The 51,045-nt window shown below is 40.2% G+C and overlaps 1 protein-coding gene across 1 annotated transcript; it reads right to left on the bottom strand.

Annotated features, from left to right (window-relative positions):
- Positions 1–3,407: 3,407 nt before the first annotated feature.
- Positions 3,408–32,517, bottom strand: LOC117473156 (tissue factor-like). The gene is made up of 7 exons (XM_034118659.1): positions 32,367–32,517; positions 28,980–29,091; positions 13,045–13,134; positions 12,338–12,444; positions 9,304–9,482; positions 4,833–4,998; positions 3,408–3,607 (listed from the first exon to the last, which is right to left on the bottom strand). Exons 1-7 carry the CDS (start codon positions 32,431–32,433, stop codon positions 3,474–3,476), a joined length of 855 nt encoding a protein of 284 aa, XP_033974550.1. The 5' UTR covers positions 32,434–32,517; the 3' UTR covers positions 3,408–3,473.
- Between the last annotated feature and the right edge of the window lie 18,528 nt (positions 32,518–51,045).

Genomic DNA, 51,045 nt, shown 5'->3' with positions numbered 1-51,045 from the left:
GTATGATATCAACCTTTCACTCACTAAAGTTAAAACACTCTTTGATTAATAAATAATATCTGTTTCTTAAATTGTTTAAAATGTATCTCTGTACAAAGGCACATGTAGCACAATTAACACATTATTCCATGCACTGTAAAAATGACCAAATTAGCAACTTATTTTATTATTTACTCAGAAGGATGTAAATGATTTGGTCTTGCCGACATATTTATTTATTTATTTTTGTATTTATCTTTTTTTGTATTTATTTATGTACAGGCTGCTTAATATGTTACATGGTGTAGTCACAGACCTGATCAGAATTGAACTGCAAACAGTGAACTTGTTGAGAGATAAAGTGCTTCTGGAGTTTTCCTTCATTGATCCTCCTCGCAGTGCGCGTGTGTTTTCTATGATGTATGCACTTTAAAGCCATGGTTGAGTGAAATGATATTCAAAAGAACTGGTGTGTACTGCCATGGTGAGCCATGGTTTCTTCATATGATAATACATTTATGTGTGATGTTGTATGTGTTGCCGTCTAAATGTGAGGTTCTGTGTTTGAAAAATGAAGAAATAAAACTCATCTATGATTAAAACATGGAGTCTGGTTGGTCTTTAAGAGACTGCTGATGTTCTCTCATATCATTATAAAAAATGATATGAAAAACCCCACTTGCTCAGTGCATGTGCACATTAACTTGGGGATCTAGACAGAGTACCAACTCAGAACATGAAAGTAGACAACCCACTCACTTTTTGGGGGGGCTTCTATCAGAGAAAAGGGGATTCAACAAGCCATTCACACTTGTCTCTGCTATGTCACATGCAGGCTGATTGAATCCACCTACATCCGTTTGCTCTATACTAACACCAAAGAGGTAAATATCTCACTTTTTAAGTTTCATAATGCTTTACCAGCCCAGCAGTTCAGTCTGGCTTGGCTTTGGATCAGGGGGTTGCTGGTTCTAGTTCTGGATCGGACCATTTACAGAGCGTGGACTGGTACTTTGAGAGGTGCCACTTCATCTATTTTGAACTACCAAGGTGTGTACTTTAGCAAGGCACCAGACCCTGTACAGAGTACCCTCTGCTCCTAATACTGGGATGGGTTCAATTCAGAGTATAAATGACATTACATTACATGTTACATGTTAGACGCTTTTATCCAAAGCGACTTACATACTCAGTACTGTGAGCAATCCCCACAGGAGCAATTTGGGGTGAAGTGTCTCAGGGACACAACGACATGCTGACTGCAGTGGGGTTTGAACCTGTGCTCCCCTGATCCGAACACCAACGCACAACCCACTGCACCACAGGCCTCCCATAAATGTCCACATTTGTGACGATTGCATGTGGATTCCATTCAATTCCTTCATTTGGTTTGTTCAGCAGCTAACTGTGTGTCTGCTGTTTGCTGCTGAGCAGCAGGCAGGTGGGTTGTTGTAGTTCTTCTCTCTGAAAACAGCTCATGCTGCTGAGGAGAGTTTAGTTGTTGGGTCATAAAAGGTAAAGCATTCTGTGGAGCTGAGGGACAGTTGCTGGTCATTCTGATGACTGTTTGCCACTAAAAGCAACATATCTTACTTTAGCTCGGTCAGATACATGCTAACTTTCTATCCAATCCCCACAATACAAAAAACAATGTTCAAATCAAGCAAAATGTTTTTTAGTAATAATAGGATCTGGAGAAGATTTTATTTTTTTGTAAATGTTTTATTGCTTGAATCCTTTTGATCAACAAACGGTACTCTTGTGACACATACAAATAATCATTGATTTTGAATGATTCCATAAACAAGCTTTTTTTGAAAGATTAGCTGAATCTGGATTTAGAGATGAGTTTGCCCATGTTGCTGCAGTGTCATGGGGAAGCCACTAGGGGTCACTAAACACTTCATGTCCTGATAGTGGTTACTTTAATTTGGTCCTGACAGAACATGAAGGAAAGATAATAATACAAAAATAATAATACAATTGTGTTTAGAAGAAACCGTGTGAGGGAAACAGGATTTACATGACAGGTTAAAAAAGGAATTAGAGGGTATATTTGTGAGAGAATGTTACACATTGAGTCTGCACTAATACAGTGTAACAGGAAGACAAATCACAACGCCAGTTCTTCCTGTTTGGAATGTAGCTGTGGTAAGAATATGATATTTAAAAACTAAATTGTCCATGATTGTTGATCTCCTGGTGATTTGTGGACCACATTTAAACACATGGGATTAATGCACTGGTGGCTCACAGTTTTATGTACTATTTGACCTAAACTTCAACTTTTATTTCCTTGTTATGATGCTTTATACTATGTCGTACATGCTTTTCTACTACACTAAAGTTTTGAGCCAATTATTGTACTTTTTGTTCAGTTTAGTTACTGTAGTAGTTATTCTGCAGGCTTATATCAGTAATACAAATATAAATCAACTAATCAAATAATGTACATATGGATGTGTAACCAATAATATATAAATATATATAATATAATATATGTTATTCTGAGAATAGATCATTCTTCATGATAAGTACTTTTAGTTTTGGTACTTTCATCATATTTTGATGCTAATGCTTTTGTACTTTTAGTCGAATTTTGAATGCAGGATTTCTCCTATTAAAAAAATAGACTACACTTTTACTACTTTTACTAAAGTAAAATATTTGAGAACTTATTTCAACAGTTGATAAATGTGAACAGGTTTAAAATTCAGATATTAAACACATAGAGGTGTTAGAACAAGCAGCACAACTAACATTAACACTAATGTGAAAATACAATAAGAAAATAATGACAAATGAAGCTCAGCGTAAGTTCAACCAGGAAGACCGTCTTTACTCTTCATTTACTATTCCCATGTAACTACTCTCTCTCCTCTCAATAAGTGATCGGGGGCGTCACTCTTCAGCTTAACCAATCACTTCGCTCTATTCCCAAGAGCCTATCATAGCGCTCTGCCAAACCTTTTAAATCTGCTCTCCCCCCTCTGACAGCTATCATTTCAGGTGACTCTACGCAACCCTCCTCCGCCCCTTTTCACCTCCTGTCCCTCTGAATCCAGGGTCAAGCTAAACCCCTCCTCTTCAGACCGACCCAACCATCCATTCACCACCACCAGGGTCTAGACCCCGGGGGGGGTTTCATCGGATCGGTTCTCCCCTCCCGAATGATACTTCCTGCACAACGGGGCCTAATCGCCAAAATCACCATTACATTCATTTGTGTATCTTTGCAATAAATATGTATTCTTACATCAAAACCGTCTCCTGATTGAAATACAGTGTTAACAAAGAGAGAAGGAGAGAGTCCAGCTCCCTAAAGACACACATCCACACAGAGACACACACAGAAACACACACACACACACACACACACACACACACACACACACACACACACACACACACACACACACACACACACACACACACACACACACACACACCCACCCACACACACACACACACACACACACACACACACACACACACTAAACAGGTGTGGATGACTGAGTTGAGTTTCTCTGTCGGCAGCATCTGCAGCAGAGGACGGTCACCGTGACGATGATGAAGAAGACTGTGAGCAGGATGAAGATTATACCGACCCAAACGCCCAGGTTCAGCTCTGCAGGGGGGGGGGGGGGGGGGGGGGGCACAGTGAGACAGGTGGAGCTGTCAATCATCAGTCTGAACACAGTTTCTAGCCATCTGTTTACAGTGCTGGACGATGTAAGTACTGTAGTACTGCATCTAAGCACTCCTTTGAGGTTCTTTAGTTTTGACCTTTTTGTAATATTTTTTACTAATAACATTATTTTACCTTGTATTCTGCAACATGTTTTGTTTGTGACTTTAAACATTCAGATACATACTAATAGGACACATTATAATATAATGTATCAATTAATATATAATTTAATTTATTACAATAATTTATCATCATTATTTAACATAATTTAATTTCTTTCTTTTTTTAAGGTAAGAAGCATTTTATTGTTTCCATGATGAAATTCAGAACTATAACCAGCCGAATATATTGTTTAACAAATTGTGATTAATACATTTATAGATCACTAAATATAATCCCAAAGTATAACATCAATTATTATTAAATAGGTTCAGTATCTGGACTTTTACTTTTAATTATATTCTGATGCTTAAACCTTGCATCGAAGTTGTATTTTAATACTGTATTTTATTCTTGAAATATTACTACTTGTATACTACTGTACTTGCACACTTGAATTTTCCATCCCACATTAACACAAAAAGGTTTCAGGGACGTTTCATTTTAAAGAAAAACTTTTGCGCTTTCACTTTTGTACTCTGTTATTCCCACATTTAACATGAATTGAAGACACTGAGGCTCCTTAGCTTCACACAGTTCTTCAAAACCCAAGAGGATCAGCTTAGCAGATGTTTTATGTTTGCCTTCACACTGTTTGTGTGAGTCACTGTGATGGTGAACAAAACAATGTTAGTTCCTAAAAAGGAATGAAGGAACTCTTGAAAATGACCACAAAGTACGTCAACCAGAGAGGTGAGCACCAAACTAAAGTTGTTGTTCTACATAAAAGCCACACGCAGGACTCGTGACCCGGCCAGGCAACTGATGTGACACTGCTGGTACTGTGTGGTGTGTAGTGTGTAGTGTGTAGTGTGTGGTGTGTAGTGTGTAGTGTGTAGTGTCATGTGTAGTGTGTGGTGTGTGGTGTGTAGTGTGTAGTGTGTAGTGTGTAGTGTGTGGTGTGTGGTGTGTAGTGTGTAGTGTGTAGTGTGTAGTGTGTGGTGTGTAGTGTGTAGTGTGTAGTGTGTGGTGTGTGGTGTGTAGTGTGTATAGAGAGCCGCACCATGCAGGATGCTCCCCTCTTGAGGTGTGCACAGCTGCTGGCTCCACGCCCCCAGCTGGCTGCCTTTGGGTCTGGAGGGGATGAACGCTGCGGCCATGAAGCAGTAACTCTCTCCTGCATCCAGCTTCGACACCTCGGCCATACTCGAGTCAGATATGATGTCTCTCTGATAATAAAGAGGAAATATTACAATCACTCACTTAAAGCTTGGGGAGGTAACATTAGAGAAGGTAGCAAAAGTAAGCTAGATTTAATAAGAAACACAACTAAAAAACCCCACTAAACTCGCTATATTTCAATAATAGTAGCAACACTAGCTACAGGTCGCTTACTGAGTAAAGCTCACTATCAGAACTTTCTTTTAAATCATCTTGTGTAGCTGCTCAATTTCAGTATAAAACTTAAAACTTGTTTTATTTGATATCTTTATTCATCTTTAGTAGGACGATGGCATATCTACCACGTGTCTCAAAGATTAGCTTTGTCTTACAGTGACAACAGTTGAGTTATCGGTGACGTTCATTTTGTTTAAAGTAATTTATTGAACATTAATAGTTTCTTGGTAAAGCAGGTATCAATATTAATAAAGACATGGGGAGTTCATAGTTATATGCTGCTAAAATCTTGAAAGTTAGCTGACAAAATTCAAATTTCCATTAAAGCATGCAGCTGGTTAGCTTAGCTTAGCACAAAGAATGGAAACAGAGGGAAACAGCTAGCCCGGCTCCATCCGAATGAATAAAAAATAGCTACCAGCTCACTAAAGCTCACTGATAGACATCTTGTATAAAGTAAAACAGGTGCCAGCAGGTGGACAGAGACACCCCTACCGCCAGGCTTCATGCTAAGCTAAGCTAAGTCGCTCCTGGCTCCAGCTACATATTTTAGTCCTTGACGTTTTAAAGATTATAGTTTTACTAAATAGAGGTAAAAGCTTTACAATGTTTTGAACATTTTGGTTTAAAGAATGAATAATTTTGTATGAAATATAAGTTTAAATTATATAATTCTATGGGATCAAATATTTTTTTTTGTAAAACATTATGGTGATCAATAGATCAGTTGACAATTTCACAAGGAGTTAGCCAAAATGACGTGAATAAAGCAGTGTTGGAGAAGAGCATATAATAAATAATATAATAAATACTAATATATTGTGTCCATGTACTTATTTTGTAAAGCTTTCTTTAAAAGCAAAGTTTAACCAAAAAGTGTTTGTCCCGTGTATAAAGATACATTGTATCTGTGTCAGGTTGGATGACACAGCTCTAACATGAATATTTTAATCAACCATAATAATACAGTAATTTACATTTGAAACATCGGTACCACTTTACAATAAGACTACCCTTATAAAGGGTTTACGAATAGTTTATTTATTAATTAGGTTGTGAACACTTTATAAATCATTAATAAGCTTTTATAAGACATGAGATAAACAGGGCAACTGTGACCGGTTGCTTGCCAAATAGTGAGCCCACATTTATCTGTACTGCTAAGCCTTATATTGGCTACCTAGCTTACTTCATCTTCTTCATCAGCCAGCATCCTTGGTATCTGTTGTTCACTGAGTTAATTCCCCCCCTTCCATCTTGATGTTTCTTGGCATCTCTTATGACCATCTATTAATGAGTTACTAACATTTATAACTGCCAAAAGGGAGCCTTATTGTAAAGTGTGACACATATCACCATTTATTGATGAGTCACTAACATTTATATCTACTGAAAGGGTGCGTTGTTTTTAAGTTTAATACACATGTCCATTTATGAATGAGTTATAACATTCACGCTTACTGTACCTAATACACATTTTTCACATGAAATGCAAAGTAAGATGCAAAAGAGCCAAGCAAAACATTTTATTCACACATGAAGAAAATCAGGACTCAAAGTAATGACTGTTTAGTATGACTGATACACATATTTAAACATAAAAGCTTTTCTCAGACATAAATGAAAGACTTGGTAAGACATAATGGTACTCAGACTGGAATGGCTTTGTGTATATCCTTGAACAAGCGTCCAAGCAGTCCATCAAGGTGACCAGAGCCAAGCCAAGATGACCATTCAAGAACCTTGAGGTGTTCCTCCAACAAACTCTCTGTACGGTTTCCTCTCAGTCTACGGACATGTCCTTTGACGGTCGACCAAGCTCTTTCATTATGTTGGGTATGACTGCCAGTCTGGGGGTTCACCAACCACCTGCTGCGGTTTATGGTGTATTGGTTGTACCCCATGTTACTCAGCACTCTCCTGTATGCCCTCCACTCATCACTAATAATGCTACTTCCTGACTTAACACGCCGTCTAATCAGAGGGGCAAGGTGGCATCTTGATCCTTTCTCCACTAGTTTCAACACTAGTCTCCGCCTTTTGTCTTTAAATCCCATCATTCCGAAGACCCATTTTTTCCTTCTCCAGGTATGTCCAAAGCGTCCGCGTGCATACTAACAACAAATAAATCATAACATCATCTTAGTTAAAGGTGGGGTAGGTAAGTTTGAGAAACCGGCTCGAGATACACTTGTTATATTCCATGGAATGCTCTTAACATCCCGATAGCAATGAATATCTTAAGTGCTTTGACAAAAAATCCATTAAAAAATGTCATCTGTGGAAGCCGTAATACTGTAAAAAGCCCGACCAATCATTTTAGCCGGCCCGGCTAAAATAACTGGATGGCCTACCTGCCTGTCAGCCTTCCATCTGTGCACAAACTTATCTCGTGCCCTCATTGGTCATGTGCGCGTTCGTGTGTGTTGGAGGAGGGGCTCTGTAAGGAAGTGGCAGATTTTTTCTGGCTGTGTATTTTCAAATTCTAGCGCACTCGAGCCGGTTTCTCCAAAATTACCTACCCCACCTTTAACAACAAAATGCACACAAATTACAGTAAAAATTGTTGCACATCATGTTTCAAAATGCCATACTTGTTTATTAGGTGCATTGTATAACATCATTTAAGGATAATTATACAGTAATGGTACATATTGATTTTTTGTATTCTCTTGTACAAGAAAGCCCAGTCAATAACTGCCGAACATAGGAACTGGGTACAGTACCTTCTCCCAGACACAAATACTCAAATAAAATAGTTTACTTTATCAGCATTGGTGTTACCAATGCTTACTATTTATTTGATACCAATTTGGTAATACAATTAATAAAAAGAACAAGGTTTGGCTTTGTTCTTCAGATATGACTGTGACGTTAACGTGTAAGCTCAATAATGAACTCCAGCTCAACCAACCATATTGTAATATCTAAGTAATCATCTTGAAATATGACATTATTATTTGTAATATACACACATCTTATTGTGAGGTTAATTTCACATACACTACGCCGCTCTTCAACACTACTTTGACGTTAGCTTGTCTACATAATCGATCATAGCGAATTTAAATTAACCTTAGCAATGCATAAAGTTACCTATATAATAAAATATCTCTCTACCTTACAAGGATGACCTTATTTTACCTTCCTCAAACAGAAGCTGTTTGTTCTACAGTATTATCCCACTTAATGCTTAACACTTCTCTATTACGTTTTAACTTGGAGGCTACGATTAGCATTGTAGCTACCACTTGCTTACATGCTAACCCTTAACATTAATTAACGTTAGCTGACTAAAAACATAAGCAACACATACATAAAGTACTCGAATTTCACTTACCGTAAAACCGCCTTCATGCACCGTCTGTTTTAACCGCAAAGTGAGTCACAATAGTCCGATATAAGCATGAAGAATAGTCCACAAGGCACCAGCACAACAAGCACGGCCGAGTTCAAGTTATGTTCCCCGGATGATCTGAGCAGGCAGAGCCCCTGTAGCATCATGGAGCTGCTAGCAGAGAGACAGAAAGCTAACAACAGCAGTCACTGGACAGACCTGTCACTCAATGTGACCACGTCCTAATTTATGCATAACTTTAAGGCTTAATATAACGTAAAGAAATTATAAATGGTTGTAACTCATTAATAAAATGGTGATTTGTTTTACACTTTACAAGGCTCCCTTTTGGCAGTTATAAATGTTAGTAACTCATTCATAAATGGTCATAAGAGATGCCAAGAAACATCAAGATGGATGGGGGGAGAATCAACTCAGTGAACAACAGATACCAAGGACGCTGGCTGATGAAGAAGACGAAGTAAGCTAGGTAGCCAATATAAGGCTTCGTCATCTTGCCAAATAGTGAGCCTGTGTTAGAACTGGTTTATAAATGACTCTTAATGATTAATAAAGTGTTTACAACCTAATTAATAACCTAATTATAAACCCTTTATTAATCCTTTATAAGGGTAGTCTTATTGTAAAGTGGTACCGAAACATCTAGCTGATAAATTATATTTATAAATCAAAAACATTCAACGTACATTATACAACTGTTCATTCTCAGTGCTCAGGTGAGACTGTATGCCTGCGCTCTGCAGTGTCTCAGTGTGGTCTTTGCAGAGCAGTTCTGTACCTTGCCTGTACTTCCAGACTTGTAGTAGCTGATCTTATACTTGAGGTCATTTTTGAGGATGTCTCTGAGGCTGAGCTGCTTCCCACGCCGGTGAATCCCAGTCAGAGGATCTGTGATGTTGACCATGACTCTGCTCTCATCCACAGCCTCCACCGTGATGTCCACCGCACTGATTTTACCTGAGGAGAGGACCAATCAAAGGGGACCATGAGAAATGAGAGAGTTCATAAGAGTCCTATTCATAAAGCTGTGGGTCAGTACTACAGGCCCTTTTTTCTTACTGTTGTGCTGGCTAACCACTTAATGCTTTATCCTCTATTTTTTTTAAAGAGGAGCTTCTGTGTCTCTATAGAGTAGTGCAGAAATGAGTTAGCATGTTACCACTTCAGATTCCCTGGTCTCAAAATTCAATGGTATTTGAAGGTGTTTTGGTTGGAACCTGAAAGTGTGGTTAACACAAGCTGGTCACGTTTTGTTCCTCGATGTAAAATATATCAGTAAATACCCCACAGGGTTCATACACTTTTTCACCAATGATTTTCCATGACTTCTCCATGACCTTTACCTAATTTTCCATGACCAAAAAAAGTTCTCTTTCTCAGCAGTAGGTACCACTGAAAATTGTTTATTTTAACATGGAACAGGAAAATAAGGTCTGCATATGAAACATGTTGTGCCTATCTAAAACAAATCAAATAGGCTTACTAGCTTCTACACGCTAAAGCAACTAAAATCTCTCACCAGCAAAATACCTCGACAGTTAAATGCCATTTTACGTTTCATTACTATTCAATACAGTATTTATTATCATTATAGTATTACTATTTTGGCGATTAGATAAAATATAAATTATATTTGAAGCAACTTTAGTTACATTTCCATGACTTTTCCAAAACTTTGGGAAAAATATTGTTTTCCATAACTTTTCCAGGGCCTGGAATTAGCATTTTGAATTTCCATGACTTTTCCAGGTTTTTAATGACCGTAAGAACCCTGACCCCACTGGTGAATGTCTGAAGCTTCGATGTGTCAGAACACAGCGGTTGCTAACAAGTGACTGCATTTAAGCCTCAGGAGGTCAAAAACTGGTGTTAGCATGTGGAGATTATCCTGCTGAACAAAATGTGTAAGTATCATAAAAGTGTTTTCCAGAGATCTCATTCTCTGCAGAAATCCAATGGAAAAAACCCTTTTTGTAGAGGGGGCACGAGCAATGCTTTCTTGTGTACTTCATACACTCAAGTACATAGTCCCTGAAGGATAAATCTTCTGAGCAATTTTATTTTTCTATATACATGTTTCCCCAGTGGCCCATCTTCAGTCATCCTTGTCTGCAAACAATTATGTTCCCATGCAACCGCACTGCTTTTGTCAAATATGTTTCATGGGAAATGTTTTTTCCAATAAATTACTATTTCTTTGGACATATATCTGAAATACGTTTCTAATCAGGTTGCGGAAGTACATGTTGGGAGGAGGAAGGGGTTGAGGGGTTAGTCTCCTGTGTGAAGTCCAATCTATGTTGATTTTGTATTTATTTAAATGAATTAATAAACATATCTAAACTACAATCTATTTTCTAAAACTGTCCAAGTAGTTTTATTTGTTTTGACAATTGCACGTTTAAAACGGCACCCAGTATCCGGGTGAAATTATGTTTCCCTCGGAACACTTTAGATAATGCAGTTATGTTGTATGGAATGTAAATACAAAATAAAGAGATCTTTGTCATTGGGTTCCAGCTAAGCACAAGACAGATAAGCTGCCTGTTGCAGGAAAACACAGCAGGAATCAACAGGTCTGCTGCCTCTGATACTGCCAGCATGAAACATCAGCTCACACAGAGCAAGCTGAAGCTTGAAGGAGAAGCAATGGTTAACAATATGAAACCATTCATTCAACAGGTATGTGCCTGTTCACACAGTTATCTGTTGCTTTAAAAGATATTACCATAGCCGTGGGTGAGGCTCAGAATAGGGAAGGCTAATATCCAACCATCGTACTTGTTTAAAACACCACAGAAGAAGTAGCCTACATTCATTTACAACAGCAAGTCTGTGCACCTACTTACCAACAATAAAGCAGCACAGGAGCTACAGGGGGGTAATGAATGTACTATACTACATGTAGGTTACTAGGCTACACCATAACGAGATGCAGTAATGCTGGGCTAAATCACCGTTACATAATTGAAATGCAGGTTACTAATTGTTAACTGTTGTACAACAATGCAACCGTCAAAAATGCATTCACAAAGTTTATGATTACAAGTCAAACAACCACAACCACAACCTAAGTCACAGGTAAGTCTGTGTGAATTTACTAAATACTGTAGCTATGAGCTAAAATGCTAATGCAGAGACACTCACTGTCACTGTGCAAACATACAAACTACTCATACATGCTGCTAGCTGCAGCTCCAGGTACACAGCATGTGACAGAAGTTCCAATGGAATCTGTGGAATCTCAGCTTTCATATGATATCCAGTTTGTGCAGATTGCAAGAAGTATAAAATATCGCTACCGTGAGTTATGTGCTTAGTGCTAATTCAGACACTCGGTGTTACCCTTGTGCTTCGTTTAGTGCCGCCGGCGGGGGCAATTGGGCTTAACCTGTTGAGCCCCACGGACCCGCGCAAAAACGCAGCGTCTGAGGGCTTCTTAACATTTAACAAACTATGAATGTGTCATACCCACCTAACGGGAAGAAACTCAGCTAACTGACGATACGAACCATTTTTACTGAAACAAAACACAAGTCTCACAAGAAGCGTCTAAATGAGCCCTGAGCGAAAAAATGCTAACACACTTAGCACAGAACTCACGGTTTTGGTTTTTAGGTTTATGATGCATGGGTTTTAACAATAGTAGGGATCTATTCTTTTGAGAAGCCTTTTCTATCCTTCATTACCCCTCGTCCTGGACTATAAAATAATTAGACTTATTGACAGTTTAAAAGTTCCCTTTAAGTATTTTATGAAATAACATTTACTGTGTGATTTGGAGTTTTTGAGCTTGAGTATGTGACACCTACTCTCTCTGTAGGGGTTGAAGGGATCAGAGTACGTGTGAGGGTAGTTCTCATAGTCCTCATCATAGTCCACCAGATCAGGTTCAGTCTGGATATCAGCCTTGTAGGCCCTGCACAGGAAGAGAGGAACATGTCAAACACATTCAACATTCATGGTGTTTGGATTTTACACAGGAAGTAACACAACATTCTGAAGCAATATGGTAATATGCTCAGATATCTACAAATTAAAAAGGAGAAAGAAATGTATATTAATAAAGTGAGTTTACTCAAACTAAGATTTAAAAAGACAGAAGAGCATGTTTTATTTGGAAGACTTGTTGGTTTTATAGTTTTAGATATAGATGTATACAGTAGATGTGATTTTTTTTACATGTATGATACATACAGTATACTACTGGAAGACTCGGTTAAGTGTCTTCACTTTGGTTTAAAACAAATGTTCACAGACCAACACTGCCGAGCTGTGTGATGATCCTGATATGAGTGTGTTAGTCATTGCCCTGACATCAGATTTAAAGATTTAACAAACTCACAGTTTATTAGCTTCATTAAAATATATGATTATATATCTTGAAAAACAGAAAATGTGAGTTTCTGTAGGACTATTTTAAAACACAAGTGCCTTAAAAATAACAAATGAATGAATGTCAGCTTCCCAGATATCTACTGAACATTATAGTTATAATTCAGGTGATAGAGGTGTGTACCTGTCGTAGGGTGTGAGGTGTTCGGTCAGATCACACTCTGACTCGGTCATCCGGATGCAGTCTGGACTCGTACTCCAATCACTGTCATCACTGGTGGTCACATGACAAAACAACGAACAGAACAAATATGTTTGTAATAAAAAATAACTCATGGTCTGCTGACTGACACTTTCCATTCCTGACAGGATCTGTTTGTGTGAAATAACAACAAAAAGACATTTGAAGAAAAATAAAACGTTTTGGAGAAGATTGTTGCATCATTATGAGAAAAATAAACTATAATTAGATTAAAATGGTCCGGCAGAGCCATAAAAATGCTTTTATAGCTGCCATATTTTAAGTCCAATTATTTTTTGTCAGACAACCCAGCTTCAGTTCCGATAGTGCTCTGTGTTGTAAACTTAGGCACTGACCTTGAATAATTTAAGCGAGGATAGGTTGAAGATAGGGTTGCATAATTAGTTGAATTTTAATCAAACTTGCAATATGGTCCAGTGCAGAGGCCTTTGGGGCAAATCCGGCTTGCAAAGAATATCATAAATTTATCATTCAGTCATATGCCGCTTAATAGTAGTACGGTGCCCATAAACTACATGATGAATTAATGAATAATACGGTGGCCCTGAAGAGCAAGTCAAAACAGCATTTCACAAAACACTACAGCATTTCACAAAACACTTAAACATTTCATAAAACACAACAGCATTTCAAAAAACACTACAGCATTTCACAAAACGCTTCAGCATTTCACAAAACGCTACAGCATTTCAGAAAACACTACAGCATTTCACAAAACGCTACAGCATTTCACAAAACAATACAGCATTTCACAAAATGCTACAGCATTTAAACTATTACGGAAAGGGTATTCCTTTAGGGAGAACACTTCTTGTTTGTGATTGGACAGAGCCAGCCAGAGAAGCACTGCTGTGATTGGTTGTTTTTGCTGCCAGTCAAGAAATGACGCTTCGTGATTGGTCAGCACGCGACAGCGCCACGTATTTCCTGTTTGGTACTATTCAGCTGTTTCTGCACGAATTTTAAACTGAGATGGAACGAATGGAAGAAGAGATGGAAATCTTAAGGGAATATTTTAACAACGGATATACATATGATGTTATCCTCGACATGCTGTCAACCCATCACCACATCAACATGTCCCAAAACATCAGCCGTTAGTTGTTAGCACACAGCTCACAGCTCCTCATATCTGTTCAGAAACTGGACAAAAGTTAAACAAGTACACAGACTGTCTGTGTCATGGAGAATACAGTCACTGCTTTATTTATGTCTGTATGACGTTGTGAGTGTGGACGGAGCAGCTACAGGTTAGTTTAGCCTGATAGATCCGATCTCCATTCAGAAAACACACATTTTAAAAGGTTTTTCGCCTGCCATCTTGTCTGCACACTTGTCATCATGCAAAATGCACTTTTTGATGTCTTTTATACATAAATATGTGTACCCAAATCCTCCATACCCAAATCCTCCGTACCCAAATCTTTTTAAAAAACGGGGGTACAACGAGCGGATACAGATTTGCTGCCGATATGACGTCAAATCGGCGGCGGACCCACAGAAAGTTGCTATCAGAAACAATGCCTGACGTGTTTTGGACGTAATCTCGTCTTTGTTTACATTAGCAAGCCTCGCTAACACTCATGCGGCTTTCACACCAGCGCTTTTCCCTTTCTAGCTCCTAGCTAGAGCTTTTCTGGTTCAGCTCCGGTTTCCATTTTCAGCTCCCGCTCTGTTCACACCGCCCAGCTGCCGCTGCTGCGTCATGACGTCACCGTTTACATCGCTGATTTTCTCCCCAACGGAGCTCGCAACAACAACAACGGGGGGGGACTGCGTCGGGTCGATGATCGTGTTGCTTTTAATCATACGAAGCCATATTAAATTAAATAACGACTTCTCCAACCTTATACTTTTCTCCAGAGTGCCGTGGTTCATTGTTTATTAATGTGTTTCAGCGGCATTTACCGACCGCTGCAGTGCTGGCTGCTCTTCCACGGGAGTTTATTCTCCCGTTAGCTCCGGGTTAGCTCACACGGCTCTAAAGTATTCACTGTCTGACTGTCACACAAGCAGCTGATACATATCCCCAGTTCCCCTTAAGTGAATGTGTGTCAGTCTGAATTGACGCTGTTTGGCATCACAACTCTGTTATGAAAGTTTCTCTGGTATAACATGGGTGATGTTAGCATAGCAACCGAAGCTAAACTGACCACTTGCTAAGCCGTTTTCTACAGGCACATTTTACCGGCGTATTTTTCATTATGATTCTACTTGTGATAGTCGGACATGACAACCTGTGCAGCCCATGTATTGATTCCATCCGATAGCTGCTATAATAACAAACAAAACGTCTGCCTGCTCTCCACAATGATCAATAACAGCGAACGGATGGTCAAAGTAAGGTACAAATAAACAGAATCACACGAAGCCTGGTTAGTGTTGCCTGACTTTATAAAGTGTGTTTTTTTTTATAAGTGTGTGGTTACCTTCTAGTCACTTTGCTCAGCGCTACTGCTTGTAGGCAGGCATGACGAGACTCTTCAGTCGACCCATGTTCAGGGGAGGTGGGTTTAGTTTCCTGCACGCCTCGACGTAAGAGAGACGTAAGCGACGCCGCGTCATAGCTCCGAAGCTCTTGCCTCTAGACCGACAATTTTTTGGAGCTGGAAGTGAACCGCATTCCGGAGCTATGAGGCGGCGCCGCTGCGGTGTGAACAGGAAAAACCGGCGCTTTTCAGGCTCTAGCTCCGAGCTGGAGCTGGAAAAGCGCCGGTGTGAAAGGGGCATCAGAGCTAACCTGTACTGGAGAGCACATGTGTTTAAAAAGCAGGAAATAAAAAAAGGAACTCACCTTGTGATAAACCCGCAAGAGAAAAAGCATTTGAGCTCCATACTGTTTCAGAAATAATCCTTGATGTGGTTTTATCACAGCAGAATTTAACTTTATCTCCGGTAGAATTCTGATCAGGCATTAGCCTCCGACCCAAAATCCGCGTTTCTCTAACAGGGCTGCAAAAGAGGGGTATGAGCAGTATGAGGCATGGCTACAATGGGTGATCTGTTTGGTATTTTAAGCAAAAAACTTCACAGACATGTTTTGTATAGGTATGGCCCTACAATATATTTTTCCAATATAATTCATTCATTCATGGTTTTTACTAACCGGTATCAGTATGTTGTTACTTCGGCCCTGAATATTCGAATCGCTCTAATCGCTCGAGTTTCACCGCGGCTGTCAGCTGTATACTCCTGTCATTCAAACAGGACGCGCTGGAGAGGGGGCAGGGCTTATATCCATGCAAATACTACGATAGATACCAACTACAACAAAATGAACATATTTGACTGTGATTTAATTGTAATACATGTTTCAAAATGATGCCGAAGTAACAACATACTGATACCGGTGGGTAAAAACCATGAATTAATGCTTTGACAAATGTGCAGACAAGATGTCAGGCGAAAAACCTTTTAAAATGTGTGTTTTCTGAATGGAGATCGGATCGATCTGGCTAAAGTTGTAGCTACTCCGTCCAAACTCACAACAAAGTCATACAGACAGAAATAAAGCAGTGACTGTATTCGCCATGACACAGACAGTCTGTGTACATCAGCGACGTGCAGTCAGGGGAGGCAGGGGAGGCAGAGCCTCACCTGTCATACTCCAATGTAACGGAAAAACAATTAAAGAAAAACTAAATAATAATAATAATAAAATGTCTCCACTGATCTTGTGTAAATGTGATTTCTGTATGATTCCAATCGCTTTTTATAGTCAAAATCAGCAAATTTGCCGAGCTTCGCTACGGGAACGATGAGAAGTGAGGCAGGGACGAGCTCTGCCTCACGTAAGCCCACAGTAACTTGCTGGAGCGCGGGCACTAATTTAGCGCGGCCACTTATTTTGTGAGCACGCTCAAGCCAGTTACTGTGGGGTAAGGTGAGGCACAGATGAGCTCTGCCTCACCTCAGAATGCATCACCCCACAGAAACTGGCTGGAAAGCGGGCCCTAAGCGCATGCCTGTTACCATCTCACTGTATGTCACCAATGTAATGTTTGTAGATCCCTTTATTACATTTATCCTCGCCATCCATAGTCTCTAAATAACTTATTTCACGTATATATGATATTTAGGCTCGCTGGTCTCATCGTACAATGGCAATGAAAAAAGCAACAGGAGAGGCAGCCATAACCTCTGCCGCACTGAAGGGGGCGCACGTGAGCCCACAGGTTCTTGTTGCTACTGTTATTCTACGCAGAGACAGTAGACGCAAACAACAGACTTTTGAAACTAGAGGAAGATAAGGAGGACTTTTACAAAAAAGTAATAGAGATTGTTGTCCAGAAGGATAGCATGGACTTCTATTCATCTTCAAGTCAAGGTAAGACCACAACTGTCATGAAAATGGGATCTTACTAAGAAAGAACAATCCAATATTTAGATTTTGGGTATCCTTTTGTTGAACGGTCTGTTTAAAATTAATCATAGCATCAGACTAAAAAAGCTTTTGAAAATAACAGAATATTTCGATTAAGGTCAAAATATAATATTTGTAAATCTGACTCTGAAAGAGTCAGTGCCTCACCAGCCATGAACCTCACCGCACGTCACTGGTGTACATGTTTAACTTTTGTCCAGTTTCTGAACAGATATGAGGAGCTGTGAGCTCTGTGTGCTAACAACTAACGGCTGATGTTTTGGGACATGTTGATGTGGTGATGGGTTGACAGCATGTCAAGGATAACATCATATGTATATCCGTTGTTAAAATATTCCCTTAAAGTGGACCTAACATGCTATATTTGAATAATATAGTGTAGGACCATACCTATATAAGGCATATTTATACTTTTTTTTTTTCAAAATACCAAACAGATCATGCATTTTAGCCATGCCTCATTTTGCTCAATTTGACATTTTTTAGCTCTGGATTTGCAAAAGCAGATTCTGTGAGAACAGCACCATCTACTGGCCTGGCATATGTACTACAGCGTCTCCAGCGCTTTCGAACGGCAATGGCCGTGGCTGTCTCCTCCTGATTGGTGGAGTTGGCCCAATAGCCGTAGCGCCACCGTCCTGACGTCAGGACAGTGTTCAAATCTGGATCAGTTTTTATCAGATCCGTTGCAGCCCCTTTTTTAGAGATTTGGGTATGGAGTTAAATAGAGAGGGTTGTGTTTTCTGACACTTGGTGAGTTCCCTGGAACACCGGGGACACATATTCATGTATAAAAGATGTACAAAAGTGCATTTTGCATGATAGGTCCCCTTTAAGATTTCCATCTCTTCTTCCATTCTTTCCAACTCAGTTTAAAATGTGTGCAGAAACAGCTGAATAGTACCAAACAGGAAATACGTGGCGCTGTCGGGTGCTAACCAATCACGAAGCGTCATTTCTTGACTGGCAGCAAAAACAACCAATCACAGCAGTGCTTCTCTGGCTGGCTCTGTCCAATCACAAACAAGAAGTGTTCTCCTAAGGGAATACCCTTTCCGTAATATTTGAAATGCTGTAATGTTTTGTGTTTTTATAATTCACTAAAAATAAAAAATAATATATGAATTATGATGAGGGTTGCTTATTCTCATACATTCAAAGACAAATATTAGTATGTGGACCCCAGTATTTTGTGTCTACGTACATAGATAATATATATGTACATATATATGTACCGGACTGTTAACTCAGGGAAAAGTAAGGGAGGAGGTGTGTGCTTTATGGTGAACAATAACTGGTGCACAGATGTGGGGATTATTTCTTCGGACTGTTCCCCTCATTTAGAGCACGTCATGATCGGATGCCGGCCTTTCCATTTGCCGATAGAATTTACAGCGATTGTGTTTACAGCAGTGTATATTCCGCCAAACGCCGACAACAACACAGCACTGGACGAACTGTATGGTGTTATCAACAGGACCAGTGCTTGAATTGGGCCGGTACTCACCGGTACGCAGTACCGGCACTTCTGATTTTTACCCATGTGGTACCGGCACTTCTTACTGAGTACCGGCAAGGTGCCGGTTCCAGAACAAAATGATTCAGGGTGCATCTGAGATTAGAGAGGGCGCAGTGGTAAAGTGCTATTTTTATAAGTGGGGAGTGGACCTAACACCCTCTCGGGGGGTCCGGGAAGATTTCTTTTTAAATATTGAAGTTAAAAGCATCAATCTGGTGCACTTTGAGAGCAACATTAAGAGATCTATGGATCTATGTGCTCTTTGCTTGATTCATGCCTTCCCAGTCCCTTATCACGTAGCCTATAAGAGCATGGCGCCAGTTGTTGTAGCCAGTTGTGGTGAAGGCATTTGACTAACCGAAATGTCTACATGCATAGCAGAAGATGGCATCTTTTTTACATGAATGGAATATTCATATATAGCCAATAGCCAATCTCTGTTTTGAAACCATGAGCTGCAAAATGAGCGCCTTACCGCACTGTACAGGCGAGTTGGGTACTTTTTAAATATACCTGGGCAGGCTCTCTTTTGCCGAGGTCCTCTGGCACTTGCGGGCCGCCGAGGGGTGGCGGTGTTTGGGGCAACGAAGACGGCTGCGGCTGCTCCGCCTCCGTGGGCGAGGCGGGCAAAGCCGGCGAGTCGGGCGTTAGTGTCCACAACAGTGGCCGCAGGTAACGTAATGTCCCCATGATCTGAACTGTTATTACCTGCAGTAGATGCAGTGTTACTGCTGGCGATAAGGGCTGGTTGTTTTAACCATTTTCTGATGTCCATCATTGACTGCTGTGTAAGCACCTTGCAAATGACGAACGCACAGGGGCACAGGTCACGCGCACCTGACATAATAACGTTACTTACCGTTTAAATTGACCAAATAAATGCAGCAGACAATGTTATTTAACCACAATTACAATTTATTTTATTTCAACTATATTCTTATTATTATTATTATTATTATTATTATTATTACTGCTATTATTATTATTGTTATTATATATGTAATATTTTTCACTTTTAATTATTTATTTATTTTTCACTTTTATTTTTTTTATTTTTTTTTCACTTTTAATTTTTCAAATGAGGGTGCATAACGACTCAACTGAGGGTGCAATGCACCCTTATGCACCCCCGTAGAACCGGGCCTGCGGTGCATGAATGCGGTTTTGCGGTAAGTGAAATTCAAGTGCTTATTTATGTGTTTATGATTTTAATCAGCTACGTAATGAAGGTTAAGGCTTGTGGGTTAGCCTGCAAGTTAAAACCATAGACTGTATATAAAGGTTAAAACGAAATAGACAAGTGTTAAGCGTTAAGTGGGATAATACTGTAGAACAAACGGCTTCTGTTTGAGGTTGATAAAATAAGGTCATCCTTGTAACTTAGAGAGATATTTTATTATGTAGGTAGGAACTTTATGCATCACTAAGGTTAATTTAAATCCGCTATGCTCAAGTATGTAGACAAGCTAACGTCAAAGTAGTGTATGTGAAATCAACCTCACAATAAGATGTGTGTATATTACAATTATTGTCATATTTCAAGATGATTACTTGGATATTACAATATGGTTGGTTGAGCAGGAGTTCATTATTGAGCTTACACGTTAACGTCACAGTCATCTGAAGAACGAACCCAAACCTTGTTGTTTTTATTAATTGTATTACCAAATTGGTATCAAATAAACAGTAAGCATTGGTAACACAACTTCCAAAGTTACAGTAAAATAAAAAGGACCCTGACTCGGACAATACACAATCCAACATGTTCAACAGAAGAGTTATATTGTTTGTACACATGGTACTTTACATATATATCTGTTTGTTTAAAGTTTCCAGGTGATGCAGACAGGCTGGACCAGAGAGTGAGAGACCGCACTGGACTCCTCACAGCAGTGAACTTCAGCACAGGTACAAATACTCTTTTTTCATACTGTACAAAGAATCAAGAAAGATATTGGAAAGGTATTGACTTTAATACACTGATATACATTCCATTAAACAATACTAAACACTAGATCACCTACACATCAGTGAAGTTGAGGGGTTTTTCCATGCAAAGGGTTACATTTAGATGTTAACAAGCAATATGACTTTGTCAGCTTTCTAATTTAATGTATTGAAAGCAAAGCTATTTAACATATAGTGAGAACTGCTACTATTTATCTCTCAATATTGTCTGTAAAAAACGTGGTAAAAGTTATTATTTCAGTGAGACAACAGAGCAAGCTTCTACAGTTGCACTAAGTTTTGATAACAGTTAAATATTATTTTGATAATAAAATATATTTCAATGTTGATTCATTCATAATCTGATTGTCTTTGTAGCTCACTGTTGAAATAAAATAAAACATTACCATTACAAAATAATTATATCTACAGCCCCTAAAAATACAAATAACACACTTGTTCTGCAATAATATGTTTTATGTTTCCTGTAATTTTTTCCATCAGCTGATTATTTATATTTGCCTCACTTTATGAGCTTCACAACATGTACCTTGTACCGCAGAGTTTGCAACATCACAAATAAATGGGGCCAATCTTCAGTCAGATGTGAATGTGTAATCTAACATTTTCAGTAAGAATAATGGACAAAAGGAGTGCAAATACAAATACAATTTATTGAAATGTGAACCAAAAGTTCATTTTAAATAAAAAGCACATATGGACAGAAGGTGTAAACCTATTAAATGTATAAGTAAACACATTTAGTCAAATAAAGTGACAGACTAGGCCTGTGCAGTTGGTATCAGCTATGCATGGGCTCCTCCATCAGGCCTGGTCCTCCTCGCTGAGGAAAGACCCTCAGTCCTCTCCGGCCAAACCAACAGACAGGACGTCCATCACACGGAGGTTTCTCCCTGAAGTCTCTGCAGCTCTCTGGACACCACGCTGTCTCAATCCGTCCACACTGAATATGAGGGGAAAAATGAAAATAATAAATGCTTTAGACAATAAGAAATATAAAAGTGAACCGTTGAGTTGCTCAGTTTTTTTAGATTGTCAATACTATTACTGTATAACTAATATCCCAGTTTAAGAGGCACCTTCAAATAAAGATTGGTCTTTAAATACATTTTGTCTTTTGAATTGTTTATCTAAAGTCAAGGATCTAGAACTGGTACTTGTAGTTTTAATGGTACAGTCTGGTTATTATGCTGTTTGGAGGAGGCATCACAGGTAAGAGCACTAACTAGCTACCATCACATGTACCTTAGCTTGACTTAAATGTATTAAACGTATAATTAAGTGATGGCAAAATATAAATAACTAATGTCATGCAAACATATTCATATTTGCTTGATTCCAGTGTTGAATTTAGCACAATTGCATACAAACGTCAAGGGATTTTAAGATTCTGAAGTCTTCGTTCTAAATAGAAAATAGCATGGATAATTTACAAAGGCTTTAAAAACACAGCAGGAGCCCAAGACAATTATAAAACTTGTCATTATTTCAGTACAGTTCAATTGGTTTTATTTTCATAAACGGTTATCAACCGTTAGTGCCAAAGCAGTAGGCTATAATATATTAATTACTGCTGTATAGACTACAACCACTACTTGTTTAGCTAGCATAAATTCAACAAAGCTAGCGTTAGCTGGCTAACTGACGTTATTTTGCCGCTAAACTGCACGATATAAAACGGTGGTCTTCATAGCGGATTTAATCCTCAATCACAATAACAATATTCAAAGTAATACTGGGGAAGTAATGGGCAAAACTTACCGTTGATTGACGCGCCATGTGTCAGGGTTGAGTGAAGCAGGCAGGACCCAAATGCAGATTTCCAAGAATAATCCTTTAATCCAAGGTACAAAGTAGACAATAGAACACTACCCTGTGACACACAGTCAAATACGAACAAGGAACCAACCATGACAGACAGAAAAACCAGAACTAAAATACACACAAGACCAATCACACAAACAAGACACAGGTGAGGAGGGAGGAGAAAACACAGGGGCACCAGGTGAACACAATCGGGCAATCAGGCAGGAGGGAACACAGAGACAGGAAGCAACAGGCAAGACGGGTGTGAACACTTTTCAAAACAAAACAGGAAACCAAAGACAGAAAAAGACAAGACAAAACACAACACAGACAGATCGTGACACCATGTCAGCGGACTGGTAGCGACACGGACCGTTAGCCCCACAGTCATCTGGTTGTAATAGCTCCGCCCCTTCGCTCCAACCCCCCTCCCTCCCCCCACATCTACAGGTAAAATTACTTTTGCGACACATTCATCACAAGAAGTATAGCAAAAGTCAAGGCCACAGATTCGTCGATTTATACTGCCACAGAGCAGATTTGTGAAGTTGTATTGACTGATTTGAGAGGTTGTAATAACCAAGTTGCAGTTGTAATGGAAAATATATTTTTCTGCAAGTGAACATTTCATCACTAAGTTAATTTTTTTTCTACAAGCTACAAAACCTTTTTTTTTCTTCTGTGACTTCAAATGTGGTTCACAGATACGTGGATATTTTATACAAGTGTAAATGTATGCACACAAGCTCAGATTTCTTTTCTGCAAGTAAATCTGTTTACAGTTCTGTTTCATATGGATGTTGAGAGGTATCCATATATCTCTTCATTTTGCTCTCAAAGTGCACCAGATTGATGCATTTAACTTCAATATTTAAAAAAAAATCTTCCCGGGGGAGCATGCCCCCGGACACCCCTAGAGGGTGTCAGGTCCGCTCCCCACTTATAAAAATAGCACTTTACCACTGCACCCCCTCTAATCTCAGATGCACCCTGAGTCATTTTGTTTAAGTACAGTGAGCCTTTCTAAAATATACAGTAAAGAGACAAACCCACCAGCATTAGGATATGACTTTGAGCCAAATACTTGTTTTTGGGCTGTATAAATAAATTGACTTGAAACAGTTGCTGATTTTGAGTACTGGCACCTTTTTTATTCCAATTCAAGCACTGAACAGGACAGAGACTTCACGGCCAGAGGCGGCTTTTATTGTGGCCGGGGATTTTAACACTGCCAACATGAAGAAGGTCCTGCCGAAGTATCAACACATCAGCTGCCTGACGCGCGGCGGAAATACACTAGTCCATGTTTATTCCCCTTTCTGACATGGATATAAAGCTCTCCCTCGCCCTCGCTCCGGCAAATCAGACCACATCTCACTGCTGCTGCTGCCTGCTTACAAGCAGAAACTTAAACGGGACAGACCGGTGACACGGACTATACAGCGCTGGAGTGAGGAGTCAGACTCAGCTCTGCAGCACTGCTTTGAAACTACTGAGTGGTGTGTGTTTGAGGACGAAAACATCAACACACACACGGATGCGGTCATTTGCTACATTGGAAAATGCATCGATGACGTAGTACCGAAGATTACGGGCATTCTCGAATCAAAATCCCTGGATAAACAGCGAGGTCCATGCCAAGCTAAAAGCCTGCACTATCGCACACAGAACAATGGCGTTTTTATATGTACAAAAGTGGTGGGGCACGAACAACTTAGATGTGTATATATAAGCTTCTGGTGCTTTTTTAAACACGTAAACAAATAGCTGTAAGCTATCCATGGTTCCGATAGAGAGAGGAAAACACAGACACTCATCACCGAGGTCACAATATCAATCGATCCAGCAGAGCAATAGCCTATAGGCAAAACACAGAAGATCAACAAAAGATATGACATAAAATGAACTTACCAAAGCTGAAGTAGATGGTCAATTCATTCATTTTCTTTCCGTTTTACTGATTTGAATCGCTATACGCTGCTCTATCTCGTCGCCTCTTCACTACAGGGTGAAAACTACACTTTTCGCGGCACACGTACTTACAGCCAATCAGCTCTCTGAATTATGAGATGACGTTTGGTAGGTATGCCAGCATTATGCCCCACTGGTGATTGTTTTTTTGCCGCACACATTGAATAGAAAAATACTCTGAGCATGCGCGGTGTAGTTTTTACAGTACACCTTCATTTCTACAGCAGAGAGAGGGGCTTGCCCCACATCGCTCAACACGGCTCAATAGGCACACTGTGGACACTAATTAGAAGAACGCAGACTAAAACAGCAATGTACAGACGAATCAGATGACTGAACATGATCTTAAAATATATTTTAACATGTTTATTTTTTGCATATTTTTTTAATTATTATTTGCATTACTTTCTGCTGACACTAGGTGGGGCTGTACTTGCCCCTAATGACGAGTCGCCACTGCACACAGAGGTGGAGATTTGGATGAGTACAGGAAGTCTAGGTATGCCCTCCGGAGAGCTATTAGCAGTGCAAAGAGACAATACAGAGACAAAGTGGAGTCTGACTTCAAAGGCTGTAACACCCGGAACATGTGGGCGGGGCTAAGGCCATATGTACACGGGAATGTTTGCGTTTATGCACAGTATGCGCTTTCAAAAAAGTCTTCCGTTCACATGCATTCGTTTCATTTAACGTGTCTGTTCAAACGAGACCGCTGGAAACGCTGTAGTACATATGCCGGGACTGTAAGTGGCGCTGTACTTCCACACGAGACCGCTCGAAAGCGCTGGACACGCTGTAGTACATATGCCGGGACTGTAAGTGGCGCTGTAACTTCCGCCACAAAATACACCAAAAGCAGTGAAGAAGACCCCGGAGCAGCCCCACAGCAATGTTGCCATGGCTACCCTTCTGTTTATGCCCCGCGGTGGATTTAGCAACATGTAGTAGTTCATGTAATTCTCCATGTCCACTTGTTGCTGATGGTTGTGGTAGAGGAGCTGTAGATTTTGCACTAACATCTGTAGCATGGTCGAGCTGTAGATGTTGTACTAACATCTGTAGCATGGTCAGTAGCAGTAGCTACTGACAGTAGCTACTGGCCATGCTACAGCAGTGAGCAGCAGAGGCGGGGAGAGGTGGGGCTATCGTTATTTTTTCAGGAAATATTCGTATAGAGGCGATTACACGGAGCCGTTTGACCCCCCAGAGAGTTCCGTTTGCAAATCTATCCACCTTGGGACCCGTTATCGTTTGTGGGGTCCGTTTGTTACGGCCTTGTGTAAATAATATGGCTATATGCAAGAGAAACTATGCAGATACAAGCTGTTTCGTTCTCGTGTAAAGGGCCCCTAAGAACAATGACAGATTACAAAGGAGCAGCGGGGGGTGCTGCGGGACTGTCTGCGTGCGCATCTCTCCCAGATGAGCTGACCGCTTTTTATGCACGGTTCGAGACCAGGCAGGCTTTGGACGCACATGAAGCCCAGGAGCCCTGCCCTTTTGTTTTAAACAGGGCAGATGTGTGCAAATCCTTTAAAAGGGTTAACCCACACAAGGCTCCTGGACCTGATGGCATCCCTGGCCGTGTTCTCAGGGTGTGTGCAGTTCAGCTGGCAGAGGTGTTCACAGACATCTTCAACAGGTCCCTGCTACAGTCTGTAGTCCCCACATGCTTCAAACACTCCACTATCGTTCCTGTCCCCAAAAAGTCAAAAACCACCAGCCTTAACGACTACCGCCCAGTAGCACTCACCTCCATCATCATGAAGTGCTTTGAGCGGTTAGTCAAAACACTCATCACCTCCTCCCTCGCTGACTCTCTGGACCCCCTGCAGTTTGCCTACAGAGCAAACAGGTCAACAGACGACGCCATAGCCCTCACCATCCACACTGCCCTCTCACACCTGGACCAGAGGAACACATATGTGAGAATGCTGTTCATTGACTACAGTTCAGCTTTCAACACCATTGTGCCCTCCAAGCTGGTCATCAAGCTCAGAGACCTCGGGCTCAACAGTGCCCTCTGTGATTGGATCCTGAACTTCCTGACGGGCAGACCCCAGGCAGTGCGGGTGGGAAACATCACATCCTCCACCCTGATCCTCAACACCGGAGCCCCTCAAGGCTGCGTGCTCAGCCCTCTCCTCTACTCCCTGTTCACACACGACTGCGTGGCCACACACAGCTCCAACACCATCGTGAAGTTTGCTGACGACAGGAACGTCATCGGCTAGATCACCGACGGCGACGAGACGGCGTACAGAGAGGAGGTCGAAAACCTGACATCTTGGTGCCAGGATAACAACCTCCATCTCAACGTCAGCAAAACCAAAGAGCTGATTGTGGACTACATGAAGCATCAGAGAGAGGGACACACCCCCATCGCCATCAATGGGACTACGGTGGAGAGAGTCAGCAGCTTCAGGTTCCTCAGTGTCCACATCACTGAGGACCTGACATGGACTCATCACTGAGGACCTGACATGGACTCATCACTGAGGACGTGACATGGACTCTTCACACAAACACCATCAACAAAACAGCTCGACAGCGGCTCTTCTTCCTCTGCAGGCTGAGGAGGTTCAAAATTGACTCCAGGATACTCTGCAACTTCTACAGGTGCACCATAGAGAGGATCCTGACCTTCTACAGGTGCACCATAGAGAGGATCCTGACCTTCTACAGGTGCACCATAGAGAGCATCCTGACCTTCTACAGGTGCACCATAGAGAGTATCCTGACCTTCTACAGGTGCACCATAGAGAGCATCCTGACCTTCTACAGGTGCACCATAGAGAGGGTCCTGACCTTCTGTGCATCATGGAGAGCATCCTGACCTTCTACAGGTGCACCATAGAGAGTATCCTGACCTTCTACAGGAGCACCATAGAGAGTATCCTGACCTTCTACAGGAGCACCATAGAGAGGATCCTGACCTTCTACAGGTGCATCATGGAGAGGATCTTGACCTTCTGTGCATCATGGAGAGCATCCTGACCTTCTACAGGTGCACCATAGAGAGCATCCTGACCTTCTACAGGTGCATCATGGAGAGCATCCTGACCTTCTACAGGTGCACCATAGAGAGCATCCTGACCTTCTACAGGTGCATCATGGAGAGCATCCTGACCTTCTACAGGTGCATCATGGAGAGCATCCTGACTGGCTGCATCACGCCTGGTACGGCAGTTGCACCGCCCTCAACCAGGGTTTGAGTTATAAACTGAGCTCTATGGGCGTCTTTAAAACTAACGCGTGCGCACGCACTCACGCGCACACACACAGCAGCAGCCCTCTACTTGCTACAAACTTAAATATGAAAAGGTTCAACTACATACACACACATCATCTCGGCTCGCGCAGCACGCTCACAGGCATAGATTGCGCAATAATGTATTGCGCACCTTGGAGGTGCAGTGCAGGCATATTGTCATTCAAGAGATGCGTAGTTCTTCTGGAAAACATGTTTTTCTTTTAGCCTATTTACCTCGTTAACGTAAATAATACTCATTACATTGAGACATGCATTATTTGTGATTAAAATAATGGTTGTTGGTAATGTATTAGCGACCCCCACAGATGTATGATTTCACTGCGTCCGTGGGAGCGCAGACCCCTCCTTATGGGTGGTGAAAACTACACGGCACATCATCAGGACGGAGCTGCCATCCATGGAGGATCTTTACTCCCAGCGGCTCAGGAAGAAAGCCCTCAGGATTACAAAAGACCCCCATCACCCCAGCCACAAACTGTTCTGTCTCTGGTACCGCAGCATCCGGACTAAAACCACCAGACTCAGGGACAGTTTCATCCCACAGGCCATAAGACTGTTAAACACCTGCACTTTTGAAAGAACATCCATAACATTAATCTGTTTGCAACTTATATATATATCAATATTCCAATTACTTGTATATAGACTATTCTGCACTGTTTCTATTATATTATATTTTATTTTATTTACTTTAATTATTTTATCTGTTTTGTTGTGTTGCACTGTTGGAGGAGCCTGTGACCTAAGATTTTCATTGTCATAACTGTAGCTACGTACAAATGACAATAAAAGCCTTGAATCCTAGAATCCTATATCGATACACAACCGTGTGTTTTTACAAACTTAATTTTTTTAAATATATTGTACAATTGTTGTTCTAATTGTCGAATATCTGCTTGCAATTATTTTTGTATTGTGTGTGTGTGTGTGCTTACCTGGAGACGGCGACGGTGTATTTGTAGTCAGATTCTTCAGTAGTCCAATTGAGGATGGTTTTAAAGTCCAGAGAAACCCATTTTAAATTCTCTGCTTTGGGCATGTTGTTTTCTACGAACAAATGCAACACAACGTTATTTCCTGCTGATCTCTGAATATGCTGGAGAATACTTTGAAATCCTCCTCCCCAGTCTCTCCTTCCTCGTGAATAGACTATAATTAAAGTCAGACTCTGCCACTGAGAGCTGGATATGAGCCCAGAGTGAGAATGTAACCAAATGAAAACAGTCATATACATGCAGTTCATCCTCTCTGAGTTCCTACAGCAAACACTCATGTAACATTCCATTCATGTTCTCATGCCTTCATTTCTTGCAGCGTCTTAAGAATGTTGTGTAACACTCTGTTTGGTTTATTAGTTGCATAATCATTACCACATGTCCCAAACAAAATGTGCTGCGTCATGATTAGGTGAATCACAGAACATTTAAGGATATAAATTAAGTGGAAAATGTGCAAACTTCTTGTTACATCATGACACATATTTACATCATCACCATACTGAACATTTCCAACATTTGTATTTCAACAAAAATAAATATCTATTGTATTTAAACTACAGTACGCTGTAACATTGGATCATTTAGAATAGTGGAGTAAACATGAACATGTTGTATGACTATCAGAGCATCAGATTGTCACAAAGCTGATCAGCATTTTAATAAAATAAAATATTTCTATGTGATATCTAAGGGGCGACCAGTAAAAAACCCACAAACTGCTGACTTTCTGACCCTTCACCTGACATGATCTGGGGGAGGGAGATAGGGAACTTTTAATAAGAATAAAATAAAATAAAATGGTGGGAAAGTAGCTTCATAATTAAGAAAATAAACTATATTTGTAAAAAAAGAGACCAACACAACCTTAAAAATACTTCTCTAGCTGCCATAAATTAACAACATTAACAGTTGTATCTCCATATATTTTGGTCTAGAGTTTGACGGGAACATTAGATTAGCCTGTTAAGCCCTTGGCCTTTCAGCTATCAGGCTCGAAAATGACATGCCCAGAACAAATATCTTCACTTCTAAAAGGGGTAAATTAATAATCTTTTTTCTCAAAGCAATGATACACCTGTGAGTTGGATGTAGAAGAGTCAGAATCAATACATATGTTTTTATTTTAAAGTAAATTCAGATTGAACATAGTAAAACATTTTAAATTATAGTTTCCGTCCAAATAAAAACATTACTTATAGTGAAAACCACCCTTGAATGATGGGATAGTAGACAAAAAGCTTTAGGAATCCAAACTATAACATATAATAAGTACCCTGTATCAAGATTGATGCAAAACAAGTGACAGTTTACCTTTTTAGAGAGGTTTAGGGCTACCGGGCTTAACAGGTTAGTTAATATACACCTTAAAGGTCACCTATTCCACTTTTTCATGTCTTTTATACATAAACATATCGGTACCACTTTACAATAAGACTACCCTTATAAAGGATTCATAAAGGGTTTATAATTAGGTTATGAATTAGGTTGTAAACACTTTATTAATCATTAAGAACCATTTATAAACCAGTTCTAACATAGTTTTCATACATCAACACAGGCTCACTATTTGGCAAGATGACTAAGCCTTATATTGGCTACTTGGCGAGAATCAACTCGGTGAACAATAGATACCAAGGATGCTGGCTGATGAAGAACACGAAGTAAGCTAAGTAGCCAATATAAGACTTAGCAGTACAGATAAATGTGGGCTCACTATTTGGCAAGATGAGTAAGCCTTATATTGGTTACTTGGCGAGAATCAACTCGGTGAACAACAGATACCAAGGATGCTGGCTGATGAAGGAGACGAAGTAAGCTAAGTAGCCAATATAAGACTTAGCAGTACAGATAAATGTGGGCTCACTATTTGGCAAGCCACCGGTCACAGTTGCCCTGTTTATCTCATGTCTTATAAAAGCTTATTAATGATTTATAAAGTGTTCACAACCTAATTAATAAATGAATTACAAACTATTCGTAAACCCTTTATAAGGGTAGTCTTATTGTAAAGTGGTACCAACATGTGTCCCCTCTGTGTAAAGAGATTCTGAAAGTTTCAGGAAAAAAGATTCTCTCACTTTTTGAAAAAACCTGTCTGAAAATGAGCTGATCAGATTTTGGCCACTTTATGATGTCATAACGTTTTTTGGCTTGTGTAACCATTAGCCAATAACCAACCAAGTTAAAGTTACATTTAAACACAACAGGTCAAATATCAGCTTATCTGGACAAACATACTATTTAAATGATGGGGGGGCAGCCAATCTTTTTATTCTAAAAAGGGCAGCTATGAAAAAAACTAAAAACAGGAGAATTACAGTAAACATGGCACCAGAAGTCTAATCTCCACACAATGCCAACACAACAGAACGGCTGAATAGAAAAGCATGTGATAGGAAACATCAACTTTATACTACATTTATTTATTGTTGTACTCTTTACTCCACTACATTCATTGTACAGACACATTCAAATAATCCCCATATTTACACAGTGCAAAATTACATTAATGTACCCATTAATGCATAAATAAATACAATAAAATCCTCTGGTATATTATTCTGAAATGAGCGATTCTCCTATCGGCTACTTTTACTTTTGGTCCTTAAGCGTATTTTAGGATATTAAGTAAAATATCTGAGTACTTCTCTCACCACTGGATATAACCACATGGGAATGTTGGAGACAAGTTACATAAACTTTGAACTACATCTATCTATCTATCTATCTATCTATCTATCTATCTACCTACCTACCTACCTACCTACCTACCTACCTACCTACCTACCTACCTACCTACCTACCTACCTACCTACCTACCTACCTACCTACCTACCTACCTACCTACCTAGCTGTCTGTCTGTCTGTCTGTCTATCTATCTATCTATCTATCTATCTATCTATCTATCTATCTACCTATCTATCTATCTATCTATCTATCTATCTATCTATCTATCTATCTATCTATCTATCTATCTATCTATCTACCTACCTACCTATCTATCTATATATCTATCTATCTATCTATCTACCTATCTATCTATCTATCTATTCATCTATCTATCTATCTATCTATCTATCTATCTATCTATCTATCTATCTATCTATCTATCTATATCTATCTATTTACCTACCTATCTATCTATCTATCTATCTATCTATCTATCTATCTATCTATCTATCTATCTATCTATCTATCTATCTATCTATCTATCTATCTATTCATCTATCTATCTATTCATCTATCCCTCTATCTATCTATCTATGTTGTTGTTATTGTCTTTTTGTTGTTGTCTTGTTGTTGTTGTTGTCTTGTTGTCTTACCTGCAGCAGTGAGGGTCCAGGTGTACAGACAGACCCCCAGACAGATCACAGTTCTCAGAGATGCCATGTTAACTCAACCTAAAATCCTTCCTCCTCAGAGCTTGACCCAGTTAGATCTGAACCCAGAGAGGAGGCTGTGAACGAGACTTCACTATGGAGCTCCACAGAACTGAGAGTGAGGGGGGGGGGGGTGCACTGGGGGACGGTTCAGGGTTCCGCTTCACTCCGCCTGCTGATCCCTCCCACATGCCTGCCTGCTGATGGAGGGTTCTGCAACAATGTGCTCAGTATGAACCCTCCCTCTCACCACAGTTCAGATTGAACATGGATGTCCTTGAGCCGACACACAACCCTTTAACAAAGTCCGTCTGCAGCTGACCCTCGTGTAAACTCACAGAAACATGAGGGCTTTTTGCAGTGGTTACACCCACTGAAACAGTGGATCCTGTCTCTGTGGGGGGGGGGGGGGGGGGGGGGATTTAACTGTTTCTGTGGAGACTGCTTTATGCCGCATGTTACTGGCAGTATTGTCCCAGGTGGTCCAGCAGTTCATGACTTAGATCAGCAGAACGTATTCTCTTTCTAAACACACAGCAATACTGTGACTCAGAAAATGATAAAGAATCAACATTTCCTTAAATCTAATCCTAGTTTTAACTGGTACATGTGGTCATACACAGCATTTTGCTGTTCTTGTTATTTCTTACAACATGTGGGTCTGAGCAATACAACGCTCTAATGACATTACTGTAATTAGGGCTGCATTCCATTCAGGGCACACTGCCCCACTGCCATGATTAACTGATGCATACCCTTTATCTATTTAAACATGTCATCTCTTTGTGATTTACACATTTTTCACAAGTTGGACGTGATTACAGCCGATAAACAGAAAACAAAAATCCAGTCAAACAAAAGGTCACTAAATATACAAACCATCAGAGATCATAGACTACATAGATTCAATGTTAAAGGTGGGGTAGGTCATTTTGGAGAAACCAGCTCGAGTGCGCTAGGATTTGAAAATACACAACCGGAGAAAATCTGCCACTTCCTTACAGAGCCCCTCCTCCAACACACACGAACGCGCACATGACCAATGAGGGCACGAGATAAGTTTGTGCACAGATGGAAGGCTGACAGGCAGGTAGGCCATCCAGTTATTTTAGCCGGGCCGGCTAAAATGATTGGTCGTGCTTTTTACAGTACTACAGCTTCCACAGATGACATTTTGTTATGGATTTTTTGTCAAAGCACTTAAGATATTCATTGCTATCGGGATGTTAAGAGCATTCCATGGAATATAACAACAAGTGTATCTCGAGCCGGTTTCTCAAACTTACCTACCCCACCTTTAAGTAAAGTTTATAAGTGGCTGTATTTCAAACTATTTATAAAGTGAGAGATAAATAGATACAGATCTAAAGATAAATGTAATGATAAATCATAGTGTTTTCATCGAGGTCCAGCGTTTGTCTTTCAAAGCCTAATCTCAAAGCCACACTTCTACAATTTTGTCCAAAATAAAAGTATATGACTTTTGCACTATAGATGAACTGTACTTTGTGGGTCTCTCATAGTGAAGATCCCAAAGGATTATCACGAATCCTGCACTTCTGCTCAGCCTCTTTTAGCTCGTTGTTTTTTAGCTGTCTTCCATTATAAGTGACTGTTTACTTAAAGATTTCCAATATCAACTTCATTAGCTGTATAAAGTTTGTTCTGCTGCCAAACGCCCCTAAAACATTGTTTTATTAAGCTTTTAAAGACTTGAGGTCACATTAAAGTTCAGCATCTAATCTACAAAGATAGATACCCGGGATAGGAGAGCAGCCAGGGAATGTGGGACTGAAGAAAAGTAGCAAAGAGCAGAGCTAAAGCTGAAGGTATTTTTGGTTTTCTTGTGAAAAGTGGCGAGGACCACCTGGTAGCAATTAGAAACCATGTGACCTCCACACACACAAACACACACACAAACACACACACACACACACACACACACACACACACACACACACACACACACACACACACACACAGACAGAATGAGACACTGTTAGTATTACTCAACCCTGTCTAATATTTACACTAATATACAATTTACACAAATCATTTTTATAAACAAGACTTTGCCCAGATTATGTTTTTATCAACATAAAAGGAAACAGTTATTTTGGCAGGATGTTCATATCAAATGCATCTGTAAAACATCTAAGTCAGCATTTAATTAGCAATGATTTAAGAATCATTGTTCGATGGTTTTTGCGACTGCACTTGAGGATAAATTCAAAGTTCTTGACATTTTCCGGATCGACTGACCTTCATTTCTTAAAGTGATGATGGACGGTCGTTTCTCTTTACTGAGTTGAGTGGTTCTTGCCATAATATGGATTACAACAGCAGTCAAATAGGGCTTTCCACTGTGCACTAACCCTACCTCTGCACAACACAACTGATGCTCTCAAACACATTAAGAAGGAAAGTCATTCCACAAATTGAGTCTTGACAAGGCACACGTGTTAATTGAAAACCATTCCAGGTGACGACCTCATGAAGCTGACAGAGTGTGTCCAAACTTTTGACTGGTAGTGTAAGTAATTTGAATATATATATATGGATAATTATAAACGTCTGTGTGCAAGTGAAAGTCCAAGTAGGTACAGTTACAGCCAAAATCTCCAACAATACAATTGAGTTGTGATGTTTCTCACATTTTTCCACACATAAAGCATAGCTGCCATGTGCTGCAATGTGTAGAACTGGATATGACCCTACCCTCGCCCTGCATTACGAAGCTGCTCCCTCTGTATCTATTCGAGTGAGAACGCAGTGGGGAACATCTTCAACCTATCTTATTTAGGTCAAAAGACTTAATATGAATATTTATTCTCACAGCCATATCTTCAGTACTGCAAACTGAGGGCACAGCTGCTTCAGATTAGTGAGGAATCTGTTTTATTGCAAACCGTAAAGTCCTTCCGGCGGGCAAACATTTGGAACACATGTATTTGAACACTGAGAGTGTGGTGTTTCAACAACAAGGTGAGACCAATGCTTGAACAGTATGTCAGAAATGTTTTGCAAATCACAGTCAAAGTGCTCTTTGGCACAAGATACAGTGTGGGAACAGAAAGAACGCATTAACACAGAGCAGGTGGGCGTGTCCCAGGCTGAGGAAGTCACAACTAGTTATGAAAAGCTCAAATGTGGTCAGATAGCCTTTGGGATACGAGAATTAATTTCAGCCAATGTTTTCAGCCACTTTGATTCTTAACATAGGCTAACTACAGTAACTAACAGAGCTCAGTTAAACAGTATTTGTCAATACTAGCATGGCTATGACTGAGCGATTGGTTGACCCAACCTTTTGCATTATTTGGTCCTTAAGTCAAACACATACTTTATTCAACTTTGTGGTAATATGGAGTGAATCGGCGAGCTGAATTCTTAATTATTGGCTTTTTGTATCAAACCTTAACCAAAGCTGCACTTTCTCCTGAACTTTTAGTGTTGTTGTAAATAAGCTGCCGCCCCAGACAGCTGTTTTTGATGAAGAGCCCTGGCACTGTCAGGCCAACAGCTATTTTTCTAGAACTTTTTGCAAAACAAATGAAAACATCCCCGACAGCCACTGACTTATCCTCTGTGATATGGATCAATGCACCACAGGCATTTTATGTTTTATATAAGCTAAACAGTAAGTGACCAGGTAATAAGGTGCATAGATGTGCAAAATATTATGCAGTTCAATAGACCAATAAAATGTATTCTGACCTTCAACTGGGCATACCATTATTTTCATTATTTTACTTTTTGTTTGTCAATAGGTTGCATTTACAAATAACCAAATGTGTGTCTGATCTGACCTTGAGGCAGCACACAACAACATTTCCAGAAATCTGATCTGTTCCACTCCACAGAGTTTACTCCTGTGGGATTTATCAGCACCGCAGTCTGGTATGTTACATTAAGGATGGCAGATTCCAAGAAATAAGTGAGCGAGTCTGTTGAAACTCAAACTTTTTACAAATACCCAAAGTGTAATATTTCAGCAGAATGTCCTCCCTATCGCGGGGTGTGGAAAACTCCAGCAGTGATACTCATGTAAGGAATGCCAGTGTGCTGTATGGGAAGGTTAGTCATGCTGTCTGATATGCTCACTAGAACAAAAAAAATGAATCCAATATCTGACCCACCCAATCACACACTCTTTCTGACGCATTTGACTCAGCTCCTGACTCACATTGAATCACTTCATACATGTCCCAGCTTTAGTTTGAATGAAGCTGACTCTTTTCATTAACCACACTGATTACACAATAAATACTATTTATAAGAAGTGGATGTAGTCACTGTGAAGTAACCCATTACCCAGTGGACTAGAAATGTAAAACAACAAGTAAAATGGACAAAACAATTGACAGCTAATCATAATGTATTTTAGCCAATCACAAGGCCCTGATACCATGCTTTGTCATCTATTTTACTCTACATGGGACCATAAATTACTAAATCAAGCTCGAGGAGCGATAATCGAGGAACCCAGGGCCGTCCCTCCCTACAGGCCGATCAAGGCAAGTTTATTTATATAGCACCTTTAAACACAAGGCAATACAAAGTGCTTTACAAAAATGGAAGTCATTAAGAAAATGGCATTTAAAATCAGTCATTAAAAAGCAAAGATAATTAAAAGTTCAATTAAAAGCAGCGGCAAAAATAAAAGTCTTCAGCCTGGATTTAAAAGTAGTCAGAGTTGCAGCGGACCTGCAGGTTTCTGGGAGTTTGTTCCAGATATTTGGAGCATAATAACTGAACGCTGCTTCTCCATGTTTAGTTCTGACTCTGGGGACAGAAAGCTGACCAGTCCCTGAAGACCTGAGATATCTGGATGGTTCATCATTTAGCGGGAGGTCAGAAATGTATTTTGGGCCTAAACCATTCAAAGCTTTATGAACCAGCAGCAGTATTTTGAAATCTATTCTTCGACACACAGGAAGCCAGTGTAAAGACTTCAGAACAGGTGTGATGTGATCCACTTTCTTAGTGTCAGTGAGGAACCAGTGTAAAGACTTCAGAACAGGAGTGATGTGATCCACTTTCTTAGTGTTAGTGAGGACTCGAGCAGCGGCGTTCTGAATTAGCTGCAGCTTTCTAATAGATTTTTTAGTGAGACCTGTAAAGACACCATTACAGTAGTCGAGTCTACTGAAGATAAAAGCATGGACAAGTTTTTCCAAATCCTGCTGTGACATTAGTCTTTTAATCCTAGATATATTCTTTAGGTGATAGTAGGCTGATTTAGTAACTGTTTTAATGTGACTGTTGAAACTCAGGTCAGAGTCCATGACTACACCTAGATTTCTGGCTCTATCTGTTGTTTTGAACATTGCAGACTGAAGCTCAGCGCTAACTTTTATACGTTCTGCCTTGGCTCCAAAAACCATTACCTCAGTTTTATCTTTGTTTCATTGGAGAAGGTTCTGACACATCCAGTCATTGACTTGTTCAATGCACTTACTCAGTGTTTGAATTGGAGCATAGTCTCCTGGTGAAATGGTTACGTAAATGTGTGTGTCATCCGCATAGCTATGGTAACTTATTTTGTAGTTTTTCATTATCTGAGCCAGTGGTAGCATGTAGATGTTAAAGAGAAGAGGCCCCAAGATGGAGCCTTGAGGAACCCCACATGTCATATTTGTCAACTCAGATGTGTATTTACCTATTTATATTTATCTGTCCTTTAAGTAGGATTCAAACCAATTTAGAACTGTTTCCGAAAGTCCCACCCAGTTTTCCAGTCGGTCTAACATTTCCCTAGTATTTTCAGTTAAATATCGCTTTGTGGTTACCTCTTTTTGAACATTTTTGTGAACAGAAATACAGATGTAGCAGCTAATTTAGGACAGTTTGAAACGCGAGGGTCGTGGTCGGCCCGTGAACGGTCCGTGAACGGCCCGTGATTTGCCCGTGATCAAGAGACTGCCTCCAGTCTGACTTGAGACCGCCCCCGTGATAAATAAATTTAATTATTGTGAAGCCAGCTGCAATAGATCATTGATCCACCAGGGGGTGCAGTGGGGTTCCACACTGGAGCTCATGTGAAATCAACTTCGATACAGTACGCTGGATGTACAGTATGTCTGGTACTACTGTATAGCGGATCTTTGTTAAGATCCATATGTCACGGATAGGATCATAGTCTGTGCTAAATAAGAGACATGTAATCATTTACAAAACATCACCATGTTGTTATTTAACAAAATAATGTTGTTTAGTCGAAAAAAACGAACGAGAGGAAATGCAGCTGGCTCTCGATTTTTAATCCTAATTTAATCATCATCTTCACCACGATCTTTTATGTTTATGTTCGCCGAATTGACATGAAATCACTGACAAATATGAATATTCTGTATTCAACTTCATTAAAACGTTATTAACGTGCCTAAACTCAGTAATTCACTAAAAATATTTATATTTTAATGGAGCCTTGTCAGGCAGATCAGGATCCCGACGCGTATCCCTGGGTGTTATTTTTCCCCATAATGACCAAGTCGCTGCAAATTATCCCGCTTATTACATGGCCACATTCTCAACAAAGTAACGACATGACTCCCAATATTAATTGAAATGCTTTTATGGATTTAGAAAATGTTTTTATTGATTTAAAAAATAGTTGTATGTATTGATTTAAATTGACATGCATCTGCTAAGAAAAATAGTCCGTTGTTACCGTTTTTTAAACAGTCTGAAACGGCAGCTCTCAGCTGTGTGTTTACACACCTAATGGCCCATCAGCCACAGCTCTCTCTCCCCCCCTGATCTTTCTTCTCCAGCAGTTAAGTTAACTGTAGGTTACTCTGAGTGACAAGCTGACAGTTAGTGAAGTAACACTTTTTTTTTGTGAGTCACGACCTGGCTGTTTCATTCTAACATAACGCTCCAAATGCTACTGTTTCCACTCGGACTTCAATACAGCTACACCATTGTTTGGTTTCCATGGTAGCGCGTCTCTTTAGTAGCGCACACTCCTTTCCTGTAAATTACAGGTCCAGCCAGGCAAAACAGTGCACTTCTCTTTCCCGCACTACTGTGACAGACCATGGGGCTGGGTCAGCCACTAACATATTCATATTGCTCATTCTCAAAAAGAGAAATATGAACGTTAGTTTTTAACTGAAATGATCAAATAAAGTCAAAATGTCACAGTGTTTACAAACATTGACCATACCGTTCACCAGCCCCCACCCCCCATGCCTACTGTAGGCCTATGTTGAGTATACTCTTTGTTTAAAACTAATTGGCCATCGGAATGTGTGTGTCCCAACCCCCCCCTGTGATATCTCTTCTCCAGCAGTCTGTAGGTTTGTGTTCGCATATTTATGCTGTCGCAGTTCCTAAATGACACGTTTACACCTTAAAACGATGTTTAAAACAAAAAGTAAATGTTCAGGGTTTTTATTAATGGTAATTTTCAGACTGTGAGTTGTTTAGTGGTAGCTCATATAGTCTTGATTCTTGTGGTTAAACTTTTCGCTCCGTATTTGATGGTAGTGGTGTCGAAATTCATTCGTCACTTCCTTTTCAGTTTTTGTTTTTTTTAATCTTTTTGTTTCGTTATTATTGTTACGTCCTGTCTGTATACACGTGCTTTAAAATGTATTGTTTAATTCTACATATTTGTCATATAATATGACACCCCATGCACCCCTTGCTATCTTACATAATAAAAGTGTCACATTCATGAAACTTGCTCCATTCATTGGTACTAGTCCTACAACTATACCCTAAAAAATGCTTGAGGGTGGGATTAATACAAACATCTTTTTGGGTGGGGTGCATTTTATGACAGGCCTGGTTATCACAATATGCCCCCCCTTGCTATCTTACAAAATAAAAGTGTCACAGATTGATGCATTTAACTTCAATATAAAGAAAAACATCTTCTGTTGTAACAACAATAACATTATAAATAGTAACATAGCTGAACATGGTATTGCACATTTAGCTTTCAGTGTTACTGACCTGAGATGTTTTTATTACATGAATTAAGGTGACTGAGGCTTTTTAACATAGACTTTTCAGTGTCCCACATTTTGCACAGAACTGTCCCACATTAGGAAATGCAGATTGTCTGAGACAACTTGGCACTAAGAGTACTGACATGTCTACCATTTCTTTTCTGAGTGTAATATCTGCATTTTCTCTTTTGAAAAACTAAGTCCTAGTTTGGCCACTCATTTTTAATCACACACGTCTCTCCATCCCATTCAAATTCAAATTCTTGACTGGAAGGGCAGTCCCAGCTAGCGGGGAACGTTCTCACAACTTTGACTAACATTACCTACAGGTTCTAATAAGGTTTTAAAGAAACGTTTTAATCTGATGTTCAAAGAACCTTTTTAGGATGTTTATTTTTTCAAATAATGTTCCTATAAGGTTTAAGGTTAACTAAGACATAACGTTTTAACTGCAACATTCAGAGGATGTTTTGAGGATGTTATTGAGGCCTGAGATGACAGAAAGTTTTTTTATAAAATGTTCCTTTAATGTGATATGTTAACAAAGGTGGAACGTTTTGCCTGCAACATTCTAAGGATGTGTTTTGGACGTTGTTGGGTAACACATTAAAGATGTTCTTTATAAAACGTTCCCTCAATGTTACATGATAACAAATGAAGAACATTTTCAAAGCAACATTCTGAAAATGTTTTCAGGATGTTATTGAGGCCTGAGATGACAAAGTGTTTTATAAAATGTTCCTTTAATGTTACATGATAACAAATGAAGAACATTCTCCAAGCAACATTCTGAAAATGTTTTCAGGATGTTATTGAGGCCTGAGATGACAAAGTGTTTTATAAAATGTTCCTTTAATGTTACATGATAACAAATTAAGAACATTCTCCAAGCAACATTCTGAAAATGTTTTCAGGATGTTATTGAGGCCTGAGATGACAAAGTGTTTTATAAAATGTTCCTTTAATGTGATATGTTAACAAAGGTGGAACGTTTTGCCTCCAACATTCTAAGGATGTGTTTTGGACGTTGTTGGGTAACACATTAAAGATGTTCTTTATTAAACGTTCCCTCAATGTTACATGATAACAAATGAAGAACATTCTCCAAACAACATTCTGAAAATGTTTTCAGGATGTTATTGAGGCCTGAGATGACAGAAAGTGTTTTATAAAATGTTCCTTTAATGTGATATGTTAACAAAGGTGGAACGTTTTGCCTGCAACATTCTAAGGATGTGTTTTGGACGTTGTTGGGTAACACATTAAAGATGTTCTTTATAAAACGTTCCCTCAATGTTACATGATAACAAATGAAGAACATTTTCAAAGCAACATTCTGAAAATGTTTTCAGGATGTTATTGAGGCCTGAGATGACAAAGTGTTTTATAAAATGTTCCTTTAATGTTACATGATAACAAATGAAGAACATTCTCCAAGCAACATTCTGAAAATGTTTTCAGGATGTTATTGAGGCCTGAGATGACAAAGTGTTTTATAAAATGTTCCTTTAATGTTACATGATAACAAATTAAGAACATTCTCCAAGCAACATTCTGAAAATGTTTTCAGGATGTTATTGAGGCCTGAGATGACAAAGTGTTTTATAAAATGTTCCTTTAATGTGATATGTTAACAAAGGTGGAACGTTTTGCCTCCAACATTCTAAGGATGTGTTTTGGACGTTGTTGGGGTAATACATTAAAGATGTTCTTTATTAAACGTTCCCTCAATGTTACATGATAACAAATGAAGAACATTCTCCAAACAACATTCTGAAAATGTTTTCAGGATGTTATTGAGGCCTGAGATGACAGAAAGTGTTTTATAAAATGTTCCTTTAATGTGATTTGTTAACAAAGGTGGAACGTTTTTCCTGCAACATTCTAAGGATGTGTTTTGGACGTTGTTGGGGTAACACATTAAAGATGTTCTTTATAAAACATTCCCTCAATGTTACATGATAACCAAAGAAGAACATTTTGAAAGCAACATTTGGATAATGTTTTCAGGAGGTTATTCTTTTTTTATAAAACGTTCCTGTGATGCGAAATATTAACACGGTCATGGTCAAGGTCAGATTTATTTGTAGTGCGCTTTAAAATACAAACTCTTTGCATTTGTTTGAAAAGGATGTTTAAAAAAAATCTGATGTCAACAAGCATGTAATTCATGATATTGCATGTTTGCGTAGGCATGTCTGAGTTCCCAGCTAGACATTGTTGGTTCTAAAAACATTCTGAGAATGTTACCAGTTTTATTTTGGTTCCTAGAATGTACGTCTGAAAGGTAGGATAACGTTCTCTAAAAACATTCTTAAAATGTTTGGTGATAACATTGTTCGAACATTATACCCCAAGTGTTTTTGTTGTTTATGCACATATCTCTATTGTCATATGGATCGAATAACACTTAGAAAATCAAAGACAGACATATAGAAGAACGGACCGACTATCACTGCCCGTCCCTTAAACCCCTGTTAGTGTTTGTATGTGTTTGTTTCTACTGTGTATGTATTCTCCCCCCACCTGCCTGCTGGTCTGCTCGACACGGCTGGGAGCAATCTCCAATCAACCACACCTGCAACCTGCTCATCAGCCACACTATGAAAGCCTGCAGCCTGCACTCATTCCCTGCGGGATTGTTGCCGTGAACGGTTTGTTGCGTGCCGCTCTAGCTTTTTGTCAGCATATTCTTTGACAACTTTGCCTGCTTTTGCCTCACACTCATTTTTGTGTCTCTCCCAGGAGGAATCCAAGGCCTTCCACACTCCCAAGACCAGCCAGGCCTCTCCACCCTGGAACAACTGTTTCCCACTGCTGCCATAACCAACCTCCACTCCCAGCTCCCCTTTTCTAATAAACAAATGTTACTTTCACCAGCTGATTCCGAGTCTCCTTTTACATGTGTTAATAGTCAAATTCCAATAGTTACAGTGGTCAGTCCAGTTACCCAGGAATTTTGAGTTGAACAATTACAGGAATATTATGTCTTTATGTTCTAATAATGTAAAAATATTGTAGTAAATTGTTACCACAGAACATTTGCATAATGTTTTAAACATAAAGCATGTTATCCTTCTCTAAAATAATAACATTCTGGCAACATAAAAAAATCTAGCTTGCAGCTGAAAACGTTTTAAGAACAGTAGGGCATAATGTTCTAACAATGTTATCAAAAACATTTTAAGAATGTTTTTAGAGACCGTTATCCTACCTTTCAGAAGAACATTCTGGGAACCAAAATAAAAGCTGCTGAAAACGTTTTAAGAATAGTAGGGCATAATGTTCTAACAATGTTATCAAAAACATTTTAGGAAGGTTATCACCAAACATTTTAAGAATGTTTTTAAAGAACGTTATCCTACCTTTCAGAAGAACATTCTGGGAACCAAAATAAAAGCTTCTGCTGAAAACGTTTTAAGAATAGTAGGGCATAATGTTCTGACAATGTTATCAAAAACATTTTAGGAAGGTTATCACCAAACATTTTAAGAATGTTTTTAGAGAACATTATCCTACCTTTCAGAAGAACATTCTGGGAACCAAACAAAAACTTCCCGCTGAAAACGTTTTAAGAATAGTAGGGCATAATGTTCTAACAATGTTATCACCAAACATTTTAAGAATGTTTTTAGAGAACGTTATCCTACCTTTCAGAAGAACGTTCTGGGAACCAAAAGAAAACTTCCCGCTGAAAACATTCCTAGAACAATGAATGTGCAATGAATGGGCGGAAATAATAATAATATTAATTATTTCACACAAAAAGGTTATGACAATATATGACTATTGACGTACAAATAACACTGTCTGTCAATTGTGTAAAATAAGAGAATTAGATTACAACTTGTATTTAGAAATACTCTGTTGTAATTATTGATGCATAAATGTGTTCATCCATTCAATGTGGCATCTGCTATAATGGGGTTAATGTATGATATTACTTAATAACACAATACACTATATAATATATGATATGATAATTACATTTTAATTTGATTCATTTCTTATTTCATAGTTTCTCATCATTATTATGAAAGCACCTATTGTTTTAAATAATGGTCGGAATGTGACCTGTGAGCCTTCTGAATTACCGTGGGATAGCACATTCTAAACTAAAATGTTCAATCAATAAAGTAACATCTTATCTTATCTTATCTTAATAATATCTTCATATTAACAATAATAATAAATCATACAGTATGTGTCCGAAAGGGAGCAGGAGGAAGCAAACACAAAAAATATACAAAAAATATACTGCATATTAAAGCAAACGATTGTAAAGGTAAAAGTATGAGCATCAAATCAAATCAAATCAAGTTTTATTTATATAGCACATTTTTAAACGATTTTTGGTCGAGCCAAAGTGCTGTACATATAATAAAAATACCCTACAGTAAAGACACTTTACAGCAAATACAACAGCACAGTTTGTTCAGAATATCAGTATGAGAAAACGACACCCTCTGTCCTTAGCCCCTCACATCGTACAAGGAAAAACTTCCAGAGAAAAACCCACATTTCAAAGGGAAAAATGGGAGAAACCTCGGGGAGAGCAACAGACGAGGGATCCCTCTCCCAGGATGGACAGAAGTGCAATAGATGCCGTGTGTAAATCGAAGAGATAATACATTTGACAGCGTAGGTAGACCGCATGACAAATAAAGAAGTGTAATGTAAACATTTACATTATTATTATGATTATTTAATATATAAAGACTATATATTATTGAATTACAAGATTAGATATACTTTATTTGATCTAAAATATTGATGTGTTCAAATGCTCTTCTAAACAAAACTGAAAGTCCATGAAAAGTTGTCTTTCTGTATTTGTGAATGAAGTGCCATCTCCTGGTTAAATCCTGAAATTGAAAATCTGGCAACGCCCTCTTGGAAAATAGTGGGAGGGCTTAACATTCCCAGATGCTGGTCTTAGGCAGGTCTTAGGCGCCGTTTACACGAGGAGAAAACTGCTTGTATCTGCATAGTTTCGCGTGCGTATAGCCCTATTATTTACACAAGGCCGATAGAAACTGACCCCACAAACAATAACGGGTCCCAAGGTGGATAGATTTGCAAACGAAACGCTCTGGGGGGTCAACCGAGTCCGTGTAATCACCTCGATACGAATATTTCCTGAAAAAATAACGATAGCCCCGCCTCTCCCCACCTCTCCTGCAGCAACTATCAAAAATAGCTGTGTTAATTAAACGCACAAGGGGTTCTTGAATGAAATAATATTATAAAAGGCAAACCAGAATTGTTAACGCCCAATATACTCCTTAAACAAAATAAACAGAGTCAGATTTCATGCATTGATCCATTATATTGACAAAGGAGGATCTCACCCGGTGTTTGTAGAGAATATCTCTCTTTCTGAGCCGTCCTCTCCACGGAGACCTTCTTGGTCGGGATGCAATATCCACAGATTCGGTTTCTTTCAGTTTCAGTTTCAGTTTCGGGGCTTAAACAGAAGGGTAGCCATGGCAACATTGTGGCGGGGCTGCTGGGCTGCTCTTCTTCGCGGCTTTTGGTGTATTTTGGCGGAAGTTACAGCGCCACTTACAGTCCCGGCATATGTACTACAGCGTTTCCCGCGGCCTCGTTTGAACAGACACGTTAAATGAAACTAATGCATGTGAACGGAAGACTTTTTTGAATACGCATACTGTGCATAAACGCAAACGGTCCCGTGTGAGCGGGGCCTTAGGCAGGTAGCAGGCAGGAAGCTGTAAGCTGGAGTCTGAAATAAGCTGCTACATCTGTAGAGCTCTCAAATAAAACACAGGAATGATCAGAGAGTGCAACATCAGTCACCACAACCTTAGAGATATTCAGACCCTTTGAGATAAATAAGTCCAGAGTGTGCCCCTTATTGTGCGTGGGCTCCGTCACATGCTGAGTCAGTCCATACTGTAGTTATCAAGAACACAAAACAGTTCTTTAGCCCCTCTGTCCTGGGGGTTGTCAACATGGATGTTAAAATCACAAACAATGACTAGACGGTCAAAGTCAATACACACTATAGACAGCAGTTCAGTAAAGTCATCAAAAAAGCTTGCACAGTATTTGGGTGGTCTATAGATGTTTAGGAACAGAGCTCGAGAGGAGCATTTCAGCTGAAGGGCCACATCTTCAAAAGAACCAAAGTTCCCATAAGATGTCTTCCTGCATTGAAGGGAATCATTGAACAAAATAGCAACTCCACCTCCTTTCTTATGCATTCTTTCCTGACTCATCAAACTGAAGTTGGGAGGTGTTGATTCGATAAGAAGAGCTGCACTGTTATTTTGTTCAATCCAAGTTTCCGTTAAAAACATAAAATCGAGATTGTGCTTAGTGATAAAATCATTGATTAAAAATGTTTTTCCTGCCAAAGACCTGACATTTAATAAAGCTAGTTTAAGGTCGTTAAACACACTATCAGTCAGATTTTTTGTGACAAGCTGTGGCTGACATGGAATCACTGCTAAATTTGATAAACTCACACAAACGTTTGAGCGCTTCCTGTTTCTAAGCTGATTCACCGCTCTTGATCACGCAGACTAAGTTGGCCAGGGACGGCCCTGGAGGAACCACCAGACCATCCTCCGGTGAAATCCTCAGCCACTCGCCCCGCCCCCTTACTGTGTATCGCTCACTGATTGGATGATGGAGACTTCATACTGACTTCAACATGTTCCACATATTTTAGACATTATTGGTGACGTATGCTTTTAGTTCTAAAGTTTTCAGTTCAAATATTCTGCTGCTTTATCATGCATTTAGACTTTTATTTTCTTGTTCTTATTTCACATTCAAGTCCCCTCTATTCATGAACCCTTTAAAGTACTCAGCCACACCACTTATATACCACGTGTGACTGTTGCTATGTCAGTTAATCTTTCAAATACAAGGTTGCTTGTTTGATTCAAGCTCTTGTAGTCAATATGTCAAGGTATTTATCCCTAACATTTTATCAGCTAACTAATGACACACACTCAGAGGATCTTTATAAACGTTTTAAGTATTGCACATCTTTAAACATGACTCTTATAAATCACTTTTAAAACCAGCGATGCACTACAGTGTCAGGTTTTCTAAAATAGAAACTTCAATGTTCACATCTTTCTAAATGATTCTACTTTTCAATGACCTACAAATAATCCTAATAATAATAATCCCATTTTCAATCTTCCAACTGTTCATATTTTTTGGTCAATTGACAAACCTGTTACAAATATGTTGTTCAACAAATTTGAGCCTTTGCCACATTTATTTGAATTATTTATATCATTCCTACATAATGGGGAAGCTTGGATCACCATGGAAACCTTTGATCTCTGGACACGTCGTTAGCTCAAGTATAAACACCTGTGTCATGGAACACGATGATGTCATAACTTCAACTGACATGCTCAGAGTAGCAGACTTCAGATAATGGTTAATGGTCCTGCCCTCAACAGCTCTACGTCAATTATGGGGTGTCATCATATGCCGTTTCCATGGATGGAAACGGCATATGATGACACCCCATAATACAGTTGCTGCTGACTCAGGCTGGAATAACTAGTCATTGCAGGATGTTTTTCTTCAGGGGCTGAATGAAGCAATTAAAGACGAGCTAGCTGCTAGGAATGATCCAGTTAGCTTGGATAATTGAATTGCCACAGCTATCAAAATTGATAATCGCCTCAGAGAGAGACTGACATGGATAGGAATAGCCGTCACCCCAATCCCAGCTACTCCTCACCTGATCCCCAAATTGGCACTGCCACTGCCCCAATCTCCAGATCCTTCCCGACTCCTTTCTCGGTTTCACCCCCCGAAGATGAGCCCATGCAAGTGGGAAGGGCCCGCCTCTCACCATCTGAGCGGGCTAGAAGGATCCAGGCTGGGGAATGTGTTTATTGCAGCCAAACCAGTCATCTCGTTTCCTCCTGTCCTAATCTGCCAAAAGGTCAGGCTCGTCAGTAGCTGTGGGGATTCTGGCGAGCCCTTCCTCCTCTCTCAACCCCCGACCCAGAACGCAGCTAGAAGCCGTGCTTTGCTGCAACCAACAGTCCCTACCCCTGCTCGCCTTAGTGGACTCGGGGGCGGACGAGAACTTTTTGGACATTGACATTGCAGCTCAGGCAGGAATTCCTTGCGAAGTGTTAGATTCACCTCTTAATGCCAATGCTCTAAATGGAAAATTCCTGGCCCAAGTCACTCACTGCACCAAGCCAGTAAAGCTCATTCTGTCTGGAAACCATCGTGAGTTTATTCAGTTTCACCTAATTTCCTCACCTCATGCCCCCATAGTGTTGGGCCATCCCTGGTTAAGAACACACAACCCCCGATTGATTGGGTAACTGGCAAAATCATTAGTTGGAGTTTTTTTTGTTTATCCTCATTCCTGCAGTCTGCCCTACCGCCAGCAGAGGCCGCCGCTCCACCACCCAAGATCGAGCCGCCTGACCTGTCATCTGTCCCCACTGAATATCATAACCTAGGAGAGGTGTTCAGTAAACAGCGAGCTCTTTCTCTTCCTCCTCATCGACCCTACGACTGTTCCATTGACCTCCTTCCCGGGGCCCCTCTGCCTTCCTCACGTCTGTTCAACCTGTCTCACCCTGAGAGAAAATCCATGGAGAGTTACATCCATGACTCCCTGGCTGCCGGTGTCATCCGCCCATCCTCCTCCCCGGTCGGTGCTGGTTTTGTCTTTGTGTCCAAGAAGGACCGCTCACTGCGGCCCTGCATTGATTACAGGGGTCTTAATGCCATCACTGTAAAAAACAAATACCCATTACCCCTCATTAACTCCGCCTTTGAACCCCTCCAGGAAGCCACCATTTTTTCCAAACTGGACCTCCGCAATGCGTACCACCTCATCAGAATCCGTGAAGGGGACTGCCTTTAACACACCACTCGGTCACTTTCAGTATCTGGTGATGCCTTTTGGACTGACGAATGCCCCAGCAGTCTTTCAGTCGATGGTGAACGATGTGCTCCGTGACCTCCTCAACCGGTCAGTCTTTGTCTACTTGGATGACATTCTCATATTCTCTCGTAATAAGGAGGAGCACATTATCCATGTCAGGCAGGTGCTGCAGAGACTCCTTGAAAACAGACTCTTTGTGAAGGCGGAGAAATGCGAATTCCATGTCAACACAGTCTCATTCCTGGGCTACATCGTTGAGGAAGGAAAGATTAGGACCGACCCTGAGAAGATCCAAGCGGTGGCGGAGTGGCCCAAACCAACCTCAGTTAAACAGCTTCAACAGTTTCTTGGTTTCGCCAATTTCTATTGGCGCTTCATCAGAGACTACAGCAGAGTGGCGGGCCCTTTAACCAGACTCACTTCCCCTACAACTGTTTTTTTCTGGACCCCAGAGTGCGATGCAGCCTTCTCAGAGCTAAAGAGACTCTTCACCACTGCCCCTGTGCTCATCCACCCTGATTCCTCTCGCCAGTTCATTGTGGAGGTCGATGCCTCCAACACCGGGGTAGGGGCAGTTCTTTCCCAGCGCTCGGAACGAGACCAAAAATTACATCCTTGTGCATTTTTCTCTCGCCGCCTCACTCCAGCTGAGAAGAACTATGACGTGGGTAACAGAGAGCTGTTGGCTGTCAAACTTGCCCTAGAGGAGTGGAGTCACTGGCTGGAGGGAGCCGAGCTCCCTTATATTGTATGGACAGACCACAAAAACTTGGCGTACATCCAATCTGCCAAGCGCCTTAACTCCCGTCAGGCTCGATGGGCCCTGTATTTCGGCCGCTTCTCATTCACCCTTACCTACCGTCCAGGGTCACGGAACCTCAAGCCGGATGCTCTCTCTCGCCAGTTCGCTTCCGAAGGACCAGCTGCCAGTCCAGACACTATCCTGCCTGCCTCCTGCGTGGTGGCGGCTGTTACCTGGGAGATTGAGTCATTGGTCAAGGAGGCTCAGCGGGCGCAGCCTAACCCAGGTAACTGCCCAGCTAATAGTCTTTTTGTGCCTACCCCTGTTCGCTCCAAGGTCCTGCAGTGGGCACACGCCTCCCGTCTCTCGTGTCATCCTGGTGTCCATCGCACACTGTTTATACTCAGACAACGGTTCTGGTGGCCTTCCATGGCTCAAGACACCAGGGCCTTTGTTGCTGCCTGTTCAGTATGTGCCCGCGCCAAGTCCTCCCACCAATCTCCCTCTGGCCTGCTTCACCCGCTGCCGGTACCTAGTCGCCCTTGGTCGCATGTGGCCTTGGATTTTGTTACTGGACTTCCACTTTCACAAGGAAATACCATCATCCTAACTATTGTGGACAGATTTTCCAAGATGGTACACTTTGTTGCTCTTCCCAAGCTTCCCACAGCCCGAGAGACTGCAGATCTTCTGGTCAACCATGTTTTTCGACTCCATAGGATCCCCACCGACATCATCTCTGACCGGGGTCCCCAGTTCATTTCCCACGTTTGGAAGGCCTTCTGTCAGGCTCTGGGAGCATCAGTGAGCCTGTCATCTGGATATCATCCTCAGACGAACGGGCAAACGGAACGGGCCAACCAGGATCTGGGGGCAGCTCTTCGCTGTGTGGCTTTCAGGAACCCTTCGTCATGGTGCCCACATCTGCCATGGATCGAATATGCCCACAACTCCCTGTCAAATGCAGCCACAGGTATTTCACCCTTTCATTGTGCCATGGGTTTCCAACCA

The sequence above is a fragment of the Trematomus bernacchii genome, unplaced genomic scaffold (assembly GCF_902827165.1).
Source record: "Trematomus bernacchii unplaced genomic scaffold, fTreBer1.1, whole genome shotgun sequence".
Classification (NCBI taxonomy): domain Eukaryota; kingdom Metazoa; phylum Chordata; class Actinopteri; order Perciformes; family Nototheniidae; genus Trematomus; species Trematomus bernacchii.
Note: the sequence above shows the minus strand (reverse complement) of the source record. Positions and strands in the feature narration are given on the sequence as shown.

Coding starts and splice junctions, on each gene's coding strand:
- LOC117473156 (XM_034118659.1), bottom strand. CDS start 32,433: ATGGCATCTCTGAGAACTGTGATCTGTCTGGGGGTCTGTCTGTACACC. Junction 12,445..13,044: donor CACCTCACACCCTACGACAG/GTACACACCTCT, acceptor CTTCCTGTGCAG/GGCCTACAAGGCTGATATCC. Junction 4,999..9,303: donor AGTCTGGAAGTACAGGCAAG/GTACAGAACTGC, acceptor CTTTATTATCAG/AGAGACATCATATCTGACTC.